Genomic DNA, 72089 nt, shown 5'->3' with positions numbered 1-72089 from the left:
TTATGTAAATATCAATACTCTATCCAATATTTACATAGCGATCTTCAGCAATTAAGGTATACTGCTCAATCACATTGAGATGACATAACCATCATGTCTACCTTATGCCAACGGCTTTGGTTAGAGGATTAGCAACAATTGCATCACTCTAATTTCCATTGCTATTTTCCTTTGTTCTATGCAATCTTTTCATCACATAGAGCATTTCTAAGTACACGTCTAAACTAGGTTTTAGACTCTGGTTCTAAAGCCAGTCAAACACTCCCACTGTTTTCACAGTCTCTCCGGGAATGATATTCGGCTAACAAAACTACTCCAGTTCCATTAATAACTGGATATCAATTATCTCTTTTACAACATCGGATGCTATAATGTACTTAGCTTTCCGTTCATGATTTGTACGTATAACACTTATACATACACATCCTTCATATGACATCTTTTATGTATGACTTCTCATACATATTTGCTTTATACATGTATAACTTCTTATATATATATTATTCTTTATGCACATAACACTCTTACATGATAACCATTCCTTAACGAGGCCCATAACATCTTATAAGCATAGGAATATATCCGTGTAATCCTTTTACACAAAATTCATAAATTCCTCCAAACTACAAGAGTAAATCCTCGGTGCTTCTCAAGTACTCAAGGATGCTCTTAATAATTATCTAGTGACACTCACTAGGAAATGATTGGTAATGACTTCTCATATTCTCAACATGATAAGTCCCGACGAGAGTAGCTTTTAGCATATTTAATAGATCCTGCAGCGGAAGCACAAGAGATCCTATTAATTGTTCAACAACTTGAACGAGTCAAGAATCTTATCACATTAGTCTCTTGACTATAATGCTAATACCCATAGAGATCTATCTCATTAGATCCGGATATTAATATTCGCCATGCTACTCTCAAGTATTCACCCGAGAATATTTCTAATCACTAATATGTCAAATACATATTTAGACTAAGAAATATCACCTTAGCTACATTTCTAGTCACTAATATGTCAAGCACATATTTAGACTAAGAAACTTAATTTAGCTCCCACTAAACTCCATGTATTATAATGGTACCTCGACACTCGAGTAATACCATTTTGATAGACTACATGATTGAACCCAAAGTTCCAACTCTTTGACAGATATAGATCACAAAAGGGATCTATCAAGCATGCTAGGCTTCTTAGCATTGACAACATCAACAAAACTTCTCCCAAGGAGAAAGTTTCATTATTCATTTGCCGAATCTCATCCTCATGAGAAGCTATATTGCTAAGAACATACGAATTGATAAAGGCATTTGGGTTGTCACAAAACTCTCTATAACAAACCCAAATTTTAAACAACTTATGTAACCTTTACGACAAGATCAAGGTAACCAACCAAAGTATTAACCTTAAATTAAGTCTCGAAAATATCTCGTGTTTCCTTCCTTATTGCATCGTGTGCACGGAGATCAATTCGGATTGCATGGTGACACGCCATCACATGGAGTTCATACTTATAGAAAAGCCTTTGATGAGTGTTTAAGATTCGTCACTTTTGAAAAGTAACACAATATTATCGCAAAATTATCTCCTTATAACCACTGAGCCACAATAAAGAACGTCTTCATGCATTGTACTCAGTTTGTGGGTCTTGGACTTCCGCAAGTTCAAAATTTCTCCCACTCTGTCTTCCAGAAAATTGAAAATCTTTCTAGAAAGACAGCATTACGAGCCACAAACTCTTTGTTCTCGTTTTGGAGGAGTAAAAACCATGTGGTTTAATTTTGGATAACCCTCACAGATACACAAATTGGTTCTGAACATAAACATTTATGATCCCAAATGTATAAAAAGACAAGTTAGGGACTCTCCCTATCCATATCTCATATGGAGTCATTTAGGCTATTATAGTCGGTTTTAAACTTTTAGTGAGAAAATAGCTTACAAAAATTGCGAAAAACCTCAATTATATCACATAAAGTTTGGTTTATCTTCTTGACTACACCATACTCTATGGTGTCCTAAGGAAAAGGTATTATGTGAACTGGTTCACAATCTTCTTAGTGATTATCAAGGTCATTACTTGATATTACCCATTTGATCTTCAAAGTCATTACTTTGAAATTTCCGATCAACATTATGATCTTGACGTGCTTTTGGTTTACTACTTCATTTTGAAAATATTCCACGTTTCAAAAATCACTTTTATGTCTTATTAAATAGATACGAGGTTTTCATATCTACTTAAAATTACGGTAAAAGTAACCAAGTATGTATATTACCAACTATCGGCCTTACACATCCGTATGTATATGGTCAACCACCTCACTATTGTGTTTCTTTCTACAAAAGAAAACATAATACATGCACACATACCATAAGACTCACAATCAAATGGTTGTTCAATGTACTTTTCGTTTACTCGTTTGAAACGAATTTACTTGAGGTTTGATCAATTGGGTTCACCGGAATAGAGACTTTAAAATCTACAAGATTGTATAACATTTAGTTTTCGTGAAGAATGTAAAATTCCTCTAACTTAAGTGGTCTAAACCAACCACTAAGTTATCATAGGAGTAGGTACAACAATTTGTTTTAAATCACATAAGTGATGCCTTCTATGTATAAACATAGATGATTACATTCTTTTAAAACCAAATTTAGGTACATTTGTCCCCATCGAAATCATTGCTAATCTAGCACCATTTCGATACATAATGTCCTATGCTAGACGTCTTACGTTTTATCAATTCATGTAAACTTCTTTACAAAGAAATGACCCGTACTTGGTATCTCATACCAAGATAGTGGAACTAGCCTATCCATTGAGTAGATGTCTCTTTCAACTTTGTTCTATTGCATACATTTAGGGTTGATTCTGTTGGGGCTGGTGTCCTCTACAGTTAGTGCAAATAACATTTAAATCTCTAAAAGGATCAAAGGGTATACTTTTGTATTATTATCAGTTGGTCCACGTTTATCAATAACGGTTGGCTTGCTAGATAAGTTTGACGTTATTGTCATACAGATGGAGGTGATCAACTGGTCCCTAAAAGTCACACCTATAGGATACGTTTGAGAGATGTGACGATATGAAAATACAGTCATGTTGATGCCTAATATGACTAAGCAGTTAGTCGGAGTTATTGACTAATAATTAGTCAAACGCGATGTGAGATAATTATTTAATACGGATTAAATAATAATGGCTAAGACGAATTAAGTGGTTAATTTGTAAATTGAATATAAACGATTATATTTAATTGATTTATATTGAATTAATTAATTATACAATATTGTCATTGTCGGACAAGTATTAATATATCGACTGAGTCATGTTACTAATTGATATTTTAATAACCGATAACCGATGACGATTAATAATAAAAAAACCCGTCATATACATTTTAGCATTTTGAGTCGGACCACGAGTTAAAAAATAAGGAGGAAGTGGAAAGCCCACTCCCTCCTCCATGTACTCGGTTTGGCCGAACCAAACAAAAGGAGAGGCTCACTCTCCTTTTGCCCTAATCATCTCATTTTACAGAAAATTAGGGTTTTGGAGCTCTTTTCTCTGAAATCCTAGATCTCTCATCGAAAAACCTCACAAAAAGGCTCTCTCAATATTGCAAGACAATTAGAGAGCAATTCTAGCACAAGGGCAATAGTCTCAGACGATCTTGGGTGCAACGATTAGGAGGAAATCTACTTTGATTTCTGTTCTTAGGCCGAATTTCAAAGGACCCGAGGTTGATTCTTGTTCTTTATCGTTTCTCTATTGTTTTTCGTTTATGACCATAAATCGCATGTTAAACTTACATTATAGTCTAAAAATTTAAGGGTTTTATACGGATATTACCCCTTAAGTGGTATCAGATCGAGGCCACGTAAATTTTTCATTGTGATTTTCATTAAACGAATTGAATCGATAAATTTTTTTTGCATAAAAAAAAACCGTGCGGCCGAATCATTATTCACGGCTGTTTTTAATTTTTTTTGCATTGTGAGCCGTGCCACACGGCTTACTGCTGATCAGTCTCAATCGTCTGATTTTGTTTTTCGATTTGTTTTTGCATATTGTTATTTTAAACGATAATCATAGCAATGTGTTAAAGATTTGTCAATTGTAATTTTGTTTTAATACGGATTATGTTGAAATTCCAATTGGTGTTTTTTGTTCAATTGTTGGTTTTGGCCGAGCTAATAAAAATTTTTGAGCCGCTGAAATTTTTTTTTCCTTGCTCTCTTTTGCCCTCGGCAATTCGCTGCTGAAAAAAAAAAAAAAAAAATTGATGTTTTTTTGTCACGGTCCAGCCGTGAAAAAGAAAAAAAAAAAATCGTGTTCATTTTTTTTCGGCCCTATTGTGTAAACAATACGGATTTTTGCAATCGCTTGATCGTGAAACGGTTCACTCACGTACCATTTAGTTATTTTAAAGCGATTTAAAGTAACGGATTATCATGGATTAAAATTAAGTTGATTAAAGCGGTTTTGTCACATAATTTTAATCATTAAAGGTGGTTTGGATAAATTTAACATAATTACGGAATTATGTCACGAATAAATTTTATTTTAGTTGATGCATTTTTATTTATCGTTATTTTGAATGCCTTGAATGTTTTATTACGTATTTAATTTTTACAAACGGTTGTAACTTAGTGTGGCCTTAGTAGAACATGTTACCGTAATGATGGAACACGGTCTTGGTTGTATTTTGAGATCTCGCATCTCCATTTTGATTTTTCCTTGTAATTACAGTTTTAATTTAGAATGTAAATAGGTTTATTTCTGTAAATTTTAATTGTAATTTTGAGAAGACCAAAGATGGAGATCGGATGCTCACTCCCGCTGCATGGACAAAGATGGAACATCAAGACAAGCTTCTCGGGTCCAACGGTAGATTCCAAAGTTGTATTATGTTTTTTTTACTAGGATAGGCCACACTAGGACTTTTATTTACGTTTTGCATTCTTTTATTTATTTTATCGTAACGATAGGTTGCATCATTTTCCGCCTAAAACCAAACCACCTAATAATTGCATGAAAACTGACTCATATAGAGGTCACGCGTTAGTTTTCTATGATATACAGATATCAAACGTTTTTATAAGCCATCACCTAAATTAATTCATTCACGCAATGCTAGTTTTTCGTTCACTTAAAATGAATTAAAACTAAGTTGATGGGATCTTCCTCGTATAACCAAAAATTGAGAATAGTCTTTATAGGTCAAACTCCAATGAATCCCTTCTTCGTCGGTAGGCATAATATGACCCCTTCTACGTCGGGTAAGTTGGAACTGATTGACCTATTTTATCTCAACACTATGGTCACTCGTACGATCCTGTGATTATGGTGGACTATAGATAGGATTTACGGAAATCTATCGACCAAGAGTTCTAACGGTAGAACTAGCTAAACAGTTGGCATATCAATTTACGGAAATTGAGTCTTGGGATCACTTGTATTATTCTTGAGGGAGATTAATTATGCAACTGTAATGAGTCTACACGTTAAAATGAATTTTAAATAGACTTAAATCACCTCGATGAGTTGCTTATTTCGTTTTGTTTTTCCTTTCTTTTTCAGTGTAGATCACGATCACTTAAATCGCTAATAACAAAATGGTGGCCGTCTTTGACGACCCAATGCCAAGTGCCACATTGGACCGTGAGTCCCGGCTTCGGATCTTCATGAATCGGATGAATCGGTCTACTCGATCGAAGAATGATGGATCAAACTTCGCGGACCGGGAGGCGGCATTACGGAATGCCGCCGCCGCCGACGGAAGCTCAAATTTTCGACAGAGCCCATCCCGTCAAACCCAGGCCCCACGGCTGGAGCTAACGAGATCGCCAAGTATAACGATTTCGTCATGGAAGCGGGTGCGATTAAAAACGTACTCATTTTTGCAATGGAATCCAATTTGCAGAAACGCTTCATAGCCCAAGGTGCAAACAAGATTTTCACCACGCTCACTAAGGAATTCTCGAAAGCACCGAGAATCGTGACCTATGAGCATACCACTCGCTTCTTTGATGCGAAACTCTAGAAGGGCCAACCGGTTAGCCCACACATTCTCAGCATGATTGAGAATGTCGAGAGGCTGGAGGAGCTTGATTGTAAAATCAGCGAGAACATCGTGATTGACCGCATGCTTCATTCACTCCACGATGGTTTTGCGCTCTTTAGAGCGAATTACTATATGAATGATTTGAAGAAAAGTCCTCATGAACTACACTCCCTACTCGTACAGACCGAGAAGGATATGAAGTTTAGTGGGAGCTTGAAACAGGATGTTCTCGTTGTGTCAAACAAGGGCAAGGGTAAGGGCAAAGCTCTCAGCGGACCTAGCAGAGGTAAACCGAAGTTTAAGAAGTCGGGATCAGGTAAGAGTGGGCCTGGTGAGTCGAGCACCTCCTCAAGCACGACAAAGAGCAAAACCGATAACATGGAATGCCATCATTGCCACAAGACTGGGCATTGGAGGCGTACATGTCCTGTTTAACATGAGGACATAAAAGCAGGTCATGTTAAACCTGTTGGTATGTCTTCTTCCTCTTCTACTTTTATTCATATGATTGAGATTAACCACGCAAGTTACGGAACTTGGGTACTAGATACTGGTTGTGGTTCTCATCTGTGTAATCATGTGCAGGGGCTCCGAAACATCGAGCCCCTCGTAAAGGGTCAGGTGGACCTGCGTGTCGGGAATGGAGCGCGAGTGGCTGCCGTCTCGAGGGGAACATATGTGATCCAGCTTCCTAGCGGATTTGAGTTATTTTTATATAACTGCTATTATGTACCAAGTCTTTCTAAAAACATTATTTCAGTTTCTGCACTTGACAAACTTGTTTTTTCATTTGTAATAGAGAATAATAGTTGCATTTTCTCATTACACGATATGATTTATGGCAAGGCAGTCTCCATGAACGGAATTTATGTTTTAGATCAGACCATCGAAATATTGCACGTAATGAATAAAAAGTTAAAGGTTGGTGACAAAGATCAAACGTATCTATGGCACTGCCGTATGGGACACATTAATGAGAAACGCGTAAAACAACTCATAAAGAATGGAGCTATCTCGGCCTTTGATTTTCAATCATTTGGCACGTGTGAATCATGTCTCATTGGCAAGATGACTCGGATTTCCTTCAAAGGTGTTGGAATGCGTGGCTGCGACCTATTAGGACTCATACATACGGATGTGTGTGGACCTATGTCAATCACCGCACGAGAAGGCTATAGGTATTTCATCACTTTCACGGACGATTTAAGTAGATATGGCTATGTCTACTTAATGAAGCACAAAAGTGAATCCTTTGAGAAATTCAAAGAATACAGAATCGGGTACAGAACCTCGGGGTAGAAAGATTAAAACACGCGATCGGACCGTGGTGGCGAGTATCTTTCTCACGAGTTTGATCAACACCTTAAATTTGTGGGATTGCCTTACGTTAACTCCACCTGGAACACCTCAATTGAATGGTCTGTCCGAACGGAGAAATAGAACACTACTTGATATGGTTCGATCCATGATGAGTCACACCGTGTTGCCTGACTCATTGTGGGGTTATGCTCTTTTGTCAGCTGCTCTAATACTTAACCGAAGTCCGTCTAAAGCTGTTGACAAGACCCCAAAAGAACTATGGAAGGGAACGGTCCCTAACTTGTCCTTTATACGGGTTTGGGGCTGCGAGGCTTATGTCAAGTGGAGACACGAGGATAAGCTCGGCCCGCGATCGGTCAAGACATACTTTATAGGTTATCCTAAAGGAACACTTGGTCATTACTTCTACTCGCCAACCGAACAACGTGTATTTGTTGCAGCTAGTGCGACATTCTTAGAGAAGGAATTTCTCGAGAATGCGAAGAGTAATAGAACCTTCGAGCTATCGGAGATTCCAGAACTAAATACCGAGCAACCATTGGAGGAACCAGTTCCTTCAATCCCGGCAGCGGTTAATATTCCTGAGGAACCTAGGAGGTCGGGAAGAGTCTATATTCCTCTGGACAGATACATTGGAATGGTCGAGGAACATGACATAGATGACATTCTACACTTAACGAGTAGTGAACCCGCAACCTATAAAGGTGCCATGACTAGTTCCGACTCAAAGCTTTGGCTTGAGGCCATGCAATCCGAGATGGACTCCATGTATGAGAACAACGTATGGGATCTTGTTGACTTACCTGCTAAGGTTCGTCCCCTTCAATGCAAATGGCTTTACAAGATAAAGCATTCTGTGGAAGGTCAACAAGATATCTATAAAGCACGACTAGTTGCTAAAGGTTTCACCCAAGTACCAGGTTTGCACTACGATGAAAGTTTTGCACCCGTAGTCATGCTGCGTTCCATTCGGATTATCTTAGCGATTGCCGCTTTTCATGACTATGAAATTTGGCAGATGGATGTGAAAACTGCCTTCTTAAACGGTTCTTTGGAGGAAGAGTTGTACATGGTACAACCCGAAGGTTTCATCGATCCTGAACATCCTAAGAAAGTATGCAAGCTTAAGCGTTCCATTTATGGACTTAAGCAAGCTTCTCGGAGTTGGAATCATCGTTTCGACCAAGTGATAAAAGAAAATGGATTTACTCGATCGGTCGAGGAACCATGTCTATATATCAAGTCGAGTGAGAGCAAGATTGTCTTCCTAATATTGTATGTCGATGACATACTCCTGATTGGGAATGACATACCTTTCTTAACTTCGGTAAAAGTATGGTTGAAGAACCATTTCCAGATGAAAGATCTGGGTGAGGCACAAAGAATTTTGGGCATCCGTATCTATCGAGATAGATCACGTCGGATATTATCTCTCAGTCAGGAGTCTTATATAGACAAGATACTAGAGAGATTCAGCATGACTTACTCCAAAAAGGGGTTTCTTCCTATGGCTCCAAGGGTGCATTTGAGCAAGTCTCAGGCACCAGAGACACCGGAAGAGAAAGAGCGCATGACCCGGATTCCTTATGCTTCGGCTATAGGATCAATCATGTATGCCATGATATGCACACGTCCGGACGTGGCATATGCATTGAGTATGACGAGTCGATTCCAACAGCATCCAGGTGAATCACATTGGATGGCTGTCAAGATCATTCTTAAGTACCTACGAAGGACTAAAGATTGGGCATTGACTTATGGAGGCGAACAAAAGCTATGCGCAACCGAGTTCTGTGAGATGCTAGCTTCCAAACGGATCGAGATGACTCGAAATCTCGGTCTGGATTCGTTTTTACTCTTAATGGCGCTGCGCAATTTGGAAGAGTTCCAAACAAAGTGTTACAGTAGATTATACGACTGAGTCCGAGTACTATGCCGCGTCTGAAGCTGCAAAGGAAGCGATATGGATGCGTCAATTCTTACAAGGACTATCTGTAGTGCCTAGATCGAATGACGCGATCACCATCTATTGCGACAATAGAGGTGCCATCTTCCAAGCTAAGGAGCCTAAGTCTAGCAACAAGTCTAGACATGTACAACGGAAAGCTCATCTAATCCCAGATTACGTGGAGCAAAAGGAGGTAGTGATAGAAAAGATTGCTACAGATGATAATATAGCAGATCCTCTCACTAAACCACTACGACAAGATAAGCATGAAGGGCATGTTAATTCCATGGGAATTAAACGTGTTCCTGAGTTGTAGTACTCTTTTATGGATTAGATTCATTCTCTTTTGTACTCTATACGACATCATCGTTTTGATATTTATATATTTTGTTTTTCATGTGGATTTGTACGACAATTTTTGAACACCACAAAGTGAACTGAACAAACATTATATTTTTGGTCCTTAAATGCCCACGTGAGCTGATAACTCTGGCAATTATTTTGTGACGTTGGTTGATGGTGGGTTCAACGAGCCATAAGTCAAAAGGTTGACTGACCAATCACAGAGGCGAGTTATACGGATATCTCGTAGGACACAATTGTGACATCGACATGGAGTCCTAAATGTTTTATAACATTCGGTGCCAGGTCGTGGATAGGACCTCTATGGTGATCCTAAGAGTCGATTCTTTTGACTATCGACTGTCTCTTGAGACTAAGGCAGATTTTGGGTGACTTTGGTTTCTTTCTCACGGTCATCCGTAACAGGGGGCCAAGTAGATTTTTTCTGGGTCATTTCATGTTGTACTTAGATCGGCAGGAGTCGAGTTGAAGAAAATATTCAGCCTTTATCAGGTACTCGATATTTCTCAGGGCCACTCGAGGAGCTGTAACTGAAATGCATGGCCATGCTCGAATATGAATTCGTTTTATCAGTTAAGTTACTCTCTAGTCGGGGAAACCACTCATGATACAGATCGATTGTAAAATACGACCTTTGCGGATCCGGATCTGTAAATTGTTTTACATTGAGTGGGAGAAATTTTAAATGAATATGAGAATCGGTTATCGCACATACACTTGTACGGACAAGTGGGAGTTTATTGGAGCCGTGTCCTCCAGTTAGTGCGGATAACGTTATTGCACATACACTTGTACGGACAAGTGGGAGCTTGTTGGGGCTGGTGTCCTCTACAGTTAGTGCAAATAACATTTAAATCTCTAAAAGGATCAAAGGGTATACTTTTGTATTATTATCAGTTGGTCCACGTTTATCAATAACGGTTGGCTTGCTAGATAAGTTTGACGTTATTGTCATACAGATGGCGGTGATCAACTGGTCCCTAAAAGTCACACTTATAGGATACGTTTGAGAGATGTGACGGTATGAAAATACAGTCATGTTGATGCCTAATATGACTAAGCAGTTAGTCGGAGTTATTGACTAATAATTAGTCAAACGAGATGTGAGATAATTATTTAATACGGATTAAATAATAATGGCTAAGACGAATTAAGCGGTTAATTCGTAAATTGAATATAAACGATTATATTTAATTGATGTATATTGAATTAATTAATTATACAATATTGTCATTGTCGGACAAGTATTAATATATCGACTGAGTCATGTTACTAATTGATATTTTAATAACCGATAACCGATGACGATTTATAATAAAAAAACCCGTCATATACATTTTAGCATTTTGAGTCGGACCACGAGTTAAAAAATAAGGAGGAAGTGGAAAGCCCACTCCCTCCTCCATGTACTCTGTTTGGCCGAACCAAACAAAAGGAGAGGCTCACTCTCCTTTTGCACTAATCATCTCATTTTACAGAAAATTAGGGTTTTGGAGCTCTCTTCTCTGAAATCCTAGATCTCTCATCAAAAAACCTCACAAAAAGGCTCTCTCAATATTGCAAGACAATTAGAGAGCAATTCTAGCACAAGGGGCATAGTCTCAGACGATCTTGGGTGCAACGATTAGGAGGAAATCTACTTTGATTTCTATTCTTAGGCCGAATTTCAAAGGACCCGAGGTTTATTCTTGTTCTTTATCGTTTCTCTATTGTTTTTCGTTTATGACCATAAATCGCATGTTAAACTTACGTTATAGTCCTAAAATTTAAGGGTTTTATACGGATATTACCCCTTAGATTCTTCTTAACTCCCACTTACTTTCACATTCCTCTTTGCTTCAATCAAGCAAAAATGAATCTCATGAAGACCTCTCTTCATGTCATTGTGATATTTTATACACTTAGTAAGAGTGAATTACTATAAAGTGAGTGCAACATGTGGCTAAATCTCAACTTCTTGCGAAATTGGACTACCTAACCGTTCAATTGTTATCATATGCCTAAACTCTTTAGCGCATAAACAATTGATTTGGCCTTTCTCGAAGTGAGCCATTTGACGGTATCATATTGGAGTATTCTTTGTGTTTTTGAAAACTCTTTTCGCAAACATTTAAATTACTCTTGAGTAATTAAAATTAATATGTCATCATCATGACGGAGGTGTCACTTTCGAAATCAAGATTCTCTTGATAAAATTTGACTCCCTTTTAAACTCGTAATATGAGTTTGCAACATGAAAACCCCTTTTTTAAATATGTATGGATGTTAAGTTGTATAATAATCGCAATAATTGTTGTAAGCTTATGTAGGTGAATTAGTAAATCATGTTACCAATCATTGCTACCGAATTCTTTCAAAGAATCCGCTTCCTATGATAGAACGAAACGAGTATAATAATAAATAGAGGATGAAAGGAGGATGAAGTGCGCGATGTCATAGTAAATACATTAATGAAAAAGAACGAAAAATAGGAAAAATTAACATTCAATGTTTTTAAAAATACTTGTGAAAAACATGTTCAACAAGTTTTAGCAATTATATAATGACCTCCCACTAAATTATATAAATGATTCCAAGACCCAAATATTAAAAAAAAATGAGCATCGCTTGGGCGAAACATCCCATATTTTCGTAAATTCGGTAAGTCACGTTGACTAATTCTACCGCTAGAACTCTTGGTCGACGAATTTCCTCAAATTCATCTACTAGCCCCGGAACACAAGACCGTCTTATATCCCGTTGAGTCCAACCAACTTTGGCGTGTGATAACCGTTTACCACCCTACTTACTCAAGGTAAAAAGAGAACACCCCGCTTGGGCGAGCGTGGCTCTAATGAACAAGAGATTCATAGGTGTTACTAATTGGTAAGGCTAATCTCAATTTTAGTTATGTGAGAGATATTGTCAATTTAGTCATAAATTCCTTATAAGTGAATTAATTCGGTGAATGTAAATGACGTGAATTGACAACCGCGAAAATAAAAATGCATGTGAATGGCGATTTTGGCATGCGCGAAAATAAAACAAGCAAACATGTAAGCATATGAATAAATCCTAGTATGGCCACCTAGTTAATAAAACTAGTCTATTACATTTCGGAAACCAACTCCTTGGTCCCTTGCCTCTTCATTCCATAAGTGGCTCTATCTGGTGGGATTTGGAACACCTTCCAAAAATAGACTCCGTCTTGTTGTAATCCGTCTTTTGGAAACGCCGGTAAAAATAACTATTACAAATGAATTACATAACTATTCCTATTATACAATAACTAATAAAAATAAACAAAACTATTAATTAATTACAAACCGACGATACGAGATCGTATTTAATTACAAACAAATCGATATTCCCATTCATTTCGGGTAATAACGATTAAAATTAACTAGGCCATACTAGGTACAACAAGATAAATACTTTAAATAAATGACAATCATTCATTCAACTTAAATAAATATGCTTAAAATGCTGTAAAATGATGCCAAAATCACCCTATCTATCATTCATTGGTATCCATCTCGGTTTTTGTGGATTTAATCGATTTTTAACATGTAAACATCAATAATCAACTCTTAAATCTTATTTAAGTTCAAACAAATTGTCCAAACTGTTCTAAACCTCAAAATTAGTGCTCACTAATTTTATGATAAATTATTAGTTTGATTTGGTGATATTTTGCTAATTTAATCGAAAAAATCATAATATTTAAGTAAAAATCCAAAATAAGTAAAACATTACCCAAAAATTGAAACAAAAATTTTGAGTATTCTGGAACACTCCCTAGAACACCAAAATGTCAGAAACATTGCCCAAAAATTCCGGATAAATTTTATGAAAAAAAAGATCGATATTTATCGGTTTTTAACCACTAAAACCAATAAACATCAAAACAAAGTGAAAACACACATGCAAAATCACTTTTGACATTTAAATAATATTCTTAAATATACATAAATTTATCATGGGCAGAATCAAAAGTTTCGAAATTATGATTAATTAATTTGACTTTTATCGACTTTTAACTCAAAAATCAATAAACATGCAACAAATTCGAACCAACCTTCAACCTTTTGCATACAATCAGTAGAAAACATGCATGAACTACCATAAAAAATCCATGCACCGAATTAACTTTTAACTATTTTTAGTCAATTTTTAACTAAAATACGGCATTTTGACTCGGTTTTCTACCAAAAAAACATTAAAAATAACAAAATAACTTCAAAAATCACCAAAAAATTCCAAAAACCTTTTGAGATCAGTAGGTATGCATGTCCCAAAAATTTCGTGCTAAAACCTCTTCTAACACAATTTTTGAGTTTTTATAAATTATCACATAATTCATTAAAATGCTTAAAATCAACATGCAAATTACAAGCCTATGCTCTGATACTACTTGAAAGATCATAGATCCAAATTAGACTCTATAATTAAAAACAAATTATCTCATAATATGTTCATTTAGTGATCTATGTAACATGCATGCAATATAAAAGCATGAAAATGAAAGTTTAAGGAAAAACCATTTCCTTACATTGATTTTATGGTAAAATGGGAACAAACTAGTTCACCTTACTAGCTTGTTCTTGAGCTTATACCAAATGGATGATCCTCCTTACAAATCTTCAAAGCGAAGATCTCCTTCTTGTTGCACCCAAGAACTTACCCAAATAATTTTACAAGTATTAACTAGATACTAGTAAAATTTAACCCTTGATAATATGTTAATAATACTAACTTTCTTAGTATTAAATTTTAGTTTTACTAACAACTTAGTAAAATGATGCTTATTATTTTTAGAGAGATGTACCAAATTTTTGTTCACATGCATGAGTGAAAATGAGCTAGCTTACAAAAATGAACAAACAATATGGAGTATATAGTGGAGAAGTGGCGGATGGAGTGTATCTAGTGAGGGAGTCCACTTGTTTTAATTTTTGTCCAATCTTATATCACATGCAAGTGATCATAAGATGACTTATGGAAGAAACAACAAGTAAAGTGAAATGATTATGTCTATAATCATCCACTACACTCCATTTACACGGTCTAATGTCCCATTTACGGGTCCATTTTGGTTCTTATATTTGTCGCACAAATACGTGTAAATTTTATTTAAACATCATATCATGCTTAAATACATCCAATTAAATTCGTTTAAATCACTCCGTAAATATATGTGTACCGCTACACATATAGTTTACGTACCAATACTAATCACATTATTCAATTAGTACCAATTTAATAATTAACTGCTTAATCATTAATTCCCGTCTCAAATAATTTATTATTCAATTATCGCATAATTAAATAATAATTTCCGTACCTCGAGTTCACAACTCGAAATCTCTCTTAAAATAATTGACTAACCTTTTAGTCTACAAATCAAGGGACTAAATAAATTGTATCTCATACAATTAATTAGTTGTCTATTAGGGTTCGTTCCTTTAGGTGTGACCGAAAGGGGTCAGTTGATCACCGCCGTCTCACGACAATAACGTCAAACTCTAGTCAGCCAACCGTTATCGATTTACGTTAATCAACTGACGAGGATCAAATAATTAAATATCTGATTATATTCCATTAATGAGATTTATTATGTTAACGCACTATTGTGGAGGACACTAACTCCAACACTTTCAAGTGGTATAAGAGCTTAGGCTTGTAATTTGCATGTTGATTTTAAGCATATTAATGATCTATGAGATAATTTATAAAAACTCAAAAATTGTGTTAGAAGAGGTTTTAGCACGAAGTTTTTGGGATATGCACACCTACTGATCTCAAAAGATTTGTGGTTAAGTTTGGTCATTTATGAAGTTAATTTGCTATTTTTAATGATTTTTGGTAGAAAACCGAGTCAAAATGCCGTTTTTTAGTTTAAAATTGACTAAAAATAGTTAAAAGTTGATTCGGGTCATGGAATTTTTATGGTATTTCATGCATATTTTCTAAATATTGTATGAAAAATGTTGAAGGTTGGTTCGAATTGTTTGCATGTTTATTGATTTTATGAGATAAAAGTCGATACAAGTGAAATAATTTAATCATAATTTCGAAACATTTGATTCTGCCATTGATAAATTTATGTACATTTAAAAATATTATTTAAATGTTAAAAGTGAATTTTAAAATGTGTTTTCACCTTGTTTTGATGTTTATTGGTTAAAAACCGATAAATATCGATCTTTTTCTTCATAAATTTTATCCGGATTTTTGGGGCATTTTTTCAGACATTTTGGTGTTCTTGAGAGTGTTCCAGAATACTCAAAATTTTTGTTTCAATTGTTTGGGTAATGTTTCAATTATTTTGGATTTTTACTTAAAAATTATGATTTTACCAATTAAATTAGCAAAATATCACCAAATCAAAATAATTATTTATCATAAAATTAGTGAGGACTAATTTTGAGGTTCAAAACAGTTTGGACAATTAGTTTGGACTTAAATGAGATTTAAAAGTTGATCATTGATTTTTACATGTTAAAAATCGATTAAATACACAAAAACCGAGATGGATACCAACGATTGATAGATATGGCGATTTTGGCATGATTTTACAGCATTTTAAGCATATTTATTTATGTTGAATGAATGATTGTCATTTATTTAAAGTATTTATCTTGTTGTACCTAGTATGGCCTAGTTTAATTTTAATCGTTATTACCCGAAATGAATGGGAATATCGATTTGTTTGTAATTAAATACGATCTCGTATCGTCGGTTAGTAATTAATTAATAGTTTTATTTATTTTATTAATTAATATATAATAGGAATAGCTATGTAATTCAATTGTAATAGTTATTCTTACCGGCGTTTCCAAAAGACGGATTACATCGAGACGGAGTCTATTTTTTGGAAGGTGTTCCAAATCCCACAAGAAGGAGCCACTTTTGGAATGAAGAGGCAAGGGACCAAGGAGTTGGTTTCCGATATGTAATGGACTAGTTTTTTATTAACTAGGTGGCCATACTAGGATTTATTCATATGCTTACTTGTTTGCTTGTTTTATTTTCGCGCATGCCAAAATCGCCATTCACATGCATTTTTTTTTCGCGGTTGTCAATTCATGTCATTTACATTCACCGACTTAGTTCACTTATAGGGAATTTATGACTAAATTGACAAGAGCTCTCACATAACTAAAATTGAGATTAACCTTACCAATTAGTAACACCTATGAATCTCTTGTTCATTAGAGTCACGCTCGCCCAAGCGGGGTGTTCTTTTTTTACCTTGAGTAAGTAGGGTGGTAAGCGGTTATCACACGCCAAAATTGGTTGGACTCAACGGGATATAAGACGGTCTTGTGTTCTGGGGCTAGTAGATGGATTTAAGGAAATTTGTTGACCAAGAGTTCTAGAGGTAGAATTAGTCAACGTGACTTACCGAATTTACACAATTATGGGATGTTTCGCCCAAGCGACGCTCATTTTTGTTTAATATTTGGGTCTTGGAATCATTTATATAATTTAGTGGGAGATCATTATATAAATGTTAAAACTTGTTAAAGATGTTTCACAAGTAAAATTAAAGAATGTTAATTTTTCCTATTTTTCGTTCATTCTCTTAGATGTATGACATCGCGGACTTCATCCTCCTTTCTCTATTTATTGTTATACTTGTTTCATTCTTTCATATAAAGCGGTTTCGTTGAAGGAATTAATGATTGGTAACATGATTTACCAATTCACCTACATAAGCTTACAACGATTTTTGCGGTTATTATACAACTTAATTAACGTCCATACATTGTAAAAAGGGGGTTTCATGTTGCAAACTCATATTACGAGTTTAAAAGGAAGTCACATTTTATCAAGAGAGTCTTGATTTCGGAAGTGACACCTTCGTCATGATGATGACATATTAGTCTTAATTACTCAAGTGTAATTCAAAAGTTTGCGAAAAGAGTTTTCAAAACACTTATAATACTCCAATATGATACCGTCAAATGGCTCACTGGGAGAAAAGCCAAATCGATTGTTTATGCGCTAAAGAGTTTAGGCATATGATAACAATTGAACGGTTAGGTAGTCCAATTTTGCAAGAAGTTGAGATTTTGCCACATGTTACACTCACTTTATAGTAATTCACTCTTACTAAGTGTATAAAATATCACGAATGACATGAAGAGAGGTCTTCATGAGAATCATTTTTGCTTGATTAAAGCAAAGAGGAATGTGAAAGTGAGTGGGAGTTAAGAAGTATTAACCCTAGATGTATGAGATAGAACAAAGTTGAAAGAGACATCTACTCAATGGATAGGCTAGTTCCACTATCTTGATATGAGATACCAAGTAAGGGTCATTTCTTTGTAAAGAAGTTTACATAAATTGATAAAACGTAAGACGTCTAGCATAAGACATTTTTGTATCGAAGTGGTGCTAGAGTAGCAATGATTTCGATAAGGACAAATGTACCTAAATTTGGTTTTAAAAGAATGTAATTATCTATGTTTATACATAGAAGGCATCACTCATGTGATTTAAAACAAAATGTTGTACCTACTCCTATGATAACTTGGTGGTTGGTTTAGACCACTTAAGTTAGAGGAATTTTACATTCTTCACGAAAACTAAATATTATACTATCTTGTAGATTTTAAAGTCTCTAATCTGGTGAACCCAATTGATCAAACCTCAAGTAAATTCGTTTCAAACGAGTAAACGAAAAGAACATTGAACAACCATTTGATTGTGAGTCTTATGGTATGTCTGCATAAATTATGTTTTCTTTTGTAGAAAAGAAACACAATAGTGAGGTGATTGACCATATATATACGGATGTGTAAGGCAGATAGTTTGTTATAAATATACTTCGTTACTTTTACCGTAATGTTAAGTAGATATGAAAACCTCGTATCTATTCAATAAGACATAAAAGTGATTTTTAAAACGTGTTATATTTTCAAAATGAAGTTGTAACCCAAAAGCACGTCAAGATCAAGATGTTGATCGGAAGTTTCAAAGTAATGACTTTGAGGATCAAATGGGTAATATCAAGTAATGACCTTGATAATCACTAAGAAGATTGTGAACCAGTTCAGATAATACCTTTTCCTTGGGACACCATAGAGTATGGTGTAGTCAAGTATATAAACCGAACTTTATGTGATATAGTTTGAGGTTTTTCGCAATTTTTGTAAGCTATTTTCTCACTAAAAGTTTAAAACCCGACCACTATAGCTCAATGACTCCATATGAGATATGGGTAGGGAGGGTTCCTAACTTGTCATTATTATACATTTGGGACCATAAATGTTTATGTTCAGAACCAATTTATATATTTGTGAGGGTTATCCAAAATTGAACCACTTGGTTTTTGCTCCTCCAAAACGAGAACAAAGAGTTTGTGGCTCGTAATGCTGTCTTTCTAGAAAGATTTTCATTTTCTTGAAGATAGAGTGGGAGAAATTTTGAACTTACGGAAGTCCAAGACCCACAAACTGAGTACAATGCAAGAAGACGTTCTTTATTGAGGCTCAGTGGTGAGTACAATGCAAGAAGACTTTCTTTATTGTGGCTCAGTGGTTATAAGGAGATAATTTGCGATAATATTGCGTTACTTTTCAAAAGTGACGAATCTTAAACCCTTATCAAAGGCTTTTCTATAGTATGAACTCTATGTGATGGCGTGTCACCATGCAATTCTAATTGATCTCCTTGCACATGATGCGATGAGGAAGGAAACACGAGATGTTTTCGAGACTTGATTTAAGGTGAATACTTTGGTTGGTTACCTTGATCTTGTCGTAAAGGTTACATAAGATGTTTAAAATTTGGGCTTGTTATAGAGAGTTTGTGACAACCCAAATGTTGGGGTTGGTGTCCTTAACAGTTAGTGCAAGGACTTATAAATCTCTAAAAGGATCAAAGGGCATACTTTTGGTATTATTATCAGTTGATCCACGTTTATCAATAACGGTTGGCTTGCTAGATAAGTTTGACGTTATTGTCATACAGATGGCGGTGATCAACTGGTCCCTAAAAGTCACACCTATAGGATACGTTTGAGAGATGTGACAGTATGAAAATATAGTCATGTTGATGCCAAATTTGACTAACCAGTTAGTCGGAGTTATTGACTAGTAATTAGTCAAACGCGATGTTGAGACAATTATTTAATACGGATTAAATAATAATGGCTAAAGCGAATTAAGCAGTTAATTCGTAAATTAAATATAAACGATTATATTTAATTAATGTATATTGAATAAGTTAATTATACAATATTGTCTTTGTCGGACATGTATTAATATTTCAACTAATCCATGTCATTAGTCGATGTATTAATAACCGATAACCGATGACAGTTTATAATAAAACCGGTCATATACATTTTAGCGGAATTGATCGGACCACAAGTTAAAAATGAGGAGAAAGTGGAAAGCCCACTCCCTCCTCTCATGACCCGCGGACCGAGGCAACAAAAGGAGAGGCTCTCTCTCCTTTTGACCTAAGCATTTCATTTTACATGAAAATTAGGGTTTTGAAGAGCAATTTTCTCTGAAAAGCCTCGATCTCACATCGAATAACCTCACAATAGCTCTCTCGATATTGCAAGTCAATTAGAGAGCATTTCTAGCACAAGGGCATAGTCTCAAACGGTCTTGGGTGCAACGATTAGGAGGAAATCTCTGTTGATTTCTGTTCTTTACGCCGCGCATCAAAGGACCCGAGGTTGATTCTTAATCTTTATCGTTTTCTATTGTATTTCGTTTATGACCATATTTCACATGTTAAATTTACGTTATAATCCTTAAATTTAAAGGGTCTTATACGGACATTACCCCACAAGTGGTATCAGAGCGAGGCCACGTAAATTTTCATTGTGATTTTTCATAAAACGATTTTGAAACGATTGTTTTGTCTCGAAAACCGTGCCTTGTATACACGGTTGTTGCGTTTTTTTTGAAACCGTGACATGTTTTACACGGTTGATTCATCTAGTTTTCGTTTTGTTATTTTGCATATTGTTATTTTATACGGAAATTATAGCAATATGTTAAATTTTGACAATCATTAATTTGATTTTATGCGTTTTTGATCAAATTGAAATTGGTTTTGTGTTGACAAACTGTTTTCACGAGGGTTTTATGTTTTCAGAACTTGTTTGGTCTCGATCGAGTGGATTTCTACTCGATCGAGAGCTTTTTCTGTCTTGATTTTGCTCGATCGAGTCCTTGCTGTACTCGATCGACGACCTGCTTAAAACCCCCACCGCTCGATCGAGAAGTCCTCGTACTCGATCGAGCAGATTTTTGACAAAGCCCTCGATCGACCTCGATCGTCGATCGAGTACTTTTCGATTAGCTTTCCATTCGATCGACTAGCAGTTCAGTCGATCGAGTCCTTTTTGTTCCTCGATCGAGAACTTTTGTCCCTTGATCGAGGGATTTCGTTTCTGGCAGCTTTGAAAATTTATTCTTTTGTTTTAAATTTTCTTTTGGCCTTAATATGTACTTTATACGGATATTGTACACTTGCTATGATTGTGAAACGGTTCACACACGTACCATTGAGTTATTTTAAAGCGTATTTAAAGTAACGGATTGTAATAGATTAAAATTAAACTGATAGAAGCAGTTTTATCACATAAATTTTAATCGTTAAAAGGTGGTTTGGATAAATTTAACATAATTACAGAATTATGTCACGAATAAATTTGTTTTAGTTGATGCATTTTATTTATCGTTCTTGTTGAATGCCTTGAATGATTTTATTACGTATTTATTTATTTTACAAACGGTTGTAACTTAGTGTGGCCTTAGTAGAACGTGTTACCGTAATGATGGAACACGGTCTTGGTTGTATTTTGAGATCTCGTATCTCCGTTTTGGATTTTTCACTTGTAATTACAGTTTTTATTTAGAATGTAACTAGGTTTATATTTGTAAATTTTAAATTGTAATTTTTGAGAAGACCAAAGATGGAGAACCGGATGCTCACTCCCGCTGCAAGGTCAATGATGGAACATCAAGACAAGCATTTCGGGTCCAACGGTGGATTCCAAAGTTGTATTATGTTCTATTTACTAGGATAGGCCACACTAGGAATTTTATTTACGTATTTCATTCTTTTATTTATTTTTCGTACCGATAATTTGCATCATTTTCCTCCTAAAACCAAACCACCTAATTATTGCATGAAAACTGACACATATAGAGGTCACGAGTTAGTTTTCTTTGACATTCTTATGTCACATGATTTAAGCCATCACCTAAATTAATTCATTCACGCAGACGCAAGTTATTCGTTCACTTAATATGAATTATAATTAAGTTGATGGGATCTTCCTCGTATAAACTAAAATTGAGAACGGTCTTTATAGGTCAAACTCCAATGAGTCCCTTCTTCGTCGGTAAGCATAATATGACCCCTTCTACGTCGGGTAAGTTGGAACCGATTGACCTATTTTATCTCAACACTATGGTCACTCGTACGATCCTGTGATCATGGTGGACTATAGATAGGATTTACAGAAATCTATCGACCGAGAGTTCTTACGGAAGAATTAGCTAAACAGTTGGCTTATCAATTTACGGAAATTGAGTCTTGGGATCACTTGTATCATTCTTGAGGAAGATCAAATATGCAAGTGCTTGAGTCTACACGTTAAAATACTTTTTAAATAGACTTAAATCACCTCGATGAGTTGCTTATTTCGTTTTTGTTTTTCTTTCTTTTCAGTGTAGAACACGAATTTTTAAACTGCTATAACGAAATGGCTGGTCCTACTAACGACCCAATGCCAAGTGCCACATTGGACCGTGAGTCCTGGCTTCGAATCTTCATGAATCAGATGAATCAGTCTACTCGACTGAAGAATGATGGATGAAACTTCGCGGACTGGGAGGCGTCATTACGGAATGCTGCCGCTGCTGACGGAAAGCTCAAATATCTAATTGAGCCCATCCCACCAAACCCAGGTCCCACGGCTAGAGCTAATGAGATCGCCAAGTTTAACGATTGCATTGGACCGTGAGTCCTGGCTTCGAATCTTCATGAATCAGATGAATCAGTCTACTCGACTGAAGAATGATGGATCAAACTTCGCGGACTGGGAGGCGTCATTACGGAATGCTGCCGCTGCTGACGGAAAGCTCAAATATCTAATTGAGCCCATCCCGCCAAACCCAGGTCCCACGGCTAGAGCTAATGAGATCGCCAAGTTTAACGATTTCTGTATGGAAGCGGGTGCGATTAAAAACGTACTCATTTTTGCAATGGAACCCAATTTGCAGAAACGCTTCATAGCCCATGGTGCAAACAAGATTTTCACCACGCTCACTAAGGAATTCTCGAAAGCACCGAGAATCGTGACCTATGAGCATACCACTCGCTTCTTTGATGCGAGACTCCAGAAGGGCCAACCAGTTAGCCCACACATTCTCAGCATGATTGAGAATGTCGAGAAGCTGGAGACGCTTGATTGTAAGATCAGCGGGAACATTGTTATTGACCGTATGCTTCATTCACTCCACGATGGTTTTGCGCTCTTTAGAGCGAATTACTATATGAATGATTTGAAGAAAAGTCCCCATGAACTGCACTCTCTCCTCGTACAGACCGAGAAGGACATGAAGTTCAGTGGGAGCATGAAACAGGATGTTCTCGTTGTGTCAAACAAGGGCAAGGGTAAAGGCAAAGCTAAAGCGAGACCTAGCAAAGTAGGTAAGGCAAAGTTTAAGAAGTCGAGGTTCGAGGCAAGAGTGGGCTGGTGAGTCGAGTACCTCATCGCACGACAAAGAGCAAGGATGGTAACATGGAGTGTCACCATTGCCACAAGACTGGGCATTGGAGGCGTACATGTCCCGTATACCATGAGGACATAAAGGCAGGTCGCGTTAAACCTGTTGGTATGTTTTATTCCTCTTCTACTTTTATTCATATGATTGAGATTAACCACGCAAGTTACGGAACTTGGGTACTAGATACTGGTTGTGGTTCTCATCTGTGTAATCATGTGCAGGGGCTCCGAAACATCGAACCCCTCGTAAAGGGTGAGGTGGACCTGCGTGTCGGGAATGGAGCACGAGTGGCTGCCGTCTCGAGGGGAACATATGTGATCCAGCTTCCTAGAGGATTTGAGTTATCTCTATATAACTGCTATTATGTACCCAGTCTTTCGAAAAACATTATTTCAGTTTCTGCATTTGACAAACTTTGATTTTTATTTGTAATAGAGAATAATTCTTGCATTTTCTCATTACACAATATGATTTATGGCAAGGCAGTCTCCATGAATGGAATTTATGTTTTAGATCAGACCAGCGAAATATTACACGTAATGAATAAAAAGTTAAAGGTTGGTGACAAAGATCAAACGTACCTATGGCACTGCCATATGGGACATAAATGAGAAACGCGTAAAACAGCTCATCAAAAATGGAGCTATCTCGGCTTTTGATTTTCAATCATTTGGCACGCGTGAATCATGTCTCATCGGTAAGATGACTCGTATTTCCTTCAAAGGTGTTGGAATGCGCGCTGCTGACCTATTAGGACTCATACATACAAATGTTTGTGGACCTATGTCAATCACCGCACGAGAAGGCTATAGGTATTTCATCACTTTCACGGACGATTTAAGTAGATATGGCTATGTCTACTTAATGAAGCACAAAAGTGAATCATTTGAGAAATTCAAAGAATACCAGAATAGGGTACAGAACCTACTGGGCAGAAAGATTAAAACACTACGTTCAGATCGTGGTGGCGAGTATCTTTCTCACGAGTTTGATCAACACCTTAAGGACTGTGGGATTGCTTTACAGTTAACTCCACCTGGAACACCTCAGTTGAATGGTGTGTCCGAACGGAGAAATCGAACTCTACTTGATATGGTTCGATCCATGATGAGTCACACGATATTACCTGATTCATTATGGGGTTATGCTCTTCTGTCAGCTGCTCTAATACTTAACCGAAGTCCGTCTAAAGCTGTTGATAAGACTCCATATGAACTATGGAAGGGAACGGTCCCTAACTTGTCCTTTATACGGGTTTGGGGCTGCGAGGCTTATGTCAAGTGGAGACACGAGGATAAGCTCGGCCCGCGATCGGTCAAGACATACTTTATAGGTTATCCTAAAGGAACACTTGGTCATTACTTCTATTCACCAACCGAACAACGTGTTTTTGTTGCGGCTAGTGCGACATTCTTAGAGAAGGAATTTCTCGAGAATGCAAAGAGTGATAGAACCTTCGACCTGTCGGAGATTCCAGAACCAAACACCGAGCAACCATTGGAGGAACCGATTCCTTCAATCCCGGCTGCGGTGAATATTCCTGAGGAACCTAGGAGGTCGGGAAGAGTCTCTATTCCTCCGGACAGATACATTGGTATGGTCGAGGAACATGACATACATGACATTCTACTCTTAACGAGTAGTGAACCCGCAACCTATAAAGGTGCCATGACTAGTTCGGACTCAAAGCTATGGCTTGAGGCCATGCAATCCGAGATGGACTCCATGTATGAGAACAACGTGTGGGATCTTGTTGACTTACCTGCTAAGGTTCGTCCCCTTCAATGCAAATGGCTTTACAAGATAAAGCATTCTGTGGAAGGCCAACAAGATATCTACAAAGCACGACTAGTTGCTAAAGGTTTCACCCAAGTGCCAGGTTTGCACTACGATGAAATTTTTGCACCCGTAGTCATGCTGCGTTCCATTCGGATTATCTTAGCGATTGCCGCTTTTTATGACTATGAAATTTGGCAAATGGACGTGAAAACCGCCTTCTTAAACGGCTTTTTGGAGGAAGAGTTGTACATGGTACAACCCGAAGGTTTCATCGATCCAGAACATCCTAAGAAAGTATGCAAACTTAAGCGTTCCATTTATGGACTTAAGCAAGCATCTCGGAGTTGGAATCATCGCTTCGACCAAGTGATAAAAGAAAATGGATTCACTCGATCGGTCGAGGAACCATGTCTATATATCAAGTCGAGTGGGAGCAAGATTGTCTTTCTAATATTGTATGTTGACGACATACTCCTGATTGGGAATGACATACCTCTCTTAACTTCGGTGAAAGTATGGTTGAAGAACCATTTCCAGATGAAAGATCTGGGTGAGGCGCAAAGAATTTTGGGCATCCGTATCTATCGAGATAGATCGCGTCGGATGTTATCTCTCAGTCAGGAGTCTTACATAGACAAAGTCCTGGAGAGATTCAGCATGACTAACTCCAAAAAGGGGTTTCTTCCTATGGCTTCAGGGGTGCATTTGAGCAAGTCTCAGGCACCAGAGACACCGGAAGAGAAAGAGCGCATGACACGGATTCCTTATGCCTCGGCTATAGAATCAATCATGTATGCCATGATATGCACACGTCCGGACGTGGCATATGCATTGAGTATGACAAGTCGATTCCAACAGCAACCAGGTGAATCACATTGGTACATTTGTCAAGAACATTCTTAAGTACCTACGGAGGACTAAAGATTGGGCATTGACTTATGGAGGCCCTCAAAAGCTATGCGCAACCGGTTACGCAGATGCTAGCTTCCAAACGGATCGAGATGACTCGAAATCTCAGTCTGGATTCGTATTTACTCTTAAATGGCGCGCTGATCAGTGGAAGAGTTCCAAACAAACTGTTAAAGAGATTCTACGACCGAGTCCGAGTACTATGCCGCGTGCGAAGCTACAAAGGAAGCGATATGGATGCGTCAATTCTTACATGGACTATCGATAGTGCCTAGTTCGAATGACCCGATCACCATCTATTGCGACAATAGTGGTGCCATCTTCCAAGCTAAGGAGCCAAAGTCTAGCAACAAGTCTAGACATGTACAACGGAAAGCTCATCTAATCCGAGATTACGTGGAGCAAAAGGAAGTAGTGATAGAAAAGATTGCTACAGATGATAATATAGCAGATCCTCTCACTAAACCATTACGACAAGATAAGCATGAAGGGCACGTTAATTCCATGGGAATTAAACTTGTTCCTAAGTTGTAGTACTCTTTTATGGATTAGATTCATTCCCTTATGTACTCTATACGACATCATCGTTTTGATATTTATATATTTTGTTTTTCATGTGGAATTGTACGACAATTTTGAACACCACAAAGTGAACTGAACAAACATTACATTTTTAGTCCTTAATTGCCCACATGAGCTGATAACTCTGGCAATTATTTTGTGACGTTGGTTGATGGTGGGTTCAACGAGCCATAAGTCAACCGGTTGACTGACCAATCACAGAGGCGATTTATACGGATATTTCGTAGGACACAATTGTGACATCGACGTGGAGTCCTAAATGTTTTATAACATTCGGTGCCCGGTCGTGGATAGGACCTCCATGGTGATCCTAAGAGTCGATTCTTTTGACTATCGACTGTCTCTTGAGACTAAGGCAGATTTTGGGTGACTTTGGTTTCTTTCTCACGGTCATCCGTAACAGGGGGCCAAGTAGATTTTTTTCTGGGTCATTTCATGCTTGCTTAGATCGGAAGGAGTCGAGTTGAAGGAAATATTCAGCCTTTATCGGGTACTCGATATTTCTCAGGGCCACTCGAGGAGTCAGAATCGAAATGCATGGCCATGCTCGGATCTGATTCGTTTTATCGGTTAAGTTACTCTCTAGTCGGGGAAACCACTCAAGATACAGATCGATTGTAAAATACGACCTTTGCGGACCCGGATCTGCAAATTGTTTTACATTGAGTGGGAGAAATTTTTAAATGAATATGAGAATCGGTTATCGCACATACACTTGTACGGACAAGTGGGAGTTTGTTGGAGCTGTGTCCTCCAGTTAGTGTGGATAACGTCATTGCACATACACTTGTACGGACAAGTGAGAGCTTGTTGGGGTTGGTATCCTTAACAGTTAGTGCAAGGACTTATAAATCTCTAAAAGGATCAAAGGGCATACTTTTGGTATTATTATCAGTTGATCCACGTTTATCAATAACGGGTGGCTTGCTAGATAAGTTTGATGTTATTGTCATACAGATGGCGGTGATCAACTGGTCCCTAAAAGTCACACCTATAGGATACGTTTGAGAGATGTGACAGTATGAAAATACAGTCATGTTGATGCCAAATTTGACTAACCAGTTAGTCGGAGTTATTGACTAGTAATTAGTCAAACGCGATGTTGAGACAATTATTTAATACGGATTAAATAATAATGGCTAAGGCGAATTAAGCAGTTAATTCGTAAATTAAATATAAACGATTATATTCAATTAATGTATATTGAATAAGTTAATTATACAATATTGTCTTTGTCGGACATGTATTAATATTTCAACTAATCCATGTCATTAGTCGATGTATTAATAACCGATAACCGATGACAGTTTATAATAAAACCCGTCATATACATTTTAGCGGAATTGATCGGACCACAAGTTAAAAATGAGGAGAAAGTGGAAAGCCCACTCCCTCCTCTCATGACCCACGGACCGAGGCAACAAATGGAGAGGCTCTCTCTCCTTTTGACCTAAGCATTTCATTTTACATGAAAATTAGGGTTTTGAAGAGCAATTTTCTCTGAAAAGCCTCGATCTCACATCGAATAACCTCACAATAGCTCTCTCGATATTGCAAGTCAATTAGAGAGCATTTCTAGCACAAGGGCATAGTCTCAAACGGTCTTGGGTGCAACGATTAGGAGGAAATCTCTGTTGATTTCTGTTCTTTACGCCGCGCATCAAACGACCCGAGGTTCATTCTTAATCTTTATCGTTTTCTATTGTATTTCGTTTATGACCATATTTCACATGTTAAATTTACGTTATAATCCTTAAATTTAAAGGGTCTTATAAGGACATTACCCCACACCAAATGCCTTTATCAATTCGTATGGTCTTAGCATTATAGCCTCTCATGAGGATGAGATTCGGTAAATGAATAATGAAACTTTCTCCTTGGGAGAAGTTTTATTGATGTTGTCAATGCTAAGAAGCCTACCATGCTTGAAAGATCCCTTTTGTGATCTATATACGTCAAAGAGTTGGAACATTGGGTTCAATCATGTAGTCTATCAAAATAGTATTACTCGAGTGTCGAGGTACCATGATGATACATGGAGTTTAGTGGGAGCTAAAGTAAGTTTCTTAGTCTAAATATGTGCTTGACATATTAGTGACTAGAAATGTAGCTAAGGTGATGTTTCTTAGTCTAAATATGTGTTTGACATATTAGTGACTAGAAATATTCTCGAGTGAATATTTGAGAATAGCATGGCACATCATAAATATCTGGATCTAATGAGATAGATCTCCATGGATATTAGCATTATAGTCAAGAGACTTATGTGATAAGATTCTTGACTCGTTCAAGTTGTTGAACAATAAATATGATCTCTTGTGCTTCCGCTGCAGGATCTATTAAATATGCTAAAAGCTTCTCTCGTCGGGACTTATCATGTTGAGAATATGAGAAGTCATTACCAATCATTTCTTAGTGAGTGTCACTAGATGATTAATCAAGAGCATCCTTGAGTACTTGAGAAGCACTGAGGATTTACTCTTGTTGTTTGGAGAAATTTATGAATTTCGTGTAAAAGGATTTCACGGAAACATTCTTACGCTTATAAGATGTTATGGGCCTCGTTAAGGAATGGTTAGCATATAAGAGTGCTATGTGCATAAAGAATAATATGTATAAGAAGTTATACATGTATAAAGCAGATATGTATGAGGAGTCATACATAAAAGATGTCATATGAAGGATGTGTATGTATAAGTGTTATACGTACAAATCATGAACGAAAGCTAAGTACATTAAAACATCCGATGTTGTAAGAGAGATAGTTGACAACCGAAATTTAATGGGACTAGAGTAGTTCTGTTAGCCGAATATCGTTTCCCAAGAGACTGTGAAAACAGTGGGGGTGTTTGACTGGCTTTAGAACCAAAGTCTAAAACCGTGTTTAGACATGTAGTTAGAAAGGCTCTATGTGATGAAAAGATTGCATAGAACAAAGGAAAATAGCAATGGAAATTAGAGTGATGCAACTGTTGCTAATCCTCTAACCAAAGCCGTTGACATAAGGTAGACATGATGGTTATTTCATCTCAATGTGATTGAGCAGTATACCTTAATTGTTGAAGATCGTTATGTAAATATTGGATAGAGTATTGATAATTACATAAGTGATGATCGCATTCATTGTTTGAGTCTCTTAAGAACTCAATTATTCAGTTTGACTGAAAACATGAATACCTTGTTTATCTGGATAAGTTGTGGAGACGATGTTGAATACTATTCAAGTGAACAAAATGAACATTGTATTTTGTCCCTAGTCACTTAATGAGGTGACGTCTCAGAGTGACTAGATTGTAAGTCGATTTATGGTTGTTAAACACCATAAGATCATACGTGATGACTAGTCGATTACATAGGCAGAGTGTGTGACATTTTGCCGGACAGTGACCATTTAGAGAGTCCCTAAGTTCTATTATAGACGCCTGGTCATGACGTGGATCTCTAAGATGTTATAATGAGTCGATTCTATTGACTGGAGACTATTATCTGAGCAAGTGCTGTTTCCGAGTGACTTTGGATTTTGTCCTAGATCGTGCCGTGAAAAAAGGCCAAAAGGGCATTTACTAGGTCATGGTGATCTGTATTGTGCAATAGGATAGATAGTGCATACAAGAATTGTCCACCCACGTTGGGTAACTATATCTCAAGGCCACTCGAGGAGTTAATGACTACAAATGCGTGGCCACGCTCGGAAGTAATCTGTGAGAGATTTTTCCGGTCAGGTAGTCACACTCCCGATCGAGAAAACCACTCGCGATGTGTTCATGTGCAAGTGCGACCTCAAATACACCTTGCATTGAGTGGGAGATTAAAATGGACAAGAGAATTGGTAGCGCACACCTTGTGTCGGACAAGTGGGAGATTGTTGGAGTTATTGTCCTCCACAATAGTGCGTTAACATAATAAATCTCATTAATGGAATATCATGAGATATTTAATTATTTGATCCTTGTCAGGTTACTAACGTAAATTGATAACGGTTGGCTGACTAGAGTTTGACGTTATTGTCGTGAAACGGCGGTGATCAACTGACCCCTTTCTGTCACACCTAAAGGAACGAACCCCAATAGACAACTAATTAATTGTATGAGATACAATTTATTTAGTCCCTTGATTTATAGACTAAAAGGTTAGTCGATTATTTTAGAGAGATTTCGAGTTGCGAACTCGAGGAGCAGCAGTTATTATTTAATTAAGGGATAATTAAATAATACGTTTTATGAGACGGGTTTTAGTTAATTAATTGTTAATTCACTAAAATTGTACTAATTGATTAATGTGATTAATATTAGTACGTAAATAATATGTGTAGTGGTACACGTATATTTACGGAGTGATTTGGACGAAATTAATTGGAAGCATTTAAACATGAAACGATGTTTAAATAAAATTTACACGTATTTGTGCGACAAATATAAGAACCAAAATGGACCCGTAAATGGGACATTGGACCGTGTAAATGAAGTTAGTGGATGATCATAATCATTTCACTTTTACTTGTTTTTCTTCCATAAGTTGTCATAACATCTTTGTGCATGTGACAAAAGATTGGACAATATTAAAACAAATTGACTCCTACACACTACCCTTCCACCCGCCACTTTCCCCATATACTCTCCAAATTGTTGTTCATTTTTTTACCACTTCACTTGTACATTTTTTGCATGTGAACAACAATTTATCTTCTCTCTAAAATAAACATCATTTCTTACTAAGATTGTTAGTATACAAAATATATTATTACTAAGATTGTTAGTAATATTAACATATTATCAAGGGTAAGTTTTACAAATATCTAGTTATTATTTGTAAGATAATTGTGGGTGTAGTTCTTGGGTTCTACTTGAAGGAGGCTTTCTTCTTGAAGGTTTTTCTAGGAGGATCATCCTTTTGTTATAAGCTCAAGAACAATCAAGGTAGGAGATCTTGATTGTGCCCAAATTACCATTATACTCTATGTAAGGAATTTGTTTTTCCTTAACTTTCATTTTATGCTTTTATATTTGCATGCCTGTTACATAGATCACTAAATGAACATATTATGAGATAATTTGCTTTTAATTAGAGAGTCTAATTAGGATCTACGATCTTTCAAAGAATTGAGCACACTCCTCACTATAACCAGACTTCTTGCATAAGAAAACTTTCTTGCTCCATAGCCATGTATACGAGAGCAAATTTTATCCACTAGGCATTCACAATCTTGTTTTTTAGGTCTCGTGGTCTGTATTGGCATACCAAGATATTTGAATGGAATGCTTTCTTAAGTAAATCCTGAGACCTGTAGTATTTCAATCTTAACCTGCTCAGGTACATTTCTGAAGTATGCATTAGACTTTGATGCACTTACTTTCAGCCCAGTAGCTTTAGAGAAGGTGGCAAAAGACTGCAACAAAAGCATCATTGAAGTGGCATCCCCTTTACTAAAAAGGAGGACATCATCAGCAAACATTAAACTTGTTAATCTCTATTTCTTGCATATGGGATGGTACTTGAAGTCATACTTGGAAGCAGCATATTGTAGGGTACGAGTCAGATATTCCATGTATAAAGTAAAGATCAGGGGGGATAGAGGGCCCCCCTGCCTTAAGCCCCTCTTGTTATGAAAATACCAAAACATTTCACCATTTATAGATAGGGAAAAAGTGGTAGTGGTAATGCATTGCATAAGCATAGTCTTGAAGTCAGGTAGAAAATTGATCTCATCCAATAAATGCTCTACAAATGACCACTTCACTATGTCATATGCCTTCTGCAAATCAATATTAAACATACACCTTGGGGAAGCATGAGGTCTTTCATAAAGTCTAATCAAGTCCTGGCAAATGAAGATGTTTTCCTGAATGCTTCTTTGTTGTATGAAAGCTCCTTGATTTTGTCCTACTATATGTGGCAACACTTCAGCAAGCCTATCACATAAAAGCTTTGATATGACCTTATACACTACATTACAGCAAGCAATAGGTCGAAATTGGAGCACACTCTTTGGCCTGTCACACTTAGGAATAAGGGTAAGATTAGTGGAATTGAGTTGTTTGAGGAGCTGCCTGTGTTGGAAAAAATCCTGAACTGCCCTTACAACATCCCCTCCTATCTCTCCCCAAGCATCTTTAAAAAACTTACTAGTGTAGCTATCTGGTCCAGGAAACTTAATATCAGGAATGCTAAACAATGCCTCCTTTATTTCCTCTCCTGTTACTGGTTTCATCAGGCTAGTCCAGTGTTCAACATTGCAGGTGGGACCTTGATCTATAATTCTCCTATGAATATTCTTTATATCCTGACTTGAACCTAACAAAATTTGATAATACTCAATAAAAGCTTCCTGGACTTGCTCTTGGGTATCACACATCTTGCCATTCATATCCTCTACCATAACAACCTTGTTCATATTCCTCCTCCTTTTCAGCGTGGCATGAAAATAAGAACTATTACCATCCCCGTCCTTAATCCACTAATGCTTAGATTTCTGAGATAGGAAGCTTTCCTTGGCTTTGGTTAGCTCCTGTAGCTTTAGAGTAGCTTCATACTCATCAAAAATGACCTGCAGATTAGTAGGATCTTTATTAATTACTTCTTGCATCTCCTCCACCTGTTTCTGCAATATATTTGCTGCATTCTCAATGTCACTATAACCCTCCTTGTTCAAGCTCTTTAACACAGGCTTCAGATTCTTCAGGTTTTTAGCCAGTCTGAACATGGGTGTACCAGTTAAACTAGTATCCCAATGCTCTCTCACAAGGGGTAAAAACTTCTTAGACCCAGCTCACATATTGTAATACTTAAAACATCTCTTGCCTTGGCCTTGATTAGTACTCTTTAGTATACAGGGTGTATGATCAAAAAGTCCCTTTGGCAGGAAGTGTGCATATAGATCAATGAAGCTGTCACACCAGGCTTTATTAACTAAAAACCTGTCAATCCTGCTGTATATTCTTTCGTCAGGTTTCTGCTTATTATTCCATGTATACAAAGCCCCTACTGCAGCAATATCCACCACTCTACAGTCAGCCACACACCTTCTAAAAGGTTCCATCTCACCAGAGGGAGTATTCCCACCCACTCTCTCTGAAGCTGAAAGAACACAATTGAAGTCACCTGCAATTGCCCATGGTCCAGATACAAGACTAGCAACCCTTCTCAAATTATCCCACAGAGAATCTCTATCATGAATAACATTGAAGGCATAAACCATAGTTAACCAAAACTCCTCCTATCCACCAGAGATTCGACTTTCATGTGAACATACTGAGCATTGTACTCCAACATATGTACTCTAAAAAGATTGGGTTTCCAAAGCACCCAAATGCGTCCACCAGAATGATAACCATTATTAGTTGTGATGCACCAGTTAGAAAAACTACTAGTAGCCTTGTTAAAAGCCTTATTCTTTATTTTTGTTTCTAGTAAACCAAATAAGCCTAAATTATTATTCTGCAAAAACTAATTAATGTCTCGTTGCTTTCCTACTCTATTCATCCCTCTAATGTTTCAAAAGCCTATCCTATCCATTAGACAAAATAGGGTTTGCAGCATTACCATTTTCACCACTACTCTTCTTAGGTGGGGAAGCAGCTACCTCCTTGTAAGAGTATGCTCCAAATGCTTCATTACTGTAGCCATCCTTTACCACCTCACGAGTATTCATCTTAACCAGCCTCTTGATTGGTGTGTGGAAGCCTACAGAAGATCTCCCATCCACATATGTAGGTTTGGTTTGATTCTGAGTGAGTGGTCTCACTGGTACAGGTTTAATAACATTCACAACTTTCTTAATAACTAGTCTCCAGACCTTCTGTACAGTTTGCTGGCTAGTCTTCTTATGTTCTCCCTTCCTGCATTGCTCCATTTCATGGCCCATACCTTGACATAACTTGCACTTTACAGGCCTCCATTCATATTCAATGTCCACCTGAACCACTCCTTCATTTCATCCTTAACGAAATATTAGATGGCAACTGTTGATCCACCAACAACCCCACCATTACCCGAGCATACCCTAGTCTGGTTCGTTCCTCCGTTGCCACATCACACGTGAAAAATTTGCCAACTATGCTTGTGATCTTAGGCAAACCCTTGCCCCAGAACTTGAGGGGAAGCTTATGAATTTTAATCCATGCTGGTACTGATTTTACATCATCCTTTTTCATTTCCATGTCTTTCTCCCATGATTTACCTATCATAGGTTTGTTATCAAATAAGTAATGACCTGAGCTTAACACCTTTTCTTTCATCTCCATTGTTTTAAACCTAACTAAAAATATCCCATTTGGCATAAATTAGATCTTATCAATGTTAAATTTTGTCCATATCCTCCTTATAAAGCCCTCAACAATCTCCCATGGTGGATTGGCTCCTAAAATAAAACATATCACAGCCTGTTTCCAGTAATCAATTTCATCTTCAACATCTTCAAGTTGAATCTGCAACATTTCATCAGACTCTGTTTTCTTGTCATGTTCAAGGTTTTCAATCCCCTGTTCCACGCTGTCACAAACAAATTCTTCCTCCTCCTCCTCACTAGCCTCTATTTTCTCTTCTGTTCCATCCTCCTCATCAGTCTCCACAACCAGTTGTTAGATTCCCACAATGTCATGTATCTTTTTGGTTTTCCCTTCCTCATCAACATCTGGTCCTGTGCACACTTCATTAGGGTTACTTGTTTCCATATTTTCTTCTTCCTCTACCATGGTAGCCTCGTTTTTAGACTTAGCAGGGATACTCCGTCCTCTCAAGTTCATCTCTCGCTGTCGTTGCTGGCTAGTTTTCCTAGCCATCAGCTTGAAATTCAATGGCGACACGAAATTTTTAGTCGCTCATTCTCTCTCTCTCTCTCTCTCTCTCTCTCTCTCTAGGTTTTTTGTTTATCCTTTCTATTACTATTTTATTATTATTATTATTATTATTATTATTATTATTATTATTATTATTATTATTATTATTATTATTATTATTATTATTATTATTATTATTATTATTATTATTATTATTATTACTATTATTATTACTACTATTACTACTACTACTACTACTACTACTACTACTACTACTACTACTACTACTACTACTACTACTACTACTACTACTACTACTACTACTACTACTACTACTACTACTACTACTACTATTACTATTACTATTACTATTACTATTATTATTATTAGGGTTAATTGATAGGAATAATCCAAACTATTGGTCATATTCTCCCAATAATCTGAACTTCAGTTTAACTCAAAATAAACCATACAATTACCATCCTCTTCTCATACTACCCTTAGTAACCGGTTACCTGATGCTTAGGTCACCCTTAAGGTAAAAAAAACTTTTAAAATTATTAAAAACAAATTAATGATTATCATCGGTCGATACTCCATCCCCTTCCTCCCGTTATCTAATCCTCCATCAGACCATCACCAAAAACCAAGACCACATCCACCATAGCCATCTTAGGTGGATGAGGTTGGATAATACCATAAGGTGGTAGTTTTCAAATTTCATATATATTAATGTAGATCTGAGTTTGAGACTTGAATAGAATACGACTTTTTTTGGAAGCCCATACACTGTCAGTAATGGAGGATTTTTTTTGGGGTTTGGTGTGTGGTTTGGGGTATGTGGATACCCAGTATCTGTCAAGTCTCCAACAAACACCCGATGATTATCGGACTACTACATGCTTAGGAATCGCAGCGTTTGATCGACAGTTTTGTACAACTATACGTCGGAAAACTTAAAACGATTTCGAAAATAAATTCAAAACTTTTCAAAAGTACATGGAGTGTTTAATGCATGACGACGGGGTCACAATGACACTAATTAGAGTCAAAACCGACACCGGACCAAAAATCGACTAAAAAATTCAAATCCTGACTCCAACAACGAGTCAAATTGAGTCAAACACAAAAAACAAACTTTTCAAAGACTTCTATGTTAAGGTTTCCCGGAATCCTTAATGGTCAAGTACAAATCAAGTTCATCCAAAACCTAGGATAGAACAAATCATGATTACACTTGCGTGATAGTGACAAGACACCTCCAAGACGCGCGAAATGGCTCGTGCCTCTTCGAGCAGCCCATGCGGCCACGTCGCTCAAAACGCACACAACTACCCATTTTCCTATAAATACCCCTCAAATGCCACCATTTGAGAGTTACGCGAGCGTCCGCTGATACCGTCATTTTAGTATCAAAAATAAATAACTAAGTACTACTAACATAAGTCAGCGGTAAGTAGGGTCGATCTCCACAGGGAGGCGGTCACTATCTACTTGTCAATTCGGTCTACCTAAGGTCACCAGATGGGGGTTTGAATTGTTTGAACTAAACTAAATGAGATTAAAGAGAGAGAAAAGAATAAGAGGGATTAACAATAAGGAGAGAGAACTAGGATTGTCGGGTCATCGATGAATGTCGGATAATTGCAGCTAAGGTCACAGATCGGTCGCGTGTATCGGTCTAAGGGGAAACGAATATCTCCTTCCGGTCTCAATTCGCCCTAAAACACTATTAGCTTAGCTTCCGCCCTCACTAAAGTATCCTAATGTTCACTGCAGGTCTCACCCCTTCCAACCTTCCGGTCTAGGTTAAGGCTTACCAAATAAATTAGCTAAATGCATCGATTCAAGCAGTTAATTACAGTTAATTGCAGTGATTAACAACAAAGACATGATAGCAACGAAAGATCTGTAAACCTAATTAGCAACTAACAATAATTCATTGAATCCCCTAAATCCTAGTAGGAAATTTAGCTAAACATAATGATAAATAAAGCAAGAGTAAAAGGTAAAGGAATAATCAACATCATAAATTAAGGGGAGAGTAAAGAAAGAGAAAGAGTAAAAGGTAGAATTACAGAATAAGAGATTCGGAAAAGAGAGCAGAACAAAGTAGCAGCCATTAAGAGAGGTAAAACAGTGTTTAAGAGTGTATGAGATTTAAAAGGAGTGTTTATGTCTTAATCCCGACTTCCTTTATATAGGGAAGCGAGATTTTACAAACATAAACCTAATCACGGACTAACTAACCCGTGTATTATTGCAAACTACTCGATCGAGCAACTTTATATCACTCGATCGAACAAATCCAAACTAAAACCTCTCGATCGAGGACTTTAGGTACTCGATCGAACACTATCAAAAATAAGCAATTCGATCGAGTAGAAAAAGGACTCGATCGAACAAGATTGTACTCGATCGAGTACTTTCCAGCGCACAATTCCTGATTCACTCACTGACGTCAAACAGCCGCCATTTCTTCGTTACTTGGACAAACAGGGCGTTTCTGGTAGCGTTGGAAAGCTAAGACAACAAGCTTTCATCTCCAATTAGAATCACCTGAAAATCTGTTGTATGAATCGAGATATGGCTCTCCAAAGTAGGCACTAGTAACTTGAAGTTCTTCCTTTGCTCGCCTAGCTACCTTACTTCTTTGCGCACCTCAAAATAGTAGTTTCCTAGCTCCGACTCAACTCATCTCCTAAATGAACCCATAGGGACATGTTTTAGGCTTGATTATGCTCCTCTCCGGTTCATACCTGCAAATAATAAAAGACAAACCAAAATAGACTATTCGGGGGACATTTGTAGCTAAACACCACTAAATATGTATAGAGATGCGTGCAAATATGATACAAAAAGTCTATATAATATGCACGCATCAAACTTCCCGAAACCAAACCTTTGCTTGTCCCCAAGCAAATTGTGTGCAAAACTAATGGAATAGAAAAGAAACTCAGAGCTAGCTACAAATTGTCCACTTAAACCAATTTAATGCAACAACTAATACTTATAGCAAAAATGTCAAATGCAAACGAGTTGTAGGATGTTTATAATAAGGCTGAACTATCGACCTTGAAAGACCTTTGATGATGGACTCTCACGGGTCACTCTTATCTCATGAAGCAAAGGGTAAGCATATGAATTGTAAGAGAGAAAGAATAAGAAGGAAATATAGTCGCTCACCTAAACTACGACACACATAAACATGCATGCAGCTAATATGATAGACAATTCTAGCTACCATACATACATTCCAACCAACAATGTCCGTCACAGCTGGGGGCTTACAAATGATATGGGAAAGTTAGGTTACATGTGAGAAAGCGCAAAACAGATTATGGAAATGTTGAGGTAAAGCGTCAAGCTAGCACCTAAACAAGACCATTTAAAACTATCCAATTCTCAACTGACTAGAAATCGAACACAAGTGCCCTTCTTTGGCACAAATCTCACTACCCAATACACTATCTCCTCAAAAGATATGAATAAAACGGAGGAGCAAGACCGTCACAAGATAGAGATAAGCACAAACGATCTCCTTTTTTTTCAAACTAAACTCAACATCTTTTTTCCTTTTTCCTTCTTCCTGTATTCACGTCTTTCTTCTTTTTTCATTTTTTTTTTCTTTTTTCATTTTCCACGTTTCTTTTCTCATTTTCTTTCCACGTTCTTTCTTTTTCTACCAACTCTGTACAAATAAGGAATAAGCCAAACTCGCATCAATGAACGATATACCACAAGAATTACACTAAACTAACTTGACTGGCAGGCTAAATTTGGGTGTAACTAATGGGTCAAAAGGCAAATTTGGCTAAATGTGGAGTTAAATGGGTAAAAATGAAAGAAAGGGGAAATGTAAGCGCCTCTCTGCATGTGACACCAACCACTAACCCGAATGTATGTAGGCAAAAAGCAATTGAATTTCATATATGTGCAAATTAATGAACATGTTATGCAAGGAGTATACTACTCACAATCCTACATGAAACTGGTCACAAATGACACCAGTTTATAAGACTCTAAATCTTAGAATATATAAGTAGTTTGCCAAACTTTTCAGGTCAAGTCTATTTGTTTAGCTAAATTTTATCATTAACTCGTAGATATGCAAAAGACAAAGCTAAAAGATATTAATTTATGCAAGGCTTAAGCAAAAAGACAATTGCAGTGCAATTTCATCATTGAAATCTACCGTTCCGACTCGACCTATATGCTAAAATAAACGTGAAATATTTTTTGATTGATTTTTATGGAATTTTCTAATTTTTATGGGATTTTTAATTTTTATAGAAACAAACAACAATGCATACAGAAATTAAACGTGATAGCAGAAATGCAACAACATGCAGACACAGATATGGATGCATAACCTCTCCAAACCAAACCGTAAAATGCCCTCATTGTACCCAAACATAGCGAACGGAGATGCAAAATAAAAAGGAGAGAGTGAAGATGCGGAAAACTCACAAGAATACGCGAAGTAGGGACCTCCCCAAACCAGCCAGCAACACGGGAGGTCAGAAACAGCTTCAAAATGGCGTAACAGGAAACGAATCAGAACGAATCTACTCGAGCGAGAGGGAGAAGGACTCGATCGAGTAGAATGGGCTGCAACAGTGTTCGATCGAGGAAACAGAAGGTCTCGATCGAATGGTCATTATTTGTGGTCGCTCGATCGAGGAAGATTATCATTCGACCAATAGAAGGAAACACTCGATCGAGTAGAATGGAACTCGATCAAGAGCTCTCTATTGTGCGCTCTCCTAGGGGACAGTATGACACCTGCAAAGATGCAAAAGCAACCACAAATACGACAAAAGACCAAGTCTAAATATTGTTCCGCAGAGTCTATGGTTTAAAAACCAATTATTACACACACAACTGAAATGTAAAACATCTAAAAATTTAAACTCCGGGTTGCCTCCCGGGTAGCGCTAGTTTCATACAGGTCCCAGCTCGACCATCTTTTTCTTCATCCAGCCATTTCAATTAACCCCAGTCAAAACAACTCAAAGCACGTAGCAACCGATAAAATAACTGCGCATGTGCTACACAAAACTGTAAGTAGCACCATAATAAAGAAAGAGCATATGAAAGCAATATAAAGTACCGTCTCAACCTAACAAATTTTCAATATATACGGTGAAACATTATTAAATTTTTTGTGCAACCGGGAGGGGGTAGAGCATCCAAATAAAAAGCAAAAATCATATAAGATAGTGTACTATTAATGTCAACAATAATGAAATTATCATTAACTACCTCAGGTTGGTTGCTCCTAACGTCAGAATCATTGACAAAAGAGTATATTACCTCCTCCGTGCTAGGAACAATCACTGACTCAACTGTCTTCTCATTCCCCTCCTTGGTGGGTTCTGTCCCATATATCGCAGCCTCCAAGGCATTGAGCTCGGCTTTGAAAAGGGAAGATTCACCGTAACCATTATCTTCATCAAAAACGTCATCCAAAATGAACCAAGATGACATTTCAATGCTCTCCGTGGCCGAAATGGTCGATCGAGTAAAGATAATAATCAATCGAGAGCTCTCCTCTTGAATATCACTCGATCGAACACAAGAATCTGATCGATCGAGAACTTCCTCATAACAGCTATTCGATCGAGTGGTATTTTATGTTCGATCGAACACTTCCTCAGACATATCACTCGATCGATCACTATAATCAGTTCGATCGAGCATTTGTTGCGGTCCAGTGTAGAAATCCTAGTATAAAGCTTCGTTTTCAGATAGACTTTCATACTCCGAGTCATATAAATCATCAGTATCGATAGGCAACTCGGGTCCTTCATGGGAAAGACCACTCTCTGCGTGCCTAAAGTTCGTCTCAGCAGCTAACTGAGCTATTTCAGACTCAAGCTCATTAATTTGAGCGTAATTAAATATATCATGTTCCTACAATTGGAGTGTAAGCGCCTTCACCAAAGATTTCAGTTCAACAATCTCTTCTTTTTGTTTATCAGGAGGAGGAGTAGCTTGTTGTTACGGTGGCCAAACAAATGGAGGCTTTTGATAGCCTCGTTGATAAGGTGGATGTGGCGGCACAATTGCAGTGGGACGACTAGCTTTTCTACGCTGCTTAAACGAATAGACCTCATCGTTCCCCGCCAAGCAATTAGCGGCATTATGCCCAGCAGCACCACATCTCTCATAGTAAGCCACATGCTGCACCATAGGATGGAACATATGTGGAAGATCAAAGGTACTCAAGCTTTCCCTTTGACGATCTTTTACCTAGAACTATCTAGGTAGGACCTATCAAAACAACACTAAGAAAAAAGATAAGAACTGCCTCAAGCAATAAATCCCTTGAGGCTAAAGACAGACAAAAATAAAACAAGCAGATAAAATAGTTACCTCCCCGGCAACGGAGCCAAAATTTGATACCGTCGTTTTAGTATCAAAAATAAATACCTAAGTACTACTAACAAAAGTCAGCGGTAAGTAGGGTCGATCTCCACAGGGAGGCGGTCACTATCTACTTGTCAATTCGGTCTACCTAAGGTCACCAGATGGGGGTTTGAATTGTTTGAACTAAACTAAATGAGATTAAAGCGAAAGAAAAGAATAAGAGGGATTAACAATAAGGAGAGAGAACTAGGATTGTCGGGTCATCAATAAATGTCGGATAATTGCAGCTAAGGTCACAGATCGGTCGTGTGTATCAGTCTAATGGGCAAAGAATATCTCCTTCCGGTCTCAGTTCCCCCTAAAACATTATTAGCTTAGCTTCCGCCCTCACTAAAGTATCCTAATGTTCACTGCAGGTCTCACCCCTTTCAACCTTTCGGTCTAGGTTAAGGCTTACCAAATAAATTAGCTAAATGCATCGATTCAAGCAGTTAATTACAGTTAATTGTAGTGATTAACAACAAAGACATGATAGCAACGAAAGATCTGTAAACCTAATTAGCAACTAACAATAATTCATTGAATCCCCTAAATCCTAGTAGGAAATTTAGCTAGACATAACTATAAATAAAGCAAGAGCAAAAGGTAAAGGAATAATCAACATCATAAATTAAGGGGAGAGTAAAGAAAGAGAGAGTAAAAGCAAGAATTACAGATTAAGAGATCCGGAAAAGAGAGCAGAACAAAGTAACAACCATTAAAAGAGGTAAAACAGTGTTTTAGAGTGTATGAGATGTAAAAGGAGTGTTTATGACCTAATCCGGACTTGCTTTATATAGGGAAGCGAGATTTTACAAACATAAACCTAATCACGGACTAACTAACCCGTGTATTAAAGCAAACTACTCGATCGAGCAACTTTATATCACTCGATCGAACAAATCCAAACTAAAACCTCTCGATTGAGGACTTTAGGTACTCGATCGAACACTATCAAAAATAAGCAATTCGATCGAGTAGAAAAAGGACTCGATCAAACAAGATTGTACTCGATCGAGTACTTTCCAGCGCACAATTCTTGCTTAGCGCACTGAACGTCAAACGGCCGCCATTTCTTCGTTACTTGGACAAACAGGGCGTTTCTGGTAGCGTTGGAAAGCTAAGACAACAAGCTTTCATCTCCAATTGGAATCACCTGAAAATCTGTTGTATGAATCGAGATATGGCTCTCCAAAATAGGCACTAGTAACTTGAAGTTCTTCCTTTGCTCGCCTAGCTACCTTACTTCTTTGCGCACCTCAAAATAGTAGTTTCCTAGCTCCGACTTAACTCATCTCCTAAATGAACCCATAGGGACATGTTTTAGGCTTGATTATGCTCCTCTCCGGTTCATACCTGCAAATAATACAAGACAAACCAAAGTAGACTATTCGGGGGACATTTGTAGCTAAACACCACTAAATATGCATAGAGATGCGTGCAAATATGATACAAAAAGTCTATATAATATGCACGCATCAAACTTCCCGAAACCAAACCTTTTCTTGTCCCCAAGCAAACTGTATGCAAAACTAATGGAACAGAAAAGAAACTCTACGCATATTTGTAATCAGTTTTTACCATTTCAAATATTTCAAATCATTTTTTAATAACAAACTTTTAACCATGAAACATTTTTCACCCTTGGTTCGTAATACCATGACAGTTTAATCCGTGGTCCGGTGATACTATTTGGTTAATCACATTTTGAAAGGTATTAGTCACCACCATAAAATCATCCTTGGTTCTACATACGATGTCGGATTTTAACCCGAGTACGATGATGAAAATTGACTAATTAAAAATAAATAAACTTAAAACAATTAGTTCATAATCATTTTCAAAACTATTCATGTCAAGCTTGCAAAACCGAACCCGACATCGAATATTGTCAAAACAATGACGATTATTCAAGTCTCGTTCTTCCTATCAACACAAAAGCGGCCGAAACGGTCTTTTCAAATCAAGACGGGTTTAATCACCCACTTTTCAATACATTTTACGAACTTCTTCAATGGTCAGAAGACACTCTTCCATCGTCTGTTGACCCGCGCCTAAACAGGCCATCCTTTTTCTATTTTAAAACCAGGGCAGACCTGCTTGCATCGCCTAACGGCCCGCGCCTATTCTGGCTACCTGATGAAGGGTCCGTTTCCTTCCAACATTTGTCTAGGACGATCCCAACTTTGGTTAACCCGGATATAGGACGGATCAGACGACAAATCTGCCCATTTTACATCATATTTGCAAAATGCCTTACTAAGACAAATGGATCACGTTATGCACACCTAACTCGGTAAATGAATGTTTAATTTTCGTCTTGCATGCAAATCAACATTAAATCCAACTCGACATCAAATACTTGATACTTGGATTAAACAACCGATATAGAAACCTCACATGTTAGGTTTAAACTCGTGGATGCGCATTCATGCATTTACCCGTTTTATCAACTTTTGTATTTAACCAACCAAGATCGATCAGTAGAGGCCGCTACCGCGAGCGGGATTGGGTGTCCGATTAAAGGGCTTCCCAATACGTACCTTCACCTCTTACTCAGAAACTTTGGATAATGTACGACCTTATTGAAGGCGTACGAGAGTCATTCTAGAGATATGATGCTAAAGAGGGACGATTCCTTATCTTTAGTACCTATGTCAAACACCGCTTTTTGCCTTGGTTGACCTAGGTATAAAGTGGATTCGAATGGGTTCCAAGGATCCCACAAATGCTTGGTGGCGACTCCGAACATCTTTTGCATCGTTTCGAGACCCTTGCCGAGACGAAACCGACCAATCTAAAACGATCTGGTCGAAAGCATTCCTTACGCCACCGAGCGTGGCTTTCAAAAAGACTGCTGCCGCGTCCCACAGATCGGCTAGGCGTTCGCAGGTGGGCCCATGTCCACAGGTTGGCGACTCCGCTGGGGAAAACTAGGACACTTGTGTCTTTGTGATCCCTAGACGGTGAGACTCGAACGAGGTCTTGGTTGAAATGCATTAATTGATATTACAGTCATAGTCGGGTTTCTTGTCCGGGCCTACAACCTAACCCTTTTTCGACCAATTGGCTCGTCTCGTCGGCGTGAGTTTCCTCATCCACGCGTTCGAATCCCAATTGAGTCAAGCATACCGTTGAGGTTACACATTTCTGTTTCGTCAAAGTGCTTTCATCACCTTCAAGCACGAGGCTAGGGCACTCTCCTTACACATTTTGTTTGGATTGGTATCCCTCTCGCAAATCGGGGTTTGATTGCTTGGTGTGTAACCCACCCTTTTAAGCCAAAACCCGTGTCAGCATGATGCATAATATAATGAAACTGTAAGTGCTTATGTGCTACTTGATCATAAGTCCTTCCGTGTCATTTTGCAAACTTTCAAAATCACCTTTTGCGCCGTTATAATGGCCATTTCAAATCTCGGTCTTTCGCCGACCGATGCACGCCTTTCTAGGCTGTCGTAATGACGATTTTTAAACCCGGTTTTCTACAACCATTTCAACACGCCTTTCTAGGCCGTCGTAATGACGATTTTCGAAACCCGGTTTTCTACAACCATTTCAACACCCTTTCTAGGCCGTCGTAATGACGATTTTCAAACCCGGTTTTCTACAACCATTTCAACACGCCTTTCTAGGCCGTCGTATTAACGATTTTCAAACCCGGTTTTCAACAACTATTTCAACACGCCTTTCTAGGCCGTCGTAATGACGATTTTCAAACCCGGTTTTCTACAACCATTTCAACACGCCTTTCTAGGCCGTCATATTGACGATTTTCAAACTCGGTTTTCTACAACCATTTCAAAACACCTTTTTACGCTGTTATAATCGCCGCGTCAAGACACGGATTTTAACCTGTCTCACACCGACAATTGCTATTTCAAAACCCGAGAAAGGCACACACCCCTTTTTCGAGACATTTTCAAGATCCCGAGGACCATACACCGTCCCCGTGACCTTGTGAAACATTTCAAAACTCGATTTTCAAAACATACAATTTTGAATTTCAAAACTGTCTCTGGAAACAGTACATTGTTTTCCGAGTCGACTTAAACTTAAACCGTCTTTTGAAAACAAACCTAAGACAACCTCTTCAACTGACCGACTTTCGGAGATCCCTATTCTTCGGAAGCCGTACTTATAGGTCTTCACTTATGAGTCGTCTCACCACGAGACTCGTCCAACGGCGTCACGCCACTATGTTGGACGCGAGTCAAAGTTCGGTCAACACCGTCACATTATAAATCAAGTCGGCACCGAGGTACCACACACGGAATAACTCGTCTTGTTGAGTCTGATCTTTGTTCCTTCCTTTGCGTTGTCTGCGTTTAGTCTTTAAACCGTGTCGGATTGAGATGTAATGTGAGCCGTTTTTCTGCCTCAGAACCATGGCCCTGTCTTCAACTTCGTCCAACAACAATGACATCAGAGATGTTACGACTAATCAGCTAGCCAGCCTGCTCACTGCTTTTAAGGTCATCCTGTATCGTGTCGAGACCCGTATCGATACCCTGGAAAACAAGGAAACCGGAGAACACAACACTCCACCTTTGACTGAAACTGAGAAAAGGCTCAAACTCTTGGAAGAACAACTCCTAGCCCGGGGTAACAGCATCCACCTCGAAAACAATCGAAGATTCGGGCCCGTTGGGGATCAACTACCTGACAACTATTATTGATTGATGTACCCAAATTCAAGGGAGTGGAGGACCCACTCAATCACATTCGAGCCTTCAAAGACTACATGGCCATAAAGGGGGTCAAACAAGAACTCTTCACCCGGATATTTCCATCATCCCTGGAGCCGATCCCTCATCAATGGTACTACTACCTCGACCCGAAGAACCTTACCACCTGGGATGAGGTCGCAGTTGAGTTTGCTAAACAGTATGCCGACAATGTCGAAATCCAGGCCAACACCCATACTCTTGAGGTCCTGACTCAGAATGATAAGGAAGGATTCACGGAATTCCTAACCCGTTGGAGGAGGGTAAACACCCAATTGATCAGTAAGCCAAGCGAATCAACCTTGGTGGAGAAATTTGTCAACAATCTCCGCCTGGTTTATGCCAATTTACTGAGATACCAAAACATTAAGACATTCCAAGACCTACAAATCCTTGGAACTCGCATTGAAGACGACCTCCGAAAGAGTGTCCTAGCCAAAATCACCGGTAGAGGCTATCAGGGATCTACATCAACCGGATCTCGCCCCTATGGTCAAACAAACAAAATTGATAAGGTCAACCTCCTCGAACCAACCACAAAAAGAGCTGAGCGCCCTCAAAGAGTATTCACCAACCTAGGGTCAACTTATGCAAGCGCCCTAAAAAGGCTTATGAACCAAGGGAAACTACAACCGATTGGACCCACTCCGGATCCATCTGAGGCTAAGAAAACTCGTTTCTGGAATCCCAATGCCTACTGCCAGTACCACCAAGGGAAAGGTCATGACACAGAAGCCTGCTTTAAGCTCAAACACATCATGCAAGACATGATCGAGAAAGGGGAATTGCCTTTGCCTCCACCAACAAAACCAAACAGCAAGACAAACCCTTTGGGAATCCATGCTATCTTCGATGACGAGCCAACCTTGTATTGCTCACACCTCATCTTGCCAATTGATGACGAGGTGAATGCCTTGGAGAAGGATGCCTCAGACGGGGTATTCGTATTCAGCGCCGCAACCATGCTCGCCATGTTCCAACAAGTTGAGGAGGCTATAGCCAGTCTCTAAGAAAGGATTACTCGGCTTGATGACGCTTACTACCGATTCATTTTCAATCCTCCAATGCCACGCCCGAGAGAGGGTCCTCCAAACACCCAAAACTACACTCACCAGGAAGGATTCCTCCCGCGACCATTCTTGCACGCACCCCATCACAATCAACCCCACAATAATCAACCCCACAATAATCGACCTCACAAAAATTACCCTCACAAAAACCTCCCTCACAAAAACTACCCACCAAGAAATACCCCTCCAAGGTACCCTCGAGATCCCGAAATAAATGGTATCTGGAGAGACGACGCGGAAGATGTCTATCCGGTTCCGGGGAAGGGGAAACAGGCAAAAGAGATCGGTCATCTTACCCGATCCGGACGCCCCTACCAAAACCCGAACCATTCAACAGTCGTTCCAGCAACGAATGACCAGATTGTCCCGGACGTGGACACCCAACCCAAGGCTCCCAAAAAATCTATCCTCAAACAACTACAAAAAGCAAAAGCCGAAATTTCAATTTGGCAACTGATTGCTACCTACTTCGAACATCGGTAGGCTCTGCTACAAGCCTTGGGAAAATTGACAGTTCCCTCTACCTGCTCTCCTGAAGAAGTGGTAGCACACATGACAAGGGATGTCCCCGACTTGAACAACCCGATCATCTTCTCCGATGAAAATATCCCTCCGTTCGGAGCCAACCATAACCTGGCCCTATACATCACCGTACAATGCCTCAAAAAAAATGTGCCTATGGTTCTAGTGGATGCGGATCTGCGGTTAATGTCATTCCCCTCAAGACGGCTCATAAACTGGGTATCAAAGAAACTGATTTAGTCCCAACCAATCAAAGAGTACGCGCCTACGATGGCACTCGTCGTAAGGTTGCGGGGCTCATCACCCTAACCATTACAACTGGACCCCTGGAAAGAGAAACCGGTTTTCAGGTAGTCGACATTGACGCCTCTTTCAACATGCTTCTGGGACGCCCCTAGATTCACGCCGTTAAGGCTGTCACCTCAACCCTTCACTTGAAAATCAGGGTCCCTTTCAACGGGAAGACAATCACAATTCCCACCTCCCCGATCAAGGCTATCATGATAAAGGTAATAGCCTCCCAAGCCATTGAGGAGGACGATAGCGAAATGTGGGGATTCTAAGCACTGAATTCCCTAACCGATGAATCAACACCTTTTGATTGTGACCCATTTTCCAACCTCACGGTCAACCGCATTCTGATGCGCCAGGGTTATTTCCTGGGTCTACCCCTCAATCCGTTGAAGAGCACCTTGCCTCCCTTGAAACAGGCTAAGGTCCCTAACATCTCCTCCGAGCTACGTTATGATCCTACCGACAAAGACATCCAGGAAATGAACCTCCTAATACGGAAACGCAAGAAGCACAGAATCATCCTCCGTCCCTATCATTTGACTCTCAATGGATACTTCGTCCCTGAGGGAGAATCCGAACTCTACCACGGCTTTCCTGGGCCAATCTATGATTTCGTGGCCAAGGTCAGGCACCCGGGTGTAGAAGTCTTTCAAGACTGCTACTTCATCCCCGACAACACCAAAGCTACGTCGACCAAATCTGAGTCAACCCCATGCCTGGACGGACAAGCTGTCAGCCTCCTCTTCGGGGAGGACAACATCAAGCACCTCGGCTATGAGGATATCATAAACATTACTCTAAAGGATAACTAGTTTGATCCCACCGCCTTAATCTCTGGTACTGACCCAGAGAAAGCTACACAAGGCTGGAGGAAAACTGTCAAATGGATCGATCGTCAAGGCCGCATCCTCAAGATTACAACTGGAGAAGGCCCTATGTTCAAAGAGGGAAGTGAAGAAGAGTCTGAGTCTAAGTCAGAGCCAGAGTTTGTCTTAGCTCCTAACATCCTTGATGTCCCAGTCAAGGTCCCCTTCCCACTGTTTTATCACAAACTTGTGGCTGCTTCGGAGGCTGAATCAACTAGGGTCATCCCCACTCCCATGGAAGGTAGCAACCTGGAGTTTGTTCCAGGGGCCACCTCCTCCGCTGTGTCACCTCTGACTGCCCATGAGATGTCCGTCTTATCCGAGCTTTTCATTCAAGTCGACTTATTGAACGGTAAGTTTGCTTATGACTCGTCTCAATTTAACAGCAATGCAATTCTGAACGACTATGAGGAATTTGACTTGAGTGACTACTCACCTAGCCAAAGAAGTTGACAAACGAGAAACTAGGACCCCCATCATCGAGGAGACCGAGCCTATTAACGTAGGAACCGACAACACACCTCAAGAACTTAGGATAGGGACAACTCTTGACCCCTCGGAAAGACAGCAGTTCATTGACCTCCTACTTGAATACAAGGACGTGTTCGCCTGGTCCTACAAAGATATGCCCGGGATCGACAGGGAGATTGCGAAGCACAGAATACCCATTAAACCCGGAGCTAAACCCGTGAAGAAAACGTTGCACCGAATACGCCCTGAGTGGGCCCTGAATATCAAGGAAGAAGTGGACAAGTAGTTGAAGGCCGGGTTCATCAAAGTGTCTGAATACTCTGACTGGGTGGCCAATATTGTTTCTGTACCCAAGAAAGACGGAAGAATTCGGGTTTGCATCGACTTCAGGGATCTGAACAAAGCAAGTCCGAAAGACGACTTCCCCTTGCTACATGTTGACATCCTGGTGGACAATACCACCGATCACGCTTTCCCATCATTCATGGATGGGTATGCTGGGTACAACCAGATCAAAATGGCTGAAGAAGACATGCACAAAACTGCATTCACTACACAGTGGGGTATATACTGCTACACGGTCAGGCCTTTCGGCCTCATCAACGTCGGAGCAACCTATCAAAGAACCGCTACCACTCTCTTACATGATATGATGTACAAGGAGGTAGAGGTATATGTCGATGACATGATCGTAAAAGCAAAAGAACGGGACGACCACATCAACGCCCTTCGGAAATTCTTTGCTCGTCCGCAAAAAATACAATATGAGACTGAATCCTCAGAAGTGTGCATTCGGGGTCACCTCCGGAAAACTCCTGGGACACGTCGTCAGCAAGAGAGGCATTAGGATTGATCCAACCAAAATCAAAACCCTCCAACAAAAGCCTCGGCCTAAGAACGAGAAGGAAATTCAGAGATTTCTCGGTCAAGTTCAATACATCAGCCCCTTCATAGCCAAGCTCACCATGATATGTGAACCAATCTTCAAGAAGTTTCACGCCTCCGATCACACCGATTGGGACGACGACTGTCAAAAGGCCTTCGACAGGATAAAGGAAATCCTATCCAAACCTCCTGTCCTCATGCCATCTCAAAAAGGAATTCCCTTATCCCTAAACCTGACTGTCACCGATACAGCCATGGAAGCAATGCTAGCAAAAACAGTCGACGGCGAAGAACGAGCCTTCTACTACATCAGCAAAAAGTTCATCGAGTATGAGACGAAGTACACCCAACTGGAAAAGACACGCCTTACCCTAGTATGGTCAACAAAAAAGTTGTGGCACTACATGCTTAGCTACACGGTTCACATCTACTCTAAGATAGACCCGGTCAAATACATCTTCGAAAAACCCGTACTAAATGGAAGGCTGTCTAGATGGACGCTCATGCTATGCGAATTTGATCTTAAATTCGTACCCCTCAAGGTTATCAATGGAAGGGCAGTCGCTGATTTTCTAGCTGAAAATCCCGTCTACGAGGATCCAACGACCGACACCTGGTCACTTTCTGATGAAGACATCCTCTGTGCCGACACCGACGCATGGGACCTATACTTCGACGGCGCATCTAATCTGAGAGGCTTTGGGGTAGGAATCCTTCTAATATAACCAGAGGGAGAACATGTTCCGATCTCGGTCAAACTGGACTTCGCCGTCACCAACAATGCCGCCGAATATGAAGCATGCCTCATCGGCCTACAAGCAGCCATAACAGTTGGGGTTATGAGACTGAGGGTCCACAGCGATTCCTCACTCATCATCAATCAGGTGTCTGGATCATGGAAAATACGAAGCGACAACTTAGCACCCTACCAAGCAAAAATCAATCAAGAGGCCGAATTATTCGACGAAGTCGACTACTTCCACTTGCCGCGAGAGGAAAATCAATTTGCAGATGCCCTAGCAAAACTTGCCGCACTCGTCAACATAGCTGGCGACATGATATCAATGCCCCTATGTGCCGAGACAAGGAGCGAGCCAGCTAACATTTGCGCCATCAACAATGACGAGGAAAACCACCCGAACCTTGGTACCAAGCCATCCTCAACTACAAAACCAAAAACGAATTCCCTCCCAACTTTGATACGAGAGGACAAAGAGCCATCCGTTTACTTGCATCACAATTCTTGATAAACCAATGACAACTATACAAAAGAACACCATAAGGGATTCTTCTCCTTTGCATTGACCATCACAAAGCCAAAAAGGTCGTGGGAGAGGTCCACGACGGAGAGTGTGGCCCTCACATGAGTGCAATGATGCTGACCCGAAAAATCATGCGATTAGGCTACTACTAGACCACCATGAAAACCGACTACCGCAACTACGTCAAACATTGCCACAATTACCAAATCTTCGCTAACATACAACACATACCACCATCCCTTTTATACACCATGACATCACCCTGGCCTTTCTCGACCTGGGGCATCGACATCATCGGGAAAGTCAACCCGATAGGCACCAAAGGGCATTGCTTTGTGCTCGTCGCCATCGACTACTTCACCAAATGGGTGGAAGCACAGTCCTATGCAGTCTTGACCGCCAAAAAAGTGGCCAGGTTCATCCAGGACAACTTCATTTGCAGATATGGGGTACCCCATGAAATCATCAGCGATCAAGGCTCTCACTTCCGGGCGGAAGCAGGGGCCTTGCTGAACAAATACAAGATCAAACGACATCGATCATCCCCTTATCGTCCCCAAACCAACGAAGCGGTGGAGGCAGGAAACAAAACTCTCGTCACCATCATTAAGAAGATGTAAGATAGTTACCTCGATTGGCCGCGCAAACTCCGATTTGCACTCCGGGGATACCGAACCTCCATTCGAACACCCATAGGCACCACACCCTTCTACCTAGCATACGATATGGAGGCGGTTAAACCAGTAGAGTTGGAGGTTCCATCTCTACGCATCCTACTGAAGAGCCAAGTTCCTGAGGCGGAATGGACCCGTCGAAGGTTCGAACAACTCACGCTTCTAGACGAACGACGGCTCAACGCCTTGCACAACGTCCAGCTATACCAACTACGTATACAACAGGCATTCAACAAAAAGGTTAAACCCAGGAACATCAAAGAACGCGACATGTTCCTCAAGTCGGTTCGAGCACCACTACCCGTCGATCCGAGGGGGAAATTCAAACCCAATTGGGCCGGGCCATATCTGATTAAGAAATACTTTCGGGGGGCGCAGTGAGACTGAGTGACCTAGACGGGGTGGATTTTACAAACCTGACCAACCTAGAGCTACTCAATAAATACTACCCTTGAACCCTAGCGACCAACAACCTCACCCTAGTTTTGCAACTAGCGACCACCTTATCCCTTTCAAGTCAAGTTCCTCAACGCGTTCTGATTTGAAATTGCATGTTTTATCGACTCTAAGTTGCGGCACCTCGTCCGTTTTAAATGCCTTTTGATCTGTCAAAGGCGACATCCATTTGCACACAAAATAAAAACACCTGAACTACGAGCATGGTTTGATTTCACCGTTTCAGGTGGATACGTAGGCAGTCCTTTCTTACACAAGAGAGATACAACCACAAAACCCAGACAAAATTTACAAAATATTTCGAACTACGATCATGGTTTGATTTCACCTTTTCAGGTGGATACGTAGGCAGTTCTTTCTTACACAAGAGGGATACAACTCCAAAACCCAAACAGAATTTATAAAATATCTCGAACTACGATCATGGTTTGATTTCACCTTTTCAGGTGGATACGTAGGCAGTCTTTTCTTACACAAGAAGATAATCTAAGAAATCCCCGCATGAAAAAAGAAACTCACCCATATCAACTTCAAAAAAATAGAGGAAGAGGAAAAGACATTACCTTTCCAACAAAAATACAAAAAAGGAGCCTTTCTCCCTTCCTACAAAAATCCCACTTTCCAAGTGCAATGTTTAGGATAATTCAAGCCGAATTGCCTTTACCAAATGGATGGAAGAAACAAGCGTTCACAATTTCATTTAACACAAGCAATCCTTTTATTTAATTAATAATGAGAAGGATTACAAATTCGACAACAAATAAAGCTCAACAAATCTATAACTTGTCAAAGCTAAGGTGTCGACTAAGATACCTCACATAATAAAACTAGCACAAAACACACAATACATAGCTAGTACAACATAATAAAAACTCACAACACTAATAAAACATAATAATAAAGTGGGTAATGGAGATCTTCATTCGTCCATTCTACGCTTGCCTTTTCCCTCGGGGTACATATTCCCCTTGTTCTTCTTGTTGGCTCGCCTAGCATGAACCTCCTCTTCGGAACGGATCCAAAACGTATCTACAATGGCCACGGCCTCCGGTCTCTTACATGACCCCAGACTCGGTCCAAGACGAGCCCATACACGACCCACTACCTCTTTGGGACCCGAGCTTCTCCTCTTTGGTGGCCTTATCACATCCGGGCTAGTTCCATCAACAAAGTCGTCAAAGAACGCACGGTTGGCCTTGCTAGCCTCTCTATACTTCAAATCAACAACCTCGTCCTTACGAGATTTGGACCTTTCCTCCAAGGTTTGAGCTCTTGCCTACTGGACGTAAGCAGGAGTCGCCCTTGTCGTGGCAACGGGGTTTGGTACCTCCCAAAGCGGCCGAGTGGCCCACCACCTTTCGAAGATCTCTATAAGCTCGGAGTTTCGTAAAACACTCTCTTGGACGAAAGTATCTTGAGCGGGCACCTTTTGTTGACTCCACATTTGCCTCATGAGCCTTTCGGGATAAATGAAGGAAACAACCTTCAAACCCACCACCATCAAAGAGCAAGGACTAGAAACCGAAGCGGGCTACCCCTTGAAGGACCTCAAGTGCCACCATGGCAAAACCCAACGGATATGATGACCACCCTTCTCCACCAACCACGAGGTCCAATAGGCCTCGGTGGATGCAAAACTATCCGAGTTCAATTTCTTCCTCATAGTAAGGTGAAGGAATGAATAATAAGAAGAATCGGCCGGAGGCTCTACATACCTTAGCCTCTGCAATAGCCGCACTTGGAGGATCCCTGGAGATCCAAATGAGGGAGCTTCTCCGTAAGAGCCCTTCTTGTCCAAATCTCGGATGTTCTCACCCAGTACCAATCATTATGGATCCCTACCATGCTCCATTTTCTCAACCACATGCACAAGGGTCATACTACCATAGCACTTTTACCCCTCCTTCTTCAAAGCATCAACAAAGAGGTAAGCATGCACTAGGCAAAAAGCAAGAGCCCTTCTCCTAGCCACCTCCGAGATATTGACATCCAACCGGTTCGAGAAAATGTTGATAAGAGCCAACATATCCACACCATGAGGAGCAAGGAGAAAGTTAACTTGACTTGTTGACAAGCCCAACATTGAAAGGAACTTCTCCTTATAACACAACCGAGTCGGGGGAAGCACCGGAACACAACCCGGCCATCCACCAATGGCACCTACTTCTTCGGCAAGAGGACAAATTTTGCCTTTCGGGAAAACAAAAACATGATGTTTCGAATTCCAAAACCGAGAGCATATTTCAAGGAACAAGGATTGCACCTTGACTTGACGAAGCACCAACAATTGAACAACTCCCATAACAACGAGTTGATACTTTTCGGGAGGTGACAAATCCCGACACCAATGTCGCAACCTAATTTCGAAAGCCTCCATGCATGATTTTGTGGAAGAAGAAGAAAGGTTTTGTAGAGATGTTTTTCGTATTTCGGATGATGAAACAATGAAGCACAAACGTCCCTATTTATACAAAACGATCAGCGTGTTTTTCCGAAAAAAGGGGAAGCTGACTTCCATCGCCGGTGGCCTCGCGCTTCTTTGGGCTGCTCCTCAGGATCTGCACCTTGAATTGTCCCTTTCAAGTTGTGTTTCTTCCTGACACCTCAAACCTCTCGCCAAAGGACTCGCGCCTCTTCGGGCCTGTCCAGGATGTTTTGTGTTTTCTCACACTCACATTCCCTCATTTTCGCGTTTTACGAAATCCGACAAGGTTTTCATGACGCAGCTTTATACATACGGGTTTTTCTCTTCTTTTATTAAGGGGGAATGGCTAGTCCCCCTGATCCGCGACAGATCGTTTCCATGTCAGTCGAAAATTCCGAAAATGTTTTCACTTTTTCTTCGCATTTTCAACAAATTCGAGAATTGATAACACGACGTCAATTTTCCTCAAAAATTCAAGCTCTTGCAAATCCGAGTCTTGATCTCACAAAAATTAAATCAAATACACTCACGAAAATCTATTTTAAAATTCCTTCGTGACGGTTTGAGTTTTAATTTTCGAGTTAAAAATCAATCGCAACAAAATTCGATGCAATTTAATTCAAAACACGAGTTAATTGCGCAAAATTTCAAATCATTTTCTTTTGAAGAAATCCGAAACGTGATGACCTGTCACGGAATTTTTCAAAATGTCAATTTTAACTTCGAGTCATCGTGGTTAATTTTGTTTCCATCAAGTGATTTTACATGTTTACATTTGTGCATATGTGCTACCTGTTGCCTGTTTTCTACACTAACGATGCAGGAACTAGTGCGAAGTAAAGGGGAACTAACAGCCGACAACGCTTCTCCAAAACACAACACAAGAAAGCCGAAAACAGAAATAAACCACAATCCAAAACAGATATATACAACCCGCCTCACGCAAAATACATCGACACACACTAGATACAAACGACTGACCATACAAACAGGATCCAGTACAAGCACTTATCATACAGACACTGGCCTAAAACTACAAACTGGGGGCTATCTGCCACCTACCGAACTAAGCAATCCCTATCTCTCCGATCGGAAAAGAAAATGAGCAACACGGAAAACGAAGGAGTAACAGCAGAAGCAGAGATGGTTACCATGACGGTAATACCTCGCTCCTACTCCACGACAAAAAGGAAAACAATGCTTGGCAGACTTCGGAAGACACGACAATCAGGAATTGTGACTCAGTGCATCGCCCCGACGTTAACCCCCAATCGTCGAAATTCGGCGATGAGAAGGAGTCATGATATAGGGCGCTACCACGATTCTGAACCCCAATCATCAGAATTCAACAACGTTCGAAGACGGCAACGTGGAACAATGCACCCGTCTTAACCCCCAATCATCGGACGTCCGAACCTCTGCAGACAATAGCTAGTGATCGATACTCGATCAAAAGCCGGGCAAAGGCCACCAAGGAGAAACACAACCAAGCCTATAACAAAAAAACAGTTGTCTCTCCTCCTCCAGGGTCATCCTCGTCCTCCAAGGTCTCAGCAATGGACCTGGTAGGCCCTGAGAACTTCCCTGTAATCGGGATAAAACAAAAACGTCAGCCGAAATTTCGGCATTACGACGGCACAAAAATGGACAAATCCAAAAAAACCTGCAAAACAAAACAAGGGCAATCCCGCCAAGACCCCACCAAACAAAAATAACAAAACAATTCACAAATACCGCAGACAAACGACTCGCCCTTCTTTTCAAGCAAAAGACGAGTCACAACAACAACAAAGAATTTTCAAAGAAAAACCAACACCTTAAGACCCACACAAGGTCCATCAAAGAACCAAAAAATATTCCCGACACAACGTGGTATTTTCAACAGCTCGAAAAGGCAGTTTTGCGCCAATTCGAACACAAAGAGGTCAAAATTTGAAAATACGACCACAACGAAGCAACGCGATTTAATCGCGTCTCAAAGCGACCTAAACTACCAATAAGGTCCATTTCAAAGCAAACTAACTAAATTTGAGCTCAAACAGACGCTTATCTCATCAGACATAAGACCGTCGCAAAAGGCAAAAATTCAATTTTGCCCACGATACCCCAACGAAGGTTCAATACGGCAAACACGGTCTTCCCCGACTACAATACAACCTAGTGGGGCAGACAACTCAAGCAAACAAACTAGGCATTGTGAAGTGAGACGGTTTCCTCGTCTCATTCACATTTTTCGAGCATAGGGAGCGGGAACGGGGACCAAAATGCAAATAAAAAGCACCCCTATACTCCTAAACAGGTTTCTAACCTAATGCAATCATCAATTTCACTCGAAAATGGCCTAATCAAAAACGCCCAATTCGATTTTTGAGGGTTTAGGGTTTCACCCTAATTCAATCAACATAAAGACAAACAAATTCAAATGGATTCAAGAGGATTTACATATATACCTTGAGATGACATGATGATAAGGGCACGAAAACAAGCAAGAAATGAGGTCGAAAATGGCGTCTTTTTCCCAGGTTTTTTGTGTTTATGAAGAAGACGATGTGAGAATGGGGAGCTTCCCATTCTCGCGTCTTTTTACAGAAAAAAGGATAGCTCCCTTACTTCGCAGCAAGACTCGCGCCTCAATGAGGTGCTCCTTGACTCATTCAGCGAGATTTTGGGCTTTGACCCAATTTCTCGCACCAATTTCAAAATTTTCAACGACGGCAATAAAAACCATCATTTCAAATACAAACACAATAATAGTGAAATTCAAAATTCACTATTTCAAAAATTTCAACGACGGCAATAAAAACCGTCATTTCAAATACAAAAACACAATAATAGTTAAATTCAAAATTCACTATTTCAAAATTTTCAACGACGACAATAAAAACCGTCATTTTAAATACAAAAAACACAATAATAGTGAAATTCAAAATTCACTATTTCAGAATTTTCAACGACGACAATAAAAGCCGTCGTTTCAAACACAAAAAAAACAACAATAGTAAAATTCCAAATTCACTATTTCCTCAAATTTTCAACAACGGCAATAAAAACCGTCATTTCAAATACAAAATAAAAAATAGTGAAACTCAAATTCGTTATTTTCAAAATTTCGATGGCGACATTAAAAACCCCCATTTGTCAAAATTCAAAACCAATAGTGGGATTCAAATCCGCTGTTCTCACAAATATTCCCGATGCAATTGGGCATTTTCCACAGCTCAAAAAGGCAGTTTTATGCCAATTCGGGCGCAAACAGGTCAAAATTTCAAAATACGACCACGACAAAGCAACGTGATTTAATCACCTCTCAAAGTGACCTAAACTACCATTAAGGTCCATTTCAAGACAAACTGGTTCAATTTGAGCTCAAACAGACGCTCATTTCGACAAACATAAATCCGTCGCAAAAGGCAACAATTCCAATTTTGCCCACAATACCCAACGAAGGTTCAATATGGCAAACACGATCTTCCCCAACTACAATACAACCTAGTGGACACAACTCAAAAAAACAAACTCGGCATTGTAAAATAAGACGGTTTACTCGTCTCATTCATGTTTTTCAAACATAGGGAGCGGGAGCGGGCACCAAAATGCAAACTAAAAGCACCCCTATACTGCTAAACAGGTTTCTAACCTAATGCAATCATCAATTTCAATCGAAAATGGCCTAATCAAAAACGCCCAATTCGATTTTTGAAGGTTTAGGGTTTCGCCTGATGGAGTATATGTCCTCGACAATAATGCGATCACATGTTTGAATCTCATATTAAGAACGCTGAGGGAAAGTAATATTTTATTGTCAACTGATCCACATTAATCAGTACTGATTGGTTGACTAGAGTTTGACATTACTGTCGTATGACAGTGGTGATCAGTTGATCCCTTAAGGTCATACCTCTAGGGTAACACTCTTAATTGATTAATTAATTAATTGTATGATGATACAAGTTAATTAATTCCTTAAAATTAAACAAATGATTTTGTGAGTGAGAATTCGTGTCTTATTGTAATTCGATTAAATAAGATTCGTACTAAGTAATTAAATTGTTTTATTACTTAGGATTTATTATTTTTTATGAAACAATTAAAATAAGAATGATAGATTAATTATAATTATAAAATGTTGTGAATTATGTTTGTATGACCCATTTTTAATACTTGTAGTTATGTACTACTAGTAAAAATTGTCACATGTAATTTATTTAATGTGTAATGATGTTTAATTTGTTAAATATGCATACACATGACTAATAACATGTTATGGGTCATGGGTCACACATAATTACAATTGACAAATTACAAGTTATAAAATGGAGTCCATTTTATCTCTAAGGGGCCGAAAATTGGAGGGACTAATAAGTTAGTGGATGGTTTATTTTATTGTAAAATAAACATCATGATTACCCTAATATTACTAGCCATGCAAGCCTAGTCTTATGGGTAAGAACAATTCAAATGGGAGAGCATGCATTGCATCTCCTTTTTACCCCTCCCAACCGGTTTCCCCATTCAATAAGAAGAGCATGGCTCTAATTTTACATTCTTACCTTATGCATTTTTGCATACTCATCTTTCTCCTCATTCTCTCTGAAATAGTTTTAGATCTCACAAAAACTCTAATATTATTCCACCATTACTAGTAGTAGTAATCAATAATATTAGTTATAAATTTTTAAAGGAACATATATTAAATTTCTAGTAACCAAATTAGTATATGTATTAAGGGTGATTATCTTGGTACAATTCCTTGAGGAGTAGATCCTACCATTGGGTCTAAATTCATCCCTGGAGCAAGCGGATTTTTCGAAGACTAATTTGGTAGGAGACCGATTAGTATAACCGTGTGGCACCTCCTTTGTAAGTTGATTGATTTCTTCTTATTTTCCTCTTTTGTTATGCATGCATAAGATCTAGTTAGTTTAGTTTATGACTAAACTAAACTTTAAATAGTTATTAGATATGTCTAATAATAGGTTAATGAATCTTACAATTGGTATCAGAGCAATGGTTGTTGCATGCATAATTGGTTATTGTTTTTCCGAGTTAAAATGTTAACATATAAAACTAGAAATTTGTGATTTATGAGGATAAATGCCACGAAATTTTTTCATGAATAACATTCTTGTCCTAAATTTATTTTAGGTCATTTTGATGATTTATTGTATTTTATTGCTCTTTAATATGATTTTTAGTGTTTTTATTACATTTTATTGAATAAAATGACACTTAAAATACTAAAATTAGTTAGACTATGATTCTGACCTTGAAATTTTTACACGACCTCACATGCATATTTTACACATTGTATGTAAAATTTCGTATAAAAGTGTTTTATATTGCATGATTTATGATTTTTACATGATAAAAATGGATTAAATAGAGGTATTTTGGTCAAAAATAGTTAGACTTCGTCTCTGCTCATGAAATTTTAGTATGTTGTCACATGAAATATTTACACACTGTATGTAAATTTTAAGATGAAATGGTTTTATTTTGCATGATTTATGATTTTTAGATGTAAAAATCACATAAATAGTGACTATTTTAGCAAAAATAGCTAAAATAAATTTTATGGAATGAAATTTTTTTCAATGTTGTATATATGATATGAACATCAGATCTAAAGTTGCATGTCAAATTTCGTTTGATTTGGATGATTATTGATTTTTATATTGTAAAATTGATAAATAGCAACTTTATATAGTCATAATTGTAAATTCGATTTTTGGACCTAAAAATTTGTCTTTTCAGGTTCTAGAAACTTAAATAGAATATTCAAAATTTTAATTTTGATTTATTACATAATTTTATCTTTAATTTGGAATTAAAGGGTTAAAGTTATGTATTATGCGATTTATTTGTGAAATGAATTAAAAATATATTCTATGGGCAAATTTTTATTAAAATTTTGGAATGTTGGGAATTTTCAAGAATATAAAAAATTATGATTTTGAAATTTTCGAATTTTTATGACTTATTGGGAATTATTTCTTTATTATTATGAATAAAAGGGTTTAAAGAGCAATAATAAAATATCAAGTTGAAATATTGTCAAATATTTAGTGAAGACTAAATTTTTGAGTCCTAAGAATGTAACACCCCACGGTAATTGAAGAGGTCCAATGATAGGCTTAAATGACTAGTGCTTAAAGGGATTGAAAGTACTACTCATATCAACAAAGTGCACTTTCTTTTATGGTCATCCATGTGAAAGAACTCCAAAGTTAAGCGTGCTTGACTGGGAGTAGTCTTAGGATGGGTGACCTCCTGGGAAGGTTTCCGGGATGCGCATGAGTGAGGACAAAATGCGCTGTAAAGGACCCGTGTTGATTTGTGGGCCATGTACACAGCCTGGTGAGCTATCATAAGTAACCGCTCCCGACCCGGTTTGGGCCGGGGTGTTACAAAGAAGGTTGGGGTAATTAACTTGGACATAGATTTGATTTATGTAATATTGTGTGATTTTATTAAGTTAATTGTCACAATTATCCATAAAACCGGACCAAATATACGATATTAGCTTAAATAGAGCGATTTGGGACATCACATGGCATGTTTTATACATATATTAATGCTGCATTTTTATTATGATTGTCATATTTTAATTTTTATATAATTTTGAATTATGTAATTTGTACTTAATATGGCCTTAGTTTTTTTAATTGATATTTCCCGAAATGAATGGGGATATCGATTCGGTTGTAATTAATGTGATCTCGTATGACTTTTATTTTTATTTTTTTTCTTTTTATAATGTATAAAGTAGAAAAGGTATGTAATTTATTTATCCCGGAGATCCTTGAAGACGGTGCCATCAGGAAAGGCGTTCCGATAAAGACGGTGTTGCCTTGAAGTGCGTGCCAAATGAAGTTCAAGGGACCAAAGGAGTTGGTTTCCGAGTTTGTAAATAGTTTATTAGATTTACTATTTTAGGATGGCCATACTAGGATTTTATTGTTTTGCTTTGCTTTTGTTTTATATGTTTACATGCATACCCAAATCGCCATAACTACACATGCATATCATATTTTATCGAATCATCGACCGTGTCAATTATAATTATCGCTAGTTCACCGCTTTAGTTCACTTAAAACGAGATAGACAATAAATTGACAAGACCTCTCACTAAATAATAATTGAGAATTAGCCTTACCAAATAGTAGAACCATGAGTCCCAATTTCATAAGGAAGTAGGCTCGGCTCACCAGGGTGCTAAACATGTTAAGTTGGGTAAGTGGGTGGTAAATTGTTACTACATCGAAATTTGGATTGAGCTCAATGGAAGTATTCACGACCGTAGCCCCATGTGTTCCGGGCTTAAGATAAATATTAAAGTAATTTATCGACCGAGAGTTCTAGAAGTAGAATCGATTAAAGAGTTAATCAACCGAGTTTTATTGGTTAGGGATGAATCGGCTCACCGTGCCCGAGTTGATATGAATTTGGATCTCGGGATCATTTATAATAGTTGGGTAGAGGTCACTATATAAATGCTAAAACATTCTTAAATGTTTTATATATAACGATGAATGTTATATTTTCCCACTATTTCGTTGTTTTATGTTCTTTATTATCGCTCCTTAACATATATGATATCAATTCGTTTGTAACACGAGTCACCGCTAAGCCACTATTACTTACGACAAATAGAATATCTTTCTAAAATGAACCGTACCATAGGTTGTGAACTAGATCCATAGGAATCATTCTATTCCATAGAACTCGATAGGAATCGTCCTATGCAACTATAAGATTAACATCTTAAAATTCCTTACATACCTATATTCTCTTGTGAAGAATATGAATAGAAATAGTACTTGATCAAAATATGTTTTGATAATATCTTCTATGCATCCATGGTTTAAAAGTCCCATTGCTCAAACTAAACACATATCATCAAGCACTTAAGTCATTAAGAACATGACAATGTTAAATTGGTAAATTGATTTGTAAGATTAACCAATTACCACTATAAAGGTAATTCTTGTGAAGAATTAACTAGGAATTTATATGAAGATAAGTCTTCATCAAGTAGAAATTCTTGAAGAAAGTGGAAGCAATAAGAAGTAAGTATCCATCTTAAGTGTTAACGATAGAACTAGGCTCGAAAGAGAAGGTGTTAGACACTAAAATAGAGACAAATCCCTAATAAGTAAAGATCAAGGAAGTTGGTCGTCTGACACCAACATATTCCTTCTTAATACATATGACATTGACAATGCTTATTTGCAAATTATCACGTCATGAGTATTTGATACAAATTTGTGAACAATGTTAGTTAATACCACATTTCATGATTATGAAGTATGGCAAAAGGATGTCAAAAACCGCCTTTCTAAATGGGTATTTAGAGGAGGATGTGTTGATAACACAATCCGAGGGCTTTTTAAATCCTTAGAATCCTAACATTGAATAATCGTACTGATGGGTGATGTCGTCGGGTCACATCCAATCAAACACATTTATAATTCTCAACAAACAACTAGTTAGTGGTAAATCGAGGTCGATCCATGGGACGGTGGTTACTCAAATTATTCAATCTAATTATGGTTGTGCTCGGGGTTGTCACAATTATAATGGGTTGATGATTCTAATCTAATAAAAGCAATAAACAAGCAACAAAAGGAAAGATGTAAATAATTGATTAAAAATGCTAGGATATCATGAGTTCATAAGGGAGTCATGGGAGTTGATAATACAAACATGTTTCCTACTAGATGTAAGCAATTATTGTTGTGATGGATCGAGTTGGTTTATATCTTACAATCCTAGGAAAGTTTGGGTCCCGGAGCCGAATCGATTAGATTGTACAACACCTACAAGTCGACTTAATCCTCCCTATCCAACTATATGCATGGTCTAATGAGACTCGAGTTGGTTTATGTCTTACAAGTCTCATTGAAAAGATAAGTGATGGTTGTAAATGCAAGGATTCATAGGCTTAGCATTTCATCAAACATAACATGTGCATATATAAGTTGAAATCACAACAAGCAAGCAACTTAATTATGGAAGCATATTAGATTAAGCATGAATCATTCCCCATGTTTATTTCCCCTAATTACCCATTAATCCTAACTAAGTAACTACTCACTCATGATCAAGTTTAACATGTTAATAAGGTTGTCAATCATACTAACAAAGCCAAACATGATGAGCAAGTAAGAAAGATTAACAATAATTAAAACAAGGATTAAGAGAATTATACCTATGGAGATTCAAAAATAATAATGCAAAGAATAATAGAAGTACTTGATGATTGATGGAAGGTTGTCAATCTCCCAATAAACCCAATAATCTTCTAATTATCCAATAATAAACTTGAATTACACAATAATAAACTTGAACAATAATTAAGGAAAGATTAATGTGTGATTTGTGGAAAGATTAAAGAGTAGTCTATTCTAATCTACTCCTAATGAAAGCTTAACCTAATCTAAAGAAGGATTGAATTAATCTAATGAAAACTTCATGGTTTGATTATTACAAATGGGGTATATATAGTAGAGCATCATTAGGTTAAGCAAGGGTAAAATAGTAATTTAACAATGCTAATTGTTGGGTAGGGAATCGCTCCTCTCAAAAAAAGATGTCGGTCTCCTTTTAGCTAGTCTTTGAAAAATATGCGCATCTTTCATGGAGAAAGAAGAAAACGAAAGTTGTTGTAAGGGAATCCGAGCGGATTGGTCTCGGGACGAGCGGATTACAAGGCTTCAAGACGAGCGTCTTGAGCATGGGATGCTCAGATAATAGGAAGGGAAGACGAGCGGATTTGGAGGGGGGACGAGCGGATTCCTGTAGCAGACGAGCGGATTGGTCTCGGGACGAGCGGATTGGCCGACAGCTTCTTTGCTTGACCTCGGATTGTAAAACGGATGTCATTTTCTCATCCGGACTCCTATTGGAGTGATTCAAAAGCCTAGATCACTTGTTTTTTCAACGCCGTTCTATCTAGCGTACTTTCAGAGCCAAAGGAGCAACTCTTGGTTTGGTTCCGAGCAATTTCTTCTTGCATTGACTTCCTTCTCGCCATCCTTGCTTTTTAACCCTATGACCCTTCTATATACTCTTTATTCCTACATCCTTGGTCATCATTGTTGCCTCCTCTTCATACTAGTCCATCTAATATCATCAATAAGCTTCCAAATATGCAAGAAAGACGGGAAATTCTGCCTTAATATCTTCTTTCCTACAAAACATACGAAATGCACTAGGAAAGCAAAATAGAAAGCATTTGATGGATAAAATGGCTATGGAATGTTATAATAGTACGCAAAATAGGCTCAATTAGCGGACTAAATGTGTGCAAATAATGTTCACATCAAATATCCCCAAACCGAACCTTTACTCGTCCCGAGTAAAGAGGTGACAAAAACTAGACCTTTATTTAAACTAACCTACTAATATAGCCGATGTGAGACAATTAGCAGGTCTCACTCCGCCCCTTCAACTCACAACAAGACAACCATGAGGTAGGATGCCTTCTTCCAAGGCAAGGTGGTTCTTGCCAAAATGGCGACACATCCAAGCATTAAAGCACGCAAAACAAGTAATGGATGCATCTAAAAAAATGAATAGCAACTTTCCTCATCGAAGTGGCGGAAATTATCTAAAGGGGAAGCAATTCAAGGGTACACACTCCTTCATAGATGCAATTTCTTCAAACTACTAAGCCTAGAAGGATACCAATAAATCACCTCCAATTTGTGTCAAGCTAGGGTACCTTTGTCCTCAATCGTTAAATGCTTTTATCAAGAATAGACTCCATATGGTGTTAGAAACACTGGAGGATCGCGGAATTCCCCTTCTTGCCTAGACAAGAAGAAGGGTCGTCCCCTCTCTACCATGCACAAAAATGGATACGATGGATAAAGGGATCGATAGAATTTGAGTTTCATTTGGGAGTTTGCTTTTTGTTGTTGTCCCCCCCCCCCCCCCAATTTCTTATGGCATATAACACTTTGAGAACCTTTCTTTGCCATTTCTTTTGATTTTTGGCATTTCAACACTTGACAACTTTTCACTTTTTGCATTTTTCTTTTTGAAAAATTTCAAAGTCACCCCATATGTAGCGAGGGTGCCTTATATTTGAAGCATAGGATTTTTCATTTTTGTTACTCATCTTTTCTTTTGATGCATTTTGCAAACTTTCTTTCACTTTTCATTTCATTTCTTGAACTCAAATTTTTGAACAATTTCTTTTTGTGTCCATTCCCTTTGATGACAAAATGCGGTATAATATGGATGAATGATGGTTGCATGGTTTCAAGGGTCACCTTGGAATAAACGGTAGCCAAAGAGTTATCACACCACAAAGTACTCTTGACTAAGCCTTAATCCATGGGTCAAAGGATACTAGCATGACACATCCTAGGGTGTTTTACAAGTATTCTAACAAGCAAAGTCTTAAGAAGAAAAAGCATCTACTAGGGCCTATATATACTTGTCAAGCTTCCCAACTAGACGGTTTCGCAAAATTTTTCTAACATGCAAACTACATGCTATGATGCAACTAACATATATATACATCCTAATGCATATGATTCTACCAACTAATATGCCAAATAATCTAAATGCAAGTCCTAAATTCACATTGTTATACCGCATCAATCAAAATAAAGCCACATAGTCATTAACATAAAGGGGAAGAAGGAGATTGGAAAGATCATACCATGCGGTCTTCAATATCCTCATGTCTCGGATGTGGCGTAGTCAATCAATGTGAACAAGGATGAACAAACACAATATATACAACAATATATATAAGACTACACTACAAAGGAAATGAACATGTTTTTGGATTTTTCAATTTTTCAAAATTTTTATGGGTTTTTATGGTTTATGAAATTAAAAGACATATTTTTGTGATTTTTTGAAATTTTTTCAATTTTTATGCTTTTTTAGAATATAAATTCCCATCCCCCACTTTATTTTGGACATTGTCCTCAATGTACATGTAGGAGTAGGAATAAAAAAGGAAATACATGTTTTTGATTTTTTTTTTTTTTTTTTTGAAATGAAGTACAAATGCAATATGATATGAATGAATGCATGCTCTAACTAAATGCAATTCTATATGACATATATAACAAATGAATGCAATCTAAACTACCCTATATGATGCATGATTTCTAGTAAATTACGGTCACCTATGATCAAACCTCCCCAAACCGATTTAAACACTATCTCTAGTATAGAAAAGAATAGGATTGGTCATTAGTGACTATGCATGAATTCTAGTCTATATGCAACTATCTACATGAATCATATGAAATATATTACGCAAACTACACTAAATGCATATATACAAATTAATGGTTATTAAGGAACTCCATCAAACCAAGGATTATCAATAAACAATTTCATGGAAGATTATCACTAGCACTCAAAGCACGTAAAAGTCGGTCAAATTCGTGGGAGTGAGAAATAAATAAGCATGGATAACAACACAAGATTATGAAATGAAATAACGCCCAAGTAAAAGACCGAACAAGCATGTCAAGAACATTATGACAAAAATCATAAGAGAAATGATGGATGGAAGGAACATGAAATGGGTAGTCGGTTGGCAATTCACTCAGCTCATCCTCCAAATATTCAAAATCACCACATTCAATGCAAGTACTCTCATTATCATCCAAGGTGATTTTAAGGGTGTCTATTTGGGGTTCCCAAATGTCCTCATCATATTCCTCATCCCAACACGGTCCATTATCAAAGGGGTTATCGTAACAAGGCTCACCAAGTTCAACACAATTGTCTCCTTCAAATATGTCATCCTCAAAGGGTGAGTTTTCACTCAAGCTCACATCCATATCACTCTCACGTTGCCCATTAACATCAAATTCCATGGAGGTTGATTTCATTGAAACACAAGAAAAGTAGGATGACGGCAGCCAAGCATTAGTTTCACAATAAAAAATGTACTCCTCCTCATCATCACTCTCCTCATCTAGCACTCCATCTTCCCAAGGTGGGGTAATTTTGTGGGCATAGTAGGTTGACTCAAGGTTATAGGAAGGTTTTTCATCCTTACAAATCTCATTTTCAGCATAGTTTTCCTCAATGAATTTTTGAAATGTGGTTTTTATCGCTTCCATACCCTCCTTGGCACTTTCAAATATGTCATGTATAGTTTGCTTGAGACAATGAATGGTCATGAACTCAACAAATTCCCAAAATTCCTCACAACTCATCTCACATATCCTACCACCACTCAAGTGAAATGCCAAGTTGCGGGTCTCAAGGTTCTTGCCATTATAAACAACACAACATGCTTCATAATTTGAAAGAGTAAGACCATGATGCCTAGCATGAGTCATATAATCTTCAAATCTTGCAACATATTTATCAAATGACTCATTTTCATATTGCCAAAAAGTGAAAGTAGACATGTTGAGCATGTGAAATAGAACAAGTACAATAAAACTCAAGAAAAAGAAGCACAACTAAAACTAGACAAAAGAACGATTCAAATAAACAACACCGTCCCCGGCAACGGCGCCATTTTGATGGGTGATGTCGTCGGGTCACATCCAATCAAACACATTTATAATTCTCAACAAACAACTAGTTAGTGGTAAGTCGAGGTCGATCCATGGGATGGTGATTACTCAAATTATTCAATCTAATTATGGTTGTGCTTGGGGTTGTCACAATTATAATGAATTGATGATTCTAATCTAATAAAAGCAATAAACAAGCAACAAAATGAAAGATGTAAACAATTGATTAAAAATGCTAGGATATCATGGGTTCATAAGGGATTCATGGGAGTTGATCATACAAACATGTTTCCTACTAGATGCAAGCTATTATTGTTGTGATGGATCGAGTTGGTTTATATCTTACAATCCTAGGAAGGTTTGGGTCCCGGAGCCGAATCGATTATATTGTACAACACCTACAAGTCGACTTAATCCTCCCTATCCAACTATATGCATGGTCTAATGAGACTCGAGTTGGTTTATGTCTTACAAGTCTCATTGAAAAGATAAGTGACGGTTGTAAATGCAAGGATTCATAGGCTTAGCATTTCATCAAACATAACATGAGCATAAGTTGAAATCAAAACAAGCAAGCAAATTAATTATGGAAGCATATTAGATTAAGCATGAATCATTCCCCATGTTTATTTCCCCTAATTACCCATTAATCCTAGCTAAGTAACTACTCACTCATGATCAAGTTTAACATGTTAATTAGGTTGTCAATCATACTAACAAAGCCAAACATGATGAACAAGTAATAAAGATTAACAATAATTAAAATAAGGATTAAGAGAATTATACCTATGGAGATTCCAAAATAATAATGCAAAGAATAATAGAAGTACTTGATGATTGATGGAAGGTTGTCAATCTCCCAATAAACCCAATAATCTTCTAATTACCCAATAATAAACTTGAATTAGTCAATAATAAACTTGAACAATGATTAAGGAAAGATTAATGTGTGATTTGTGGAAAGATTAAAGAGTAATCTATTCTAATCTACTCCTAATGAAAGCTTAAACTAATCTAAAGAAGGATTGAATTAATGTAATGAAAACTTCATGGTTTGATTATTACAAATGGGGTATATATCGTAGAGCATCATTAGGTTAAAAAAGGGTAAAATAGTAATTTAACAATGCTAATTGTTGGGTAGGGAATCGCTCCTCTCAAAAAAGATGCCGGTCTCCTTTTAGCTAGTCTTTGAAAAATATGCGCATCTTTCATGGAGAAAGAAGAAAACGAAAGTTGCTGTAAGGGAATCCGAGCGGATTGGTCTCGGGACGAGCGGATTACAAGGCTTCAAGACGAGCGTCTTGAGCATGGGACGCTAGGATAATAGGAAGGCAAGACGAGCGGATTTGGAGGGGGGACGAGCGGATTCCTGTAGCAGACGAGCGGATTGGTCTCGGGACGAGCGGATTGGCGGACAGCTTCTTTGTTTGACCTCGGATTGTAAAACGGACGTCATTTTCTCATCCGGACTCCTATTGGAGTGATTCAAAAGCCTAGATCACTTGGCTTTTCGACGCCGTTCCATCTATCATATTTTCAGAGACAAAGGAGCAACTCTTGGTTTGGTTCCGAGCAATTTCTTCTTGCATTGACTTCCTTCTCGTCATCCTTGCTTTTTAGCTCTATGATCCTTCTATATACTCTTTATTCCTACATCCTTGGTCATCATTCTTACCTCCTCTTCATACTAGTCCATCTAATATCATCAATAAGCTTCCAAATATGCAAGAAAGACGGGAATTTCCGCCTTATTATCTTCTTTCCTACAAAACATACGAAATGCACTAGGAAAGCAAAATAGAAAGCATTTGATGGATAAAATGACTATGGAATGTTATAATAGTATGCAAAATAGACTCAATTAGGGGACTAAATGTGTGCAAATAATGTTCACATCACGTACGACGACTAGCAAGAATAAAGTCAGAAATTTACATGAATGGAACTAGGGTAGTTGCCATTTCATCCATAGACATATAAGTGTTATAGTGTATTCATTGTATAAGACTCAAATTGGTGACCCCAATTATTTCTAGATTCTCGATTGAAATTGCATTTAGAGACTAGTTTTGACTAGTGTCCCTACCATCTGATTGGGAATCTCTTGGTATGTGCGAATTTGTATTCAAAGCAAGATTAATCCATGACTTCTTTTTAGAAAAGAATTATGAATAGAGCAAGATATTCGCCCTATTTACACTTTGAAGTGTACAGTCGAATACAATTTTAATCAAAAAGGGTTATTACTTCTTCATCTCTTCTACCAACGAACTAGGTAGATTCTTGGTATCCACTTAATGAGTCAAGAAGAGAAATTCTTTGAATAAGTTCAATGAATGTTTAAAAGTATCAAAACCTAGAGATTAAAACCAAAGTATTGGTACTTTGTTAAAATAGGGAACAATAAAGTAAAGCCTTTTATATGCACCAAAAGGAGTGTGATATGGTATCACAAGTTCACCTTCATAATATTAGAAAGTGACAAAGAATCCTATACGATATGAATGAATCCTTACTATAAAGTTGGAAGTAGTTTCTATCATAATTTGTCTAGTATTTACTTATTCCACTAAATCAAAACATAATTAAAGCAATCATCTATATTTCGTATGTGATATGGTTAAGCATGGTACCTAAATTGTAGCTTGTTTCGATAATGAACGTGTGGTATCTCTTCCTACATGATCACAAGAACAAAGGGTTTGTGGTTCGTGATACTGTCTATTAGAGAAAAGGGTATTATTTCTTATAGACAGAGTGGGAGAAAATGTTCAAGGGCCACAAACTGAGAATAAGATGTAGGAAGACGTTTCTTCCTGGTCGAAATCAGTAAATATTTCTTCGAAATCTAAGTGGACAAGAGTTATGTTATTTTAGAAAATAAAGAACCTGTAAATTATTATGATGCTCTATCTAGTTCCAACTCCGCAAAAGTCCGAAGCAAGCATAAACATGAAAATGTTTATTTAGCTTAGTTGGTCGGTGGCAAGGGTTGTTGCTTGCAATAACAATGCTTC

This window comes from Silene latifolia, chromosome 1 (assembly GCF_048544455.1).
Source record: "Silene latifolia isolate original U9 population chromosome 1, ASM4854445v1, whole genome shotgun sequence".
Classification (NCBI taxonomy): Eukaryota; Viridiplantae; Streptophyta; class Magnoliopsida; order Caryophyllales; family Caryophyllaceae; genus Silene; species Silene latifolia.
This window is presented reverse-complemented; position numbering follows the sequence as displayed.